We start from the raw sequence: 71,668 nt of genomic DNA, 5'->3' as shown, positions 1-71,668 counted from the left end.
AAGCCAAGACCCAGAGAAGCACAGTTCTAAGGAAGCAGAAAGCTTCTGGGGTTTAGCACAGGAGCCTTTCCTGTCAATTCAGAACGAAGTTAAAAAGTGATCATGGGAAGTCACTCACCTTCTCTCAGCCTCCGTTTACCCATGTGTGGAATGCGGTTAACTCCCCAAGAGTCAGTAGGTAGCCTGTAGACAACTTCCCCTGAAACCCAAAAATCTCTGCTTCAGCCCATATGGAGAAAAAGTGGTCTGCACATCCCCCCGGGAGTCTTCTTGTTACCTGTTGCTGTCAATTAGCCGTGACAATCAAGACTGTCCCTAAAGCACAAAATTGCTCAGGCTGCAATAGTGCTGGAACGCAGGATTAACAAAACAGAAGGGCATTCTATTCACTAGACCTCATATTCCTCTCCCCACCTGTCCATCAACAAGGTATCAGACTGAGCTGTGGTGTCCTCATCTAGAAAATGGGAAGGATGCAGCATCTACTTTTCAGGGACAGAGTGAGACTGAAGAGCTATACAAACATATATAACATTGCACTGGACAGTGAAGAGCTTCTCTTTCCATTCTCCTGAGTAGGCGGATAGGCAGAGCAAGACATGGATTGAACCTTAACGATTTCTCTTAAATTAAAGGGAAAGAGAAAGCCAGAGTCTTGGAATTAAAGGGGCAAGCCAAAGTCACAGAGGAAGGTTGTGTCACACAGAAGCCCTCTCTCTCTGGAAGAAGGCAGCTCAATGCAACTCTTTTGATTGGTTATATGACAACTCATGTCTCCAGGTTCCTACCCTGAAGTTTGACTATGCCAGTTAATTATGCTTTATAGTTCATCATAGCAGATTGGATCATGGTGAAGGAAAGAGAGAAGGTAAGATCTTGGGATTCTCACAGAGTTAGTTTACAGCTTGGCTCTGTGAGCTTGGCCAACACCCCCAAGCTCTTGCTACCTCCGTTTCTTGACTGGGGACATGGGAAGGCAGATGGTCATTGCCTCTCCGTAGCTCATCTCAGTGGATAGTTAGATGGCATCGTATGCTGGAAGCTGTCATAACATTGTTGCTCTTATGCATTTTATAGTGCCGTGGTATTTGGTTAAGCTTAGGAGAGCATGCATGACAAAACTGAAACATAACAATGTCACAGACCAGTGCATTTCACTATGGAGACAGGCTGGCATTTCACTACCATTCAGTTCTTTAAGCCGTTGTAAACTTTAGAGCCATCTAAATGGAGGCCAGCTACAATGAATCCCTAAGAAAATGGTGGAGCGCACCGCTCCACATCCCCAAGGGTGTTCAGTTGTGATGTGTAGAGCCTTCTTGAACTTGGTGGCAAATGGCTAGACTATCTTTCCTCTGAGGTAGGGCAGAAGCCTCTATCTGTACTAACACTCACTGACCATTTAAAACAGTGTGGTTTTATGTGTGATCTATATGACACGCCTTATGTGCATGGCCACATTTGAGATAGATTCCACCTTAAGTGTTACACATGTAGAAACTAAGCAAGTGGGCTGATTACGTATCTCCCATTTTACTCAGTTCCTAGAGAGGTTTTACGGCCAATCCATGTCAACTGTGTCACCACTTAGCATTCATTTTCCACAGCCAAAGGAACTCTCTTCCTCTGCATTAAGCTCTGAGTTGCCCTGAGACTGGATTTAGAAACGTAAGAGAGACTAGGGTAAAGCCAAGGTCATGGGCTGGATTTATCGTCTCCTCCAAGATCACTAGATCCAGGCCAGACACCGCTCCAGGAAGGAAGCTGCAAGGCTGAACAGCTTCCCTACTTTGTGTCTGGAAAGGAACTCCTATCCTATACTGTGTGCTTGATTGACAGCTGGCGGACATCCCAACCTTGTCCAGCACCTTCTGCAGAGTTGAATTTAGCCCCCGTTCCTTTCTGTGGGTTACCAAGCTTCACTAGTTCCCACAGTCTTCAACTCCTGAATGTCAGTTGTCAGAATTTAACACAATCCCTCTGAAACTTCTCCGTGTACCTTGCATCTGGACTGACCAGACCGTGAAGCGCTGGGCTGCTCAGTGGATCTTCCGATACTGTTAGAATGTCTCTTCTCGCGTGCTCTAACACCTAGAAATGACTGGAGACAACCCCTCTGAAAGTGATTTGGACACAGGTACAATTTGGGAGTGGATGGGATTAGGTGATCTCTGGGGTTTGTTTATGTACACCCAATGTATGGGAATTGCTTCTGCCACAGAACCTTAATTTAAAAAGGAAAAAAAAAGCACGCTTTGTAACTAAACCCTTGAGGTTTTATTTTTCCTTTAAGTTTTGGTTCCTAATGTGTTGTAGGCCATTGACCCTTGCATCGAAGTGCTCAGCAGACAGTGGGAAGCACATGGAGAAAATGAGAGTCAGAGCCTGTACTAACCCTCAGTGTAGTAAACTCCAGTTTATGCTGGAACTGAATTTGTCTCTAAGGCTTTACACAGCACTCCTTGGGTCTCAGCAGCTGAACTCTTACAGACACATCTGCACCGCTGAGTTTCAGGACAACTGGACATGAAACAAAAACCAAGCCTTGTAGTAGTCTGAAAACAGACTTGTTTTTAATTGATGTCTTAGCATTTGTATCTGGGAGGAAGTGTATTCTGACTGTTAAAACTGATTTAACGTCGTGAGTTCTAATCTCCTCTACTATTGACAAATAATCATATGAAACCTTTGGTGATGTTCCTTAAGCTGAAGGTGGCCTTGTTTTTCATTCACGCTGAGTGCTAAAGCCCTGGAATTGTTCATGTACAAGTTAGCGTTTGAAGGGGGATGCTCCAGCAGGGAGCCCCCACGCTGTCACGGAGTCCAGACACAAGCTTTGGGCTTGGGCTTCCCTGGGTTCTCATATTACCAACAAGGAAAAGAGGAAACAACTTTTCTCCAAATAGCATGTTTGAGAGCAAAGTGCCTTGCACTAACTGTGAGCGTGAGCACTGAACGTGCTGACTGGTCACTGTCTAGTTTCTAACGTGGCAACTTGGAGACATTTTTTTCATGGTTCTCTTCCCAACAGAATATGAATAAAACTCTTACCAAGTCATACCCACAGGGTCAGATCCAGGTCCACACTGCTGCAAAGCGTAAGATTCACATAGGTACAGTTCTGCTTTGAGAGACCCTGTGTCTCCTAGTGACCTGAAGAGGAGCCAACAAAAGAACAGCCCCTGTCCGGCCCTCCTCCCCAGCATTGCAGCTGGCAGACATCATTAATCAACCAGAGAATCTTGACCAATAAAGAACGCTCAGCCAGTGTTCTACCATCCTCCCCAGCAGTCCACATGGCAGACATCATTAATCAGTCAGAAATCTTGCCCAATAAGAATCTTTCTCAACATAGAATTCCAGGCATACTGCTAATCAGCTAGATTTGGCACAAATTCCATTTCTCTATCCAGCTTTGAGACAAAGGTGATCTATTCATTTGACATGGCGTGGTTGGAGGCGGTGAGACACTGGAGAAAACTCCTGGGCTCACAAGCACAGGGCTTCCAACCTCAGCTCTGGCACTCAGTTGGCTGCGTGAGTTTGTTTGGGCAAGCCGCATAGCCTCTCTGTCTTGGTTTGCTCTCTGTTTAAGAAAGGGTTGTAACATCCAACAAGATTACTGTGGAGAATAAACAAAATAGCATGTCTTGGGCAGACAGTGTGATGACTGAAATTTAGTATGTGTTTAACAAATGCTAATTCTTTCTTTATCCAGCATTAATCATACGAGGAGTTGTGTATCTCACAGAGAACTTCGAATTCTCTCCTTGGTCTCCTCTACCAGTCCAACTCCCCAGTTTCTGGCCCTGCGGCTGTGTATACTAGAATCCTCAGCTAAGCTAAACCTTAAGAAATGCTGAACTAGTTATGAACGTTTGGGTAGGCCGAAGAATTAAATGTAGACTAAGAAGTGCCTAGCGGTGAATTTGAACAGACAAGTCTCAGTCACAAATGGCCCACAGGTCAGATGGATTAAGTGTTTTCTCCTCTTACGACCTTCTCAGTTCATGATTGACTCATCGGGAAGCAATCCCTTAGTAAGTTAAGCAGTATTGGTATAAGCATCAACCTTGTATGGTAAATGTTAGTCCCGCTATGCCTGACACAGCCACCTATCGAATGACTAAACCCCAGGGAGTGTGTGCTCATGCCACCAAAGCAAAACGAAGAAACATAGACCCATGCAGCTTCACCATTTCCAGGCCATGTCTCGCTAAGACCTTCACTTGTCGTCTGGTGACAACGGATCATTTGCTCAGCAACTCAGCTTACCATGCCATCTGGCTCTGCTTCCTTCCTTGGGGACAAATAGCACTGACCCCAGCTCGCCCCCTCCTGCCAGCGACCTGATCCCAGTGCAGAATCAGCTCTGACTGAATCCACCAGCTTAGAAAACTGAAGAATCAACAGAAAGAGGAATCTGCCCCCCTGATCTTCCAAACAGCAACACGGCTGTCTGAGCTGGGCAGTCAGGAGCCATGAGTGTAATCCTGACCAATGCTGAGATTAAACCCATGAATGACTTGGCTCGAGCTCTTGTGAAAGATCAGAACTGGGTAGCATCGCTGCAGTGTTTACAGGTTTGTAGATCTGCCCAGGGGCACCCGATGCCCTTGACTGTGTTTATTACCACAGGACAGAGATTACCTCAGAACCGCACTGGAAATGGATCCTGGCTGAGTTCTTTAACTCAGCCGATGCGACGTGTGAGAGTTGATGGCCTTGTTTCTCAATTTGTCAGTTGGAAAGGGAGTCCCTGAGGCTCAATTTCAGACCCCGTATTGTTTACATAGCCCAGCAATAATACATCACATGTGGCAAAATATTACAAATTCATTTTTATGCAGATGGTACGGCTCGAGCATAATGGCAGCTAATGTGCTTCTCCCTTTATTTGAAATTGCAGCAGTCTCCAAGGGCACAAAGGGCCTTTTGTGTTTTCAACCATAAAGAAGAGAAAGTATATGACAGTTTTTAGAAGGACTAATGAAGGGTTTGATCTGGCCCGGCTGCCATCTGTAAAACAGGCCTATTATAGCAGTTATGGCCATTAGAGCGCCATGTCATCTGAAGGTATCTGGCAGAAGAGTCTTGGACTGCTGTTATCGTTACTATTGTTCGGGAAGCCATGGAAAATGGCCTCCCATTTTGCTGTTCACATTTAGGTGATGGGAAAGGAATAACAGAAGTGATTTCCATCTGGTGCTTTATTCAAATGACCGGCACCAGTTACACAGGGACGATAGCTTAGCGTGTGTATTAAGTTCAGAAGTACACTTTGTTTAAAATGTAGAGGCTGCTCTCAACGATCGCTGAATAAATCCACTCATTATGTGTCATGACAAATTGCCTGCACTCTGTCCTGTCCCTGAGCAGAGGGTTGGAGGGGGTGGGTATGTTAAACAGTGTATTTTAAAGAACTCAAAAAATGCCCCCAAAGAGGTAAAAGCTGCTTCGGGTTTCTGAACATGGAATCCGAGAATGCGAAATTATAGGCAAATTTCTCAAGAAAGAACAGAGCCTTTAAAATAAGATTTCATGCTCTGTGACACTACAAATCAAAAAAATAAACAAATAAAACATCAACTTCCCTGGAAATATAGTGTTTTAAATGAACATTTACAAAGGAAAAGGCCCGAGCCATTTCTTACTGCTTTTTCCAGATATTTTGTAGCCCCACAAAACTGTATCTTTCTCCACACTAAAAGATGGCCAGTGGCGGCCTTTCCACGGGTAATTTGCATTTAATTGTGTTTGTGTAAGCCATACATTCCACTCCCAAAGCAGAAAAAACGAACCCTAGACATTGCAACAATTTGAAACCCCTACAGTCCACTGCCCTCAAAGAAAGATTCCCAGGAAAGTTTTATTGCAGCCTCTGTTTATTTTTGAGATCTTTCTAACACACACTAAGTTATTTAGAAGGAGGTGGGAGAGACGTAAAAATATAAACATAGCATCTCTAAGTAGCGCCACCATGGCAGGGGTTAGCAGAGGAACAGAAGAAAGGGCAGAAGTGAATCCCAAGGCCTCTGACAATCACCTCTGTGTACCAAGGAAACAAAGGACAGTGACAGGAGCTTAGGCTCAGCGTCTGCTGGACCTTTAGGGAAATGGCTCCTGAGCTATTTAACCCTTTGTCAAGTCGTAGCCTCGCCGGTATCTGCTGTGATGCGAACTTGTCCTTCCAAGTTTGCATGTCATAAACAATCCCATGGTGCCCTTCTACAGAGAGGTGACCTCTGCCCTCCTATACAGACTGAGTCCTTGCAGGACCGGGGTGTTATAACAACAAGCCTGCCCCCTCTTCTTCTCTCTTTCCCACTCTCTTCCCCTTCTGGTCTCTCCCATGAATCAACATCCTGGTCCTCAGCAGATGTGTGACGCCAGGCCCTCGGATTTCCCACTTCCAGCATCCCTTAAGAAAAGCAAATCCTTCCAGAAAGAGACAGTTACGGACTAATACACTAAGACAGAAGTTCATGGAGGTTTTTCAAAGACTAAACATTGGCTTCTCCATGGGAACAATGTGGCTAAAGAGGTTACTTCTTACGGAAGTTAAGGATATGGTGAAAACGAGATGGGCAGAGCCTTATTGTCATTGCTCTTCCACAAGTGTCAGTAGTACTTCCACAAGTAGTCAGTACTCAACAATAATTCTGCTCTGTGTGGAGTTGAAAGTCAAACTGAACCAACCCTGGGGTAAACGATTCCACCAAGGCTTCCCAAAGGAAATAACACTTGAGCTAAGTTTCACAGGGCTCACAGTGTGCCTAGGCAAAGAGGCTAAGGCTGTGGTATGCCCTGGACAGGCAGCCCTGAGCCGCTCTGCCAGGCACAGGGGCTGCCTTCAACCATCCTGCTGTGCTTTCTAGGTTTCCAGCTTAGCTGCAGAACACACAAGGACCCCCCGCATGTTCTCCATGCAAACCAAATGCTGGAGTCTGGGTCATAGGCTGGAGAGATGGCTCAGCGGTTAAGAGCATTGACTGCTCTTCCAGAGGTCATGAGTTCAAATCCCAGCAACCACATGGTGGCTCACAACCATCTGTAACATCTTCTGGTGTGTCTGAAGACAGTGACAGTGTACTCATCATATATAAAATGAATAAATAAAATCTTTTTAAAAAAAAGCCACCTGCAGACAGGAAGCTGGGCACCACAGCCCTCACTACTGGGCACGTGAAAGTCTTGGGTTCAGTCTCCACAGAAGCTACCTGAGTGCATTCAAGAGCCATTGGAAAACCTATTATTGCCCCCAAAGAGCTCAACTCTAGAAGATGTCTAGAATTTCAAGACTTTTAGCCTGGTTTTAGTTGTGAATTCTTGGATTTAATTGCAAAAAAATTTCATCCATTTTCACTTTCTGCTCTCTTTGTTTTTCTCTGTGCTACGTGAGCCTTTCAGCTTTATATTTTACGTCTTCTTCTTGGTGTTCCTAAACTCTTAACTTACACACCACCCACTTCACTTCACACACCTTATCTTACAAGGATTTTATGCTTCGTTTTTAAATAGTACTTTGTTCTTCATGACGAGGAATGCTCTCTCTGCCAATGTCCCAGTATTGTTTTTCTTTCCGTCTCTCTAGGTCCCCCCCCCCAATCCTCCTACCTTGATTTTCTTCTCTTTGGCCCTGTTTTGGTTTGTTTTCCTTATGTCTAGGAAGACAAATGGTGATAGAGAAGGGATCATGGTAAGAGGCTCCCCACAGGCAGAGGAAGCAAACGAACCAAACACCCTCTGTCCTTTTGGACACCCCCAACCCCTCTTTGCCTGCTGTCCTTGAAACTACCCTTGGAGCCAATCTAGACCCCACTCCCACATTGCCAGCTCCACCAATGAATGACCTAGCCAACTGCTTAAAAATACACAGAGAGAAAAAGGACTTCAGGAACGCTTGAAGAGAGACTGAAGATTTGCCTGTAAGGAACAGTGAGTCACCCCTTTCCCAGACCACAGCCGTGTGCAGAATACACAAAAGTTACCTCGCAAGGTTTTCTTCTGATGTCATAGCTCTCAGGCCAGCATGTTTGGAATCTGATGAGAGAGAGAATGAGGAAGAAAAGGGGAGTTGGCTCCCTGGTACTTTCTGTCCTAACACAAGCGTTTTTAGACATTTCCCCAGCCTATACGGATACTCACAGAATAACAGAACTAGAGAGAAGTGGCCCAGGCATTTCCAAGACACATGCTCAGGCCTTCCTGAGTCAGGGTCCAGAGCAAAGCAAGAAAGGTTGAGATGTTCTGCTTCTCGTTGTTCTACCAGAGCAGACTGTCATTCTGAGGAAAGCAGAGCCTATGAACTCCTGAGCTCTAGGCTGCTGGGGACGCATTAGAGTTATTCAGGCACATGTTTGGGGGGCAGATTTCTCAGATGCACCAGAGACTCTGCTTCCGGGGCAGTGAAGGCCAGGTAGTTTGCCAAGGGCCGCAGGGCGTCCGATGTGGATGGTGATGGTTAGCTGTTTGGAGACATTGCCCTGACTCAACATGCCTTTACCCACATTTCTCGCGTCAATGTCTTTGTGGGGGTTTCTTTGCATTGCTCTTCCAGGGACCCCTCCTATTCCCCATGACACCCAGTCTTTCTCCAAGAAAAAGACGGCAGCGTCTTCCCAGCACTACACTCCAGCGTGCTCTTCTGCGTCAGCTCCCCGGAAATCCTCCTCTGGAAAGGAAGTAATCATCCTGGGCTCTGCCTTTGACATCCTGTGTTTGGCTGGATAAGTGGGGAGCGAGTTGTTCTGCCAGCGAGAACTGCAGCAGTGGCTGCTGGATGCTGAGGACACATGCTGCTAAGCTGCTGCTTAAGACTGCTCAAGGGCAGCCTGTCACCAGCAAGATCTGTCCTGGAGCCCTGCCAGTTCAGGATGAGTGGCTGTCGTGCTGAGCTTTCTGCAGAGTTTGGTGTTGTTGGTTTACTCATATCCCCAGCTTTTTCTGGGCACTGTCTTAAAGTCTCAAGGAGTACACTTGAGTCCTGAGAAGGGATAGGCTGAGGAAACAGTTAAGACGGAGAAACAGGTGGGAGTAGGGAGTAACAGTGGAAGCGTGTTAACCCACATTTCCTCCACTACGAGTGGTCTCAGAGACAATCCTATGTAGTCCTGTGATGGGACAGAATTTAGGGACAAGTTGAAGTGGAGCCAAAGCCTAAAAATTAGTTCAGAACTTTCCCACCCAGCCAGATGCTGCGTGTCTTTCGCCAGAGTTGAGTCCCATGAGTCTGCCTGAACTTACCCTCTATGCACCCTCCCCAACCTTCCAGATCGAGCCTGGGTACCACTTTCAGTGTTCCAGCCTAGTCTGATAACCCCTGCCCGCACTGGAATCTCTAAACATCTGACAAAGCCTATCCTGCCTGTCACCCAACCACCAGACACTTTCATACCATGCCCAACCTTACCGCCCAACCAGACTTCTCCCATACTCCAGGCTTGGGCCAGGCCTGTGTATCCTCTACCTGACTTCGTTCCCTAAAACCAATCCCAACTCCTAGACCCAACCCACCTCACATCCTCTCTTCTGCTCCAATCTGCTGTGTCCACACAAATACAGAACTAACAACAAAAGCCCACACGCCCAAGTCTCATGGAAAAAAAAATACCAACAATGTGAAAGATCATACCAGTATCTCCCTTCCCAAATCTGTTAGTCCTTCAGGAAAGTTTGCTAATGGAAATTGCCTAGATGAAGCCCAGGATACAGAATTTTAAAAAAAAAAATCACAAACTTCATCCAAGGATTCAAGTTTGAGGGGGAGAAAAAGAAACAGCCCAATGAAATTTATAAAACTGAAGATCTCAAACTTTGAAAACACACTCAAGTATTAGAGCTGGAATTATGGTTCAGCCATTAAGAACAGACCAAGGTTTGGTTCCTGGCACCTGCATAAGTCTGCTCATAGTGGCCTCTAACTCTAGCTTCATGGTGTCTGATGCCTCTGGACACCAGAGGTAGCTGCATACACATGGACAGACAGACAGACAGATGGACAGACAGACAGAAAAAAATAAAAATAAATCCTTACAAAGCAACCGGGGGTTGGGGATTTAGCTCAGTGGTAGGGCGCTTGCCTAGGAAGCGCAAGGCCCTGGGTTCGGTCCCCAGCTCCGGAAAAAAAAGAACCAAAAATAAATAAATAAATAAATAAAAATAAATCCTTACAAAGCAGTAAAAAGGAATAGCAGGGTTCAAGTGGTCTTAATTCTGAATGGAAAAAGGAGGATCTAAATAGGAAGAGAAGGGAGATAAACACAGAAGGAAGGAAGAGAATAAAATAAATCACAAGAATGTCTGAAAAGGTCACAAGGAATCTTACTATTGACTTTACCTAAAAATACCTACAATGTATGTAGTTTGGTATATGACTGCACATACATAGTTTAAATGAAATTCCCCCATCTGTGATAACAATGCTCCTTCAAGAGCCAAAGACCATTTAACAAAAAGCTTAGCATCGGGTATTTAAACCCCTTTCTTGAGAATTGTCTAAGAGACTCCCAAGATATTACAGCCTTTTACTGTTGCCTTTGGTTGCCCCCAAGAGGTAGAAGTCAAGTCCCCATTAGTGAAGACACCATGTACTTCAGGCACAGGGCCAGGGGCCATTGTGCTGTAACTGACTTGAATACCTCCTCACAGAGGACTGGTTGTCATGGTGCCAGAGATGCCGTGCAATCTTCCAACATTAAGGTGCAACCATCTGTGATGCCAATAAACCAAAACAGGACCAGAATGGCATGATAACACTAAGGGTACAGAAGCGTCATTCATACCTGGACAGAGTATGAGTCTCTAATTGCATTTTAGACACTCTAACCAAGAAAGAAACCGTACCTAATACTAGAAAACTAATCAATTCCCTGGTGCTAGTGAAATCATGGATCTTAAAAGAGAAGCTACAAAAAATAGCATAAGCCCTAACTACATTCTAAATATTTGTCAAAAAGGCCACAAATAAGTGTAGCCCTCACCCCTCATCAAGAAAACTTCTTTTTGTGACAGATAGAGACCTCTAAAGAATACCATAGCCAATCAAAATATGTAATCACAAAGGACACATCTGCAATACAACTGTACCAAAGGCTGAGAGATCGTCCTGGAAAATGAGGCATAAACACTGTAAATACCAGAGGGACAGGAAGTTTGCTGTGTGCTTGTGTCTATAAATGTCAGAAATGACACCCATAAAATCTCATCAACATGATTATCTAAACACAGATGAACAAGGGCAATCTCATGCATTTAAAGTTGCATATCTCTGTGGATTGATGATGTAGTTATACACCCCTGCTTTGTCCTACTCAAGATGAGAGCTATTCTGATTGTTCACTGCTTTGGGCTGCACACACTACCCATCAGCTGATCACTTTCCTCAGTTCTCCCATTGCCCAGAAACTGGATTACACACAGTACCAGCTGCAGCTTCAGGCCTATAATGAGAGACTTGGGACCCAGGGCTATGCATAAAGGTGGACTACAGTATAAAGGGATAGGAATTTAAAAAGTCACAGTGGACTCTGAACAAGCACTCTAGGGTTGCGGACCCAACGGGCATTGCTATTCAGGATTTACGATGTTAGAAAGTCGTTCACATTTACTCTGGAGATGTTCAGATGCCACGAGATGGTAGATGTTGTGTTGACCCAGAGTTAGCCAGCTGTTGATTTTCTTTTGGGAGGACAGGAATGTGCAGGAATACATTTTATATGTAAAAGTATGGTTCATGAAATCCTGGATGGGACAGTAAGTGGACAGAATCGGGTATGGGTTGTGGGAACATAACCAGATGAGGGAGGTGGTCCAGGTTAATTCCAAAAATAACTAAAGGTGCCTGCAAGGCAGACAGTGAAAAGCAAGGGACCAAGCTGGAGAGTGAGATAGTTATCTTTTGTGGAGAAACTTCTAGAAATGACAAGAATACAAAGTGCCCATGGGAGGGAGCTGCTGAAGCCTGCTGTGGGAAGCAAAGAGACAATTACGGAGACACTATGCAGCTACAGAGACGCTATGCAGCTACAAAGACTCTAAGGACAGCAGCTGCATAGTTCCTTGAAAGCCATTCCACTGGTAAACAGCCAATCTACAGTGAGATATATGGAAAACCCTACCACAAGTGAGGCAGGGGCGGTGGCACTGCATTAGTCACAGTCTGGAGACAGCACGTACATCCATCCCTTGCCCAGAGCAGAAGGCTGCATCCTTTGGTAGGCGAGCTGGCTGTTTGCGCTCCTCTTCACTCACACTTCGCTCTGTGAGCACAGCAAAGGACATCTGTGTATCTGGGTCTTTACACTCCCATGTGGTTCACTGGTTTGTTTGTTTTTTCCTTTGTTTCTGGAAAAGGGCAAGGGAGGAATTATCAAATTCTTAGAACACCATTTCTCAAAAGGTAGTTTACAGAATACTGGTTCCCCAAGGAAGCCCGCGGTAAACACCAGGAAAGAAATCCCATAGCTTAATAACACTGAAGAGTCGTGAGTGAGAGGAAATGGGTTTTCTTGCTACAGGATTTCTCAGGGACTTTCATGTACGGTTGTACACTGTCACTCTCCACGAGGCAGCTCTGCTATTTCCATTTGCTTTCGTCCAGAAAGATGGGAGAGTAGATCTAACCAAAGAAGAGCTGGCTCATCTCAGGTGAAAGAGTTGGCCTCTAAATACCCTTAGATGAGAAATGGTGTCCAACTGGGACACTGCCCTGATCCATAGTGACTGTCCCTAATGCAAGTTTTCTCATAAGCCCAGCAACAGCAGCAAAGAGAGCCTGACCTGGACCTGGTCCCACACCTGTGTCAGCAATGCGTGCAAACCACCAAGGCTTTGCCAACGATCCTTCCACCCGTGGAAGCAACAGGCTCGGTCTTCCAAGCTCCTGCTACCTGGGACGTGGATGGCCTCTTTCCAGGAAGGCAACAGAACTGAAAGATCCTGATTCTGGGACCAAATCAGAGATTCTAAATTGGTCTGCTCTTGTCCCAAAATAATACGGTGAGAGACAGCCATGCTGAACATGAAGAGAGGGCCTGGAGAAGACCCGCCAAGACCTGATGGCTCAGTGTGGGAGGCAGAGTGTGCCATGGACAGGAACAGGTTCCCGGCCTGCTTATTCATAGGTCAGATCCTAACTGATGGGGCCTTGGATCTCACAACACAAGAATGCCTGGGCTTCGACACCAGGGACACAAAAGCTATGCTTTCAGTGATGGGAGTGCATAGAGGACAAGAGGTGTCATTATCCAAGCACTTAATCATGAGCACAGTAGCAGTCAACTGCCTACAGGCTCTTGGCCAGTGCAGTTCAGATTTGCATAGACTTCGAAGGCGAGACTTTCTGAGCTTGCTCTGGATCACTCCCGACTAAGGGTGGTAATGCCTGCCTTCGTGTCTCAACCCCAACTCAAACTGCACCTCACCCCTGCCTGAGAGGCAGAGTCCTATCACTATGACAACCGCGGAGCACAGAGATGTTTGTGAGAATACTGAGATGCTAAGGTTTGCCGAACTTGTAGCTCAGTCTTAAAGCATTGCTTAGCCCTCTTGAGGCTTAAGGCCCTGAGTTCAATGCAAAGCAAGGGAGCAGGGGTTGCATGCCTTTTTAGGTTTTAATATCAGACCCAATACAAGAAGTCTCTGTCAGTTCAAAGTAGAGAAACCAATGCCTTCATCCTAAGAAAGGAAAGCCAGCCCGAGCCTCAGGGTGCTCACTAAGGACCCCTAGCATCAATGGAGTGAAAAATACCAACGGCCTTTATAGCCGTCATCCACACCAAAACCAGGACCCCTCCTTAAGTCCTTGTCTTGTTCATGGTGCATGGCAGGAAGAAGTAAACAGCAACTACGTACCCAGGCTTTACCCACAAGTCTGATGCCTCTGGATCCCAAGTATCCCCACTTCTCCAAATCAAAGCCTTCTTGGGTACCCAGTAGCCCAGCACCACTACTGGACCTGCCTGCAAGGAAAGGAGTGAGCATGCTCTCTCTTCTGGTGTTCCCATGGGTCCTGGAGCGATACTTGCCTGTGAAAGAAGGGGGAACTGGAAGAGATTGTGTCATGCACCAAAGCCTGTTTAATGCCTGCCATGCAGTCATTGTCCCCCTCACTGCGTCTTCTAGTCTCTTTTCACCATCACAGGCTCCCAGAACTTGTAAGAAATACAGTTTCCAGGCCAGTCATTCGATGTTCTAAAGAGGTGGAGTGGGGTGCTAGGGAATTGTGTTCTGAAACCCTGGCCCTGACGTGGAGTTGGAAAGCATTGCTCTGGCTTCCACTCCCAACGAACCATGCACAAGCCCTCACCTGCTCCACTCCATGTTCCCCTAAGGACGCTGAAGATTCCCATGGCACTGAGGTCTGTGCTGTCCCCTGACAGACAGCAGACCTGAGGCCTAGTCCAGGATGTCTGCTTTACAGGTGCAGTAACTCCCGGGTGCTAACAAAACTTTCCCTCTCCCACTCTAAGTATGTCCTGCCCACCCTGTAAAGAAATCAGAGTTCTCGCTCCTCTAGCTCTAAGCCCACTAACGCCTCTACCCGTCCTCTTCATTTTCTACCTCCTGCTTACTCTTCAGCACTGGACAATCAGACCTCTGCCCACATCCTTCTCTGTCGCTTCAGCAGCACCTGCCCTGAGATGAGAACTGAGAGCATTCAGTGGGGCCTTGGCGCTCACACAAGCGCCTCCACGCACATTTGAACTTCATAATACTGTGGGGCGGCATGCGACATCTCAGAGACCCTCACGTCAGTCCCGATTATTGCTCTGCCATCTCAGTCTCTACTGTGCCCCTGTAGGGAACAGAAGGCTATGGGGCCAGTCTGTTTAGACAACATGGTGGCACAACTAGCGTGAGCCTCACGCCGGACCATCTTGGAAATCAGCAGTCAACTAATAATGCATGGCACTTGATGTCCAGGGAGCCTACAGGTAAATAGTGATATGAATAAATGAAAACATCGCACACCAAAATTAACCGATTCAAAGTCTACATAACTCAATAAACTTCCACACAGCATTTTTTATTTACTCTCGAGGGTTTTTTAAATGATAGTGTTTATTAAAATACTTTAAGTAAACAGTGATTTAATCTGTTATATATTTTGGTGGACTGTCACTTCCGTATGTGTTTGTATAACGTCAGAGACAAGTGTCCTTGCCTTGGCCAGCCTGCCTGTGTGCGTCTATCCATAGGCCTGAATGCTACCCCTATGTGTTCTGAGTGCCAGTCTAAGTGTGTGTCTATGCCTATCTCTGTGTAGCCGTGTGTCCTGGTGTACTTAGCTGCCTGTCTGCCCAGCACAGAAGGCACTAAGCTTTGCTTGGAGAGAATAAATTATGTCTTATTTGCCCACAGTCTCTTGTAATTTCTTCGGTCGCCTGCCCTTGTGTCTCCCTCTTCATCTCCTGGCAGCTAAGTTCAGACCCCACAGTCCCTTGAATTATTACTTACTTACTGTTGTTCTTACACTGACTCGTACATTTTAACAAATTTGTTGTGAGACACCTATACAATGTTCATCCATGGAAATTTGATAGCATTGATCTTCAGGGAGAGGCACAGTACATAGAAACTCACTGAAAACAGCACATTGCTAAATCTCACTCTGATCTATAGGTCAAGGTGAGATCCCGGGCCCCAGCCAAAGCAGTCCTTCTGGTCCCCACAGTCCAGACTAAGATCGGGGAGGTTCAACCCATCTACTGAGATCCCTCCTGGCTTGTCTGAGAGACCAGGTTCATTCAAAAAAGATCAGAATCAAACTTTCCTTTCTCCAGTTTCTAGACCTTTCTCAGGACCTGCTTCTAGACATTGCTGTCCTGCCACTGAAAAGTGCTCATGGAGGAAGTTCTCCCTCAGTCTAGCGCACACTCCTTCCCAGGGGTTCATGGGACTCTTCTGCTGCTGTTATAGAAGAAAGGCAATGGGGCACTAGCCACAGATTTCCATGTTGTGAGCATTTCCTCTAAAATCCCAGGTGGAAAGTACCACGTGAAAAGGCTCAGCTCTCACAGTCCAGCCACACTTCATTTAAAAAAAAATTGCACTCCCTAGAATGACTCACAGCACCTCTAATATTCACATTCTAACCTGACAGAAAACCTTCCCTGTTGGTGTGGATGTGGAGAGGCTGAGACCCTATGTGTAACCTACAGGAACAAAAGATGGTCTATTCACTGTGGGAAGTGCGAAATGTCCTTAAAAATAACAAAGTGTAGAATTGCCATTTGATCCACGAATTCCACTTCCAGGCACAGATACAAAGTGACTGACAGCAAAGACTCAGAGTACAGCTTGCACAGCGTCATTCACAACAACACCACTCACAGCTCTGCCACTGAACCGCACCCCCAGGCAACCCTGGGACTTGGATGAACCATAAATAATTGTGGGAAATGAGTATGGCAGATACAACAGAATAGGCGTTGGTTTTATTTACACAAAAGAAACAGAAAGTGAAATACCATACCGCTGGCTCCGTGTGGATGACCATGGGAAAGGATTACTTGCTAGGATACAGATTTATAAGTTTAGACGGGTGTTCGTGGTCACACACTGTAGGAATTTGTATATTTGATGTTCAGGACTGTGTACTTTAAAATGAGCAGCCTTCTAGGATGGACGGATGGACAGACAGACAGACAGATATAGAGAAATACCTACAAACAGCAAAGATCAGCAGTTAATCACAGAGCATTAAAGTCCTTTTATCCCAACCCAAGGCTTTCTTCTCGGCTGAACTTGAACTGGTGATAGGACGTAAGTAACTTGTTATCATGGGGAGCCACATGTCTCTGCCATTTGAGAAAGTTTAGCAAAGAACCTACAACTTGCCTGCTCGCTGTGTAGAGGAGCACGGTGCAGCTCAGACATCTCCCAACATCACGTATAGCAGGTGCGGCTCGGAAGGTTCTCTTCCGGTTCCTGCCTGGACAAGCCCTGCTAACTCTGCTGCTCCCTCTCCCCCTTCCCTTTCTTCTTCTGTTTTGACACTCCAGATGCTGGCCTCTGGTTCTCCTGCTCAATTCCTTTCTCTGTGTTGTAGTACACTTTCAAAGAATATTAGAGCGCTTTAAAATTTTTTTGAGTAGTGTTAGGTTTTACAGAAAAAAAATGAATATAAAGTATTGGATACTTTTCTTTCTAAATAAATTAAAATGTGAGTAATTGAAAATCAAGCAAACAACAACAATGACAAAAACCACTAAGTCATCAGCTCCACAGGACAGCAGGGAAAAGATCCTTTCCGATGGCCCCTGGGGAGTGTCACAGGATAAGCCCTCGTTACTGATGTCTTGTGCCTTGTGAGGTATTTGCTAGCGGACACTGGATGACAGTAGAGAACCAAGGCCATCATCTACATGTGGGGTCACTGCTGGTTTTGAGAAATGACTCGTTCCCACCATCACAGTGTCAGACGGGACAGTTTTGTGATCCTGAAGTCCTGCTTGTTTCTCTTCTCACTTATGATTAGCACTCCAGAAGTTCTGGCCAGGGGCCTTTTCCCTACCTGTTCTGTTCTCTTTGTGGAATTAACTTTGACTCTTCTCTTTGCCCTCTGACGCAGAAGCCATGAAAGGGAGGAGGACAGGACGGCTGTGACAGCTTGGAGGCACGTCTATCTGTGAGGAGCATAGACTGTCTTGTGGCAGGGATCTATCTTCAAGTCCCCTGACCCATACAAGGTGAATGGCAAAAAGAATGACCTGGTGAGCCAGCAGCCATGCTCACAGAAGAAGCCTTTCTTTGTAGTCAATCTGGGAAAGTCCTTTCTCTTTTCACATCAAACAGGTCTTCTCCTCCCCACCCCCTCTGCTGCCTTTGATGTCTCTTTTCCTGACCTGGGTCTTGGTGCTGGTGGGAAGACAGTTGGGATCAGACCAGATCTGCTGATCACCCACAGAGTGATGGAGTTTATTGTTTGAGGTCAAAGTTCAAAGAACTCATTACAAGTTTCTTTTAAAATATAAAATCATCGCCTTAATTAAAAATTCACAGGGCTAGGAATGACCTGAAGTCTGGCCTCCTGTAGCTCACTATGGGAGTGTGGAGAAGTCCAGGGAATTAAGTGAGAAGCCAGCAATGTGGTAAAGAAGTGGGGGTGGGGTGGAAAGCAGAGGACGAGGCAAAGACAGGATGGAAGCTGGTGTTGTGTGGTGTGTGGAGTAGCATAACGAATGACCACAATGTTGACAACCACGGCTCATCTTTCTTCTGATAACAAAAGATGTCAGGCTCTGCAGTCTGTAGCAGGGACCAGACTCCATGAAACCCTTTGGACCCAGGCTGCCCCTCTCTACTCTGCTAGCTATCCCCCCTCCTTCTGCTTATGCTCTTCACTCTCAGGTATGCAGTGTCTTCTTGTACATCTAGATACCGGCCATGAGCTCTGGACATGAAAAAAGGTCAAGACCAAGGCTGAGCAGCATGTGCCCAGTAAGACTGTTCATCTTTAAAAAAGAAAAAAGAACGTGCCTGGAAGTTTTGTCTTCTTGATTTCTGTTCGTGTTTCCTTAGAAAGAATGGTGTCACCAGCCATCAGAGGTACAAGTGGGCCTTTGTAACACAGTCGTACTATTGTGCTGAACAGAATTTGAGAACAGTAGGAAATGAAGATCAGAACAAGCTAGATATCACACCTCCATCAGCCCCATGCAAAGTCCCACAAGGCCAGTCACTGGGGCATTGCCAACCACAAGCACTGACTGGCTAGTCATCGAGTTCATCTTGTAGGAGTACAGCCCAGCCCAGGACTCAGAGAGGGGCAACCCAACCTTGGTAGCTGCAACCAGTTAACAACCCCTCCTGGGTTTCTGTGTTTGTCTGTTCAAGCTTCTGTAACAATGCCATAGACTCAGGCCAGGGATGTGGCTCGGTGATACAAGTGCCTGCCTGCATCCTCAAGGTTTGATTCCTGCAAGAGAAAAGGAGAGGGGTGAGAAAGAGAGATGGAATGTTCATTACATAGTCTTCCTCAAAACACCTCAAAAGGAGATGAAGGATAGGCAGAAGAAAGGAAGGGAAGCAGGATGGAGAGAAGGAGAGAGGGACCAAAAGACTTACGCAGGCTGACTTATACACAGTGAAAAATTATTTCTCAGATCTCTAGATTTAAGAGCCTAGAAGGTTTAAGATCATGGCGGTATGGGGATATAGTGAAATTCTGCTCCCTGGTTCATAAATGGCTATCCTACCACTGCCCCCTCATGTGGCAGAAGGAGCAAGAGGGCTCCTCAAAGTCTCTTTCTAGGGACGCTACCCTGGATCCTGAAGCTCTATGCTCCTGGCCTATTCATTTCCCCAGGTTTTCACCTCCTCACACCATCGTGCCAAAGGGTTATATGCAACACAACTCCATGTCCAACGGGCAGAGAGAGTGTGAGCCTGCAGACAGACCCACTGCCTCTGCCTTACTTCACTCCGTTACCAGCCACACAGGCGACAGAGGGAACAATATTCAGGGAGAAAAAGCAATTGAAAGAAATTGGAGAATTTCTGCTTACACATTTATGCGTGCGGTGTTGGGCAGTCGCATAGCATTTAGCTACTTCCAGTAAGGTCTAAATGATATGTGTATAAAAAGATAAGGAGAGGAGAGATAAGTTCTGGTGGATGTGAGGTGTGGAGGAAAGGGAGAGCCACAGTGGGCCCATGCTGAGGCATCCCTTCCCCCTGAGGGACCAGCTACAGGACAGTATAGTATGGAATAGATTTTATTCAGGGCATGGGAAGGGGAGTCAAGAGGTAATATAGGCAGAGTAAAGAAGTAGAGGAGAGAGGCCAGCCATGAGCACGTGGAGAGAGAAGGGGGAAGGGAATGGGGAGAAAGGGGAGAAGGGATGAGAGGACAGAGAGGGAACAAGAAGGCAAGGGAGAGAGAGTGAGGAGGGGGCAAGCAGTCCCTTTTATAGTGAGTCAGGTATAGTAACTGTAGGGTGGCCCACACCTGGCTGTTGCCAGGTAACTGTGGGGTAGAGCTTAGCCAAAATGCCAACACTAAGAGCAATCCAGTTTGCTGTATTCTTCTATCAAATACACCAGTGGCAAGCCATGGGTAGAGCATGCCTGCCTGGCTGGGAATAGAGTTTAGCCTGGACTCTACTCTGTCTCAAAGCATGAAGACACCAGCCAGCCACCAGATGGACCTTACTCTCCTTGGAAAACTGCTCAAGACACAAGACCGTGGTTGACAGAGTAGCTCCTTCACTGCCAAGGGAGCTGAAGGATAGGTGAAACGTGCCAGCTGCAAGGCTAGGGTTTGAGCCTGGGCATCCTCATTGGCAGTGCAATGCTGTTCCGTTCAGAGATGATGCACAGCCAAGAAACCACATGGTTGCTTGTTCTGGCGACAACAAAGAAAGTCAAGAAACTACAATGAAAAACGAAATGCAGAGACAAGATGAGAGGCAAAGATTATTTCACAGACAGTTGGGCACTCTTCATCTCCCTGCTGCCAATCTCCAGCTAGTCTGAGTCTCCTCTGGAAGCCTGCCTCAAGGCATGAGTGAGGCTGTGGACAGCCACTTGGCTCTTCCATGAATAGGAAGCCCTTGATTTTGTCACGAGTCACTAGAGCACTATTCTCATTCAGAGAAAAAAAATGAGGGTCTACTGTGTGCCGGTTACTGAGTCTGTCTAGATCAAGAAGAAAAGTTGAACCCGGGAGAAGTTTAGACTTGGGGATACAGTATTTGAGCAAGTGGCTGTCTTACAGGAAGCAAGTCTTCCCAGGAGGGACGCAGTCGCCCCCGAGAGGACAGACTACTCAATCTGTTTCACAGAGGCAGTAAGAGTTGAAAGCCCCCAAGGTTATAAGGAAGCTACCCTTGAGTTGGGTTTTAAAAGATGAACAGAAACTCACTAGAAGGAAAGGCATTGGAGCCAAAGGATGCTAGCATGATACCAGAGGTCCGTGGGAAAAATTAAAGGATTTGAATATCTAGTCAAGATTGGATGAGAGGTAAAGGTAAGCCAAGGCTGCCATGTAGGGAGAGAGATGGTCTGGGCTTGGATCAGTAGGTTCTGGGGAGAATGAGAGATATCTGCAAGCCCTTGACTCAATATCGGACTTCACGAAAAGATAACTCTCAGGATGCCTCTTTGAACTGAAAGCCTCCTTTCTGTCTTGAGTTTTCTCAAATAGCGGACTCCACAAGAAACACAGACTATCCACTTCACTGGACACTGAGTCTCGCCCTTGGAGTGAGCGTTGGAGTCACGGATGAGACACAATATGAATAAATTGCGTGATCAGGAGACATTTAATCTGGGCCAAATCCATTTGGTCTTGAGGGTAATTTATCAGAGAGTAAACAGGCTGCCAAGTTATGGGAGGGGGCGGCTCCTGGAGTTGATTTACGTGCCCAGCAGAACGCTAACGTCACTGCAGATCTCCCTGGAGCCAACACAGCTCCCGGACAGCTCACCGCTTTCTCTGCACCCGACTAGACTCTTCGGTAAAGGAACCTCATCTTTCAGACCACCCTACCGCATGCGCAGCACCAACCAACCAGAAAGCGTTTGGGTCGGTGGAAGTTGTTGCAAGTTCCCCAAGCTGTACTGATGTGACTTAAATTCTGAACAGTGACCTCATCTAGAGGCCACCCGGGTGTTCTTGGAGACACTGGGCGCCACTGGGACTAAAGAAATTAATCACCTGCAGTTTCTAAGCCCAGGAAACTTCACGGCTCCCATGGTTCAAGGAACATCCTGCCTAAATATTATTCTGCACCAGGCGTTTACAGCTTTCTCTGTTGCCTCTGGGTTCTGGCTCCGGGCCCCCACCACACTCCGGGGGAGGAAACCCCAGAGTGTCCCCACCATCCCATCCGCTTCTCAGGTGACATCAGGCCCAGCCAAGGAACATCCCAATCTCCCTAGCTATGGAGCGCCTAGACGCCTGTGAGACACACTAGACCCTCAGGCCAGGACCTGACATTGTTTTGTAACATAAACGCTTTCTACCCAGGGTGAGTGAGTAAAGGGGGAGGGGGGGTTGTGGAGTCGGAATAGTTCCTATCGCTGTTATTGTAGCCTCCCGCTCTTCCTCCTGATTACTGAGCTCAACATAATCTATGGCGCTAGGTGATAAACCCGTAGCACTCAACTTATAAGCAAACAATTCCTGTCTCTTTTTTTAGGGACTTATCTCCTCCAGCAGTCAAAGGAAAACTGTATTTAGTGTCTCCCTGGCGTCTAATTCTTTTTTCCTCCTCCTCCTCCTTCTTGTCTTTTGACACGGAGACAGATTTTATGTTGGGTAAAAGAGCGGAGTTTAACTTTTCCCCCGGATCCTAACGAACAGCTTTATAGGGAGGGACAGGCTGAGCATCCAGGGCTGGTTGAAGAAAGAAAAGTGCTGTCAAGGTTAGCTGGAGGAAGGGTCTTCCTGTGGCCTGGTGATGTGTCTGGAAACCCAAGGCGGAAGTGAGAAAAGCGGAGATGGTGTTGGGAAATGGAATGGCGGAAGACCAATGGCAGGCCTGTATAAAACCCCTCAGCGCTTTTCCCAGGATCAGAACGGAGGCCATAGGGAAGCTCTGCAGTGCTGTATTTACACAGCATCTTCAAAACGTTTCACAACATCCCCTAATGATCCCCTGAGGCAGGCTGAGATAAGAACTGCTCTCCGTTTTCATGTGAGGAAATGTGAGTAAACACAGGGGCCAGAAAGCCAGTCTCCTTATGCTCTGACATTAGCATTTACTCATTTGGGGTAACCTCACTTGCACTTCACATAGTAAACCCACACAGCTTTCCCCAGCATGGTAAGTTCTCAAGAGGAAACACAAACAAGTGGCCCAGGCTTTCCTCTACAGTTATTTATTGCATTATTCCTGCATAGATGTGGCTAATTGCTACTAAGAAAACAATCTTAGCACTTTAGAAGGAAAACCAAAATTAATTAGGAGTTCAAAGGTGGAGCTTTTATTTAATCAACTGTTTTCTGTACTCCGCCTTTGGAGAGGGTAGGAGACTCCTAGCAGAATGGGCTCAGTTCCCTTCCCAAACCTCCTACCTCAACAGGGAGTTCACCCTGCATGGTAGCTGCTTTCTACCTACTGGTACAGGACAGAGAGGTGTTACTGACGAAAGTCTACACCAGGGGTTTACAAATGAGGGTTTTCTTTTTCGTTTTATTACATTTTATTTATATACTGGGGGGGTGGTGTGCATGTATGTATGTACATGCGTGTGTATGGGGTGTGTGTGTGTGTGTGTGTGTGTGTGTGTGTGTGTGTGTGTTTGTGTGTTTAGGTATGGTTGGGCCTAAGAGGACAACTTACAAGAGTCAGCTCTCTCCTTCCTCCATGTAGACCCCCAGGATTGCACTCAGATCACCAGGCTTCTCCGCTTGGTGCCTTTACAGGCTGAACAACCTCACTGGCCTCAAAAGAAATTTTAACGGCAATTTCAGAAGAGCAGTGCCTCCCATTTCACAGGCATTCTGGGTGACTGAAGGTTTCCTCTGCCTTGTCACACACTTCTCAGAACAAAGTGCACTGGCCATTCGGGATGAGATGGCTTGCCTGTCAGCCTGTAATGGATCTTTAAAGACAAGACCCATTCTTCATCCCAAATTTCAAATCAACTTGGCACAGCAGAAATGCTACAACACTGTGGCCCTCTCCACGGTTTAGCCCTCTCCACGGTTTAGCCCTCACCACGCTCACCTCTAAGGGAGAATCTTCTAGAAGGAAGGTTGTTCTGGAAAGCAGTGGATGGGGTAGACTCAGCAAGAATCAGGCAAAACAAAGAAGAACCATGTTGCAGATGTCACCGGTGCTCCATGTGTGTCAGACGGAGCGCAGAACCAAGCAAAGCTTTGGAACGTGGGGGCCATCTTACCCCAAACAGAAGAAGCCACTGGAGCTTAGACCTAAGCCTCAGTCCTCAAGAGTGACAGGAGCTGACAGTCATCCTAGGATCAGAGGACAAGGCCCTGCTCTGCCTCTGAGGAGCTTATCTATGGCCACGTGGGAACAGACAGAAGCAAAAGCCTACAGGGCCCAGAATTCACCGTGTGTGTGATGTTACAGTTTGTGAAAAGGTTCACAGAGAAGGCAACCCTTGGAGGAGAAATTTGAAGGATTCTTCTAGGTATAGAATTGCTAGAAATACTTTGAACGAAACTAAAGAGATGGTCGTGGGTACATCAGGGGTCACCCAAACAATATGTTACCCCCTACTCCTAGAACCTGTAAATGTAGCCTTATTATGGGAAAGGTGTCACTGGGTTAAATGCCTCAAGGTAAGATCATACTGGATAACCCAGGTGAGTACCAACTCCAAAGACCAACGTCACACAGAGAGCAGGAAAAGGCCGTGATACATTGGAGAAGCCAGCAGAGCCTAAAAGAGCTTTGAAAAGGGAGCGGCCCCATGGATTCCTTGATACTGTCATTGAGAACCGTGAGGAATGAATTTCTGTTGTTTCAGGACCTCAGACTTATAAGAACTAGTTGCTGTGGCCACAGCACCTGGCAGAGCTGTTGGCGTGCCATTCTCTACTAGGTCTGTTTGTCCGTAGGTCCACCCTTATACTATTCCCAAAACATCTGTCTGTACTTTCACGAGGTGTGGCCTCTGTGCACATCTATGACTAAATCTCTGTCCCTATGAGAATACTACCTAAGTTAGATTGGAACCCACATTAATGAAACCGTCTTGACTAATTACCAGCTTTAAGAACATGTGTCCAAATATTGTCACATTCTAAAACATAAGATTTAGGAATACACATAGGAATGCTGGGAGACAAAGTCCGGGTAATATCAGCACTTACATGGTATGGAAGACTGAGAGACCTTGAGTACCAAGACGTCCAGTGGGAATGAGAACAGCACCTCAGTTGGAAATGATAGCATCCAACGGATAGGTGCACAGGAGAGGCCCTGGGCTGAGGTAGCAAGGTGCAGGCTGGGAGCCGAAACCCATGACCAATGAAGATGCCAGAGAGACCATAAGGAAAGGGAAAGGTCTTATGGGAATTTAATGGAAGGAGAATTAGACTGGCTTCTGAGGGCATGTGAGAAGACTCAGAAGTATCCGGAAGGTTCAAGCAGAGGATCTGGTGACTGGGAAAGAAAATGTCAAAAGAAGAAAGGTTTTCGTGCAAGCTGTTAAGTCCCAGTTACTCAGAAGGCTGAAGTACGAGAATCGTAAGTGAAGAACTTCCTGGGCTATACAGCAATGCCCTGTCATGATGCATATGCTATCGGGGGTAGAAGACGTAGGTCAGTGGTAGAGTGATTGCCTGTTATGTTCAAGAGCCTTGGTTAAGTCCATGATGCAAGGAAGAAGACAGAAGAAAGGAAGGAAGGAAGGAAAGACAGAAGGAAAGAAAGAAAGAAAGAAAGAAAGAAAGAAAGAAAGAAAGAAAGAAAGAGGAGGGAAGGAATAAGAAAGAAGGGGTTTCATTATTAACACAACTCTTTAAGTGTCCACAGGCAGATGGAAACCCCTAAGTTGAAAGTCTGTACATTTTGAAAGGAATCAAGGAAGTTCTTCCCACAGTCTAACCCTCCACACCACAACGCAAACATACGGTATCTGGTCTCCTTTAGGCTGTGCCTCTGAGGAGGTAAAAACAACACTCAGGACATGCAGAAAGTCATTGCAAGGAAAGGGAAAAATCTAAAGGAAGCAAGAGAAGCTTCTCAGGAGGCTGTGTTCTATAAAGAACAGCCATTTCTGTGTGCTAGCCACACGCAGCCCACAGCCCCCCCCCCCAGTGCCATAGTCCTGGGGAGTCCTGTACACGTGCTTCTGCAGATGAGCCCCCATGTATTAATATGGGTCTCTGCAGGACGCGGCGCAGTAAATTGTAATTCGCGAAATTTATAAACTGGGATAGTACTTGCAAGAGGTCCTGTGAACTGTAATTCTCTGGGCCTGACAAATGAACTCCTTCGAGCAGCAGCGACGGCTTTAGCGGAGTGAGAAATAAATCAGCCGGCTGTGCTGTGGTAAGAAAGCAAGCAGTTTTATTGGTCTATGGTTCTGGAGAAAGGTTGATTAAGTCAGATTTGGAATCCCCCCACGGCTGTTTTACAAGCTGCTTTCTCCTGGAGACCCACAGCCCCGCCCCCCCTTACCATAATCTCCATGGAAAAATGAAGAGTGAGTGAGTTACACAGTGTTTAGGATAGGAAACAAAAATATATCTCTTTATGGTCCTGGACAAGCTGACTGTGACTCAAGGAGGCCCCTGTGTGCCAAAGCCCATCGAAGAAGTTCGCAGAAGGCGAACACAATAGCCGTAACTTCTTGACCACTTGGATGGGGGTGGGGGAAATACTTGAAGTCGCTGAACCCATTTTATGAGAATACATTTAGTATAAATGAGACTGGCCAGAAAGTCAGCTTGTGAACTCATTACGTCAGGGTTTGCTTGGCAAGCAAAAGGTTAATCCCGCAATGCAGTGGGCAGCAGTTAAACAGCAGACATTAGAACAAACTGCTTTTAATTATGTTTATGTCCTAAGAGGATCAATTGGCTATCAAGGAACTAATGTGCTAATTATAACTCTGGCCTGTTGGTTGAAGCAAGGCCCCCCAAAGACTTCAATCTAGGAACCAGTTTGGTTTCAGTAAGTCGTTAGAGTCATTTTAAAACAGACTTCAGACTTAAGATGCCAGATAGTCAAGGTTTGTCTTCCTTCCAATTACCAGGAAGGAACTATTAAATTCAGAAATGTATTTATAAAATCCCACACAGAAGGGCATGTAAGGAAACCCATGCTGGTGGGCATCTTTGTGCGGTGGGCTCAGGGTCTGTCTTCCAGAGGGTAGGATCATCCTGTTTCAGTGCCAAGAACACTGCTCAGGGCACACCCCCACCTTGCTATATAGTCACACAGCAGTGGTTAGAAAAGGCAGAAATTAAGTGACCTTTGGGTAGATAGAATCTTCCACATGAAGGTTCTCTCCATGACTCCAGCCTCTCTTTTTGCTTCAAGATACAGACTTCCTCCAGTCCCAAATTTGTCTACCTCCAGGAACTCCCTCCTCCTCTCAGGGCACCTGACACTGCTCCTGTGCTGACTACTAGTCAGGAGTGCCATGTCTCAACAGACAGGAACGCTTGCTTGGTCCTCCCCTTTGACTCCCATGAAGCAGAGCCTGCAGGGACATGGGACCTTTGCCAGTTTCAGAAGCTGGCTGAGCCAAGGTGGAGAAAGGCAGGTCACAGCCTTGCTGTGGTGCAGACCTGAGCAATTTGTTGCAGCCACGGGAAACTTCCGAAATGTCTTTCCCAGAAGCTGTGGCTCCAGGAGGAGCCTCGGGGTGTTTGTGTGGCTGCAGGGCACCGGCATCAGAGCCCAGGACTATCCAGGTTCCCTGCAGCAACTGGAGCAAAAACTTCAGGGGGCCAGGCACGTAAACCACCGCAGTAAAATCTGACTTCAAAACACAAATCCTGGGGATGTCCACTTCCACTTCCGGAACCCTCGGTCTGGGTCAATCACCAAGATTCCTGAGGTGGAGGCAGGCAGGAGCTGAATTTCTCTCCTGTGGAGATGGAGATGGCTCACCCTCCCCCACTTCATTCTGCCTGCTCAGTCTGAGACTCCTGTGGTCTTCCACACAGGAGCAGGTTTCAAAGGCTTCTTCATGTGCTCCAGATTCAAAATCGTTCTCTCTTCCTTTCAGTTTAGACCAATGCTTGAATAAGAATCATTTCCCAAATGGGGCTGTTAATGTGCAGATTGTAAATCGATGGGCGTGAGGACAGGCTTTCTGCTTTTCTAACAGGTTCTGAGGAACGAAGACTCTGTTGGTTTGGGGATCAGTCATGAATGACAAAGCCCAATAGCTGTACCTCCTATGCCGATGTTGAAAACCCATGGCTGCTTCCCCAGAAAACCTTTCCAGCCCACCAGTGTGGGCTTTAGGCTGACGTACACCATTAGCCAGCTGATAAGGATGTGTTAGCTCAAGCTCAACCCCGGAACTTCCACACTTACCACGCCCACTGTCTTACCACGCCCATTGTCTTGCCACGCCCACTGTCGACAAGGCCCGTGTCTTCTTTGCCCCTGGGATTCTAACCCCTGATAAGCCCAAGCTTTCCGGTAAAACCCAGTTTTCCTGACAGGAAAAGCTGAGTTTCAGAGTATAGCACACTAAGCAAACTGCTGTCTCAGGAAATGTCAACCCTGAGGGCAAATGTCTGAGGGACAGAAACAGATATAGGTCACCATTTCCCTGCAAAGCAGTGAGCCCCTTCGGGCTGACTGGGCTGGGACCCCACTGCTCTCTGGAAGCCCCTTGCTCCAAGACAGAACCTCCACTGGATGTTAGGATGTAGGACTATTTGGGAACCTGAATACCTGTGTGAGAGGATCTGGCTGGTACAGGTAGTTTGGTTTTTCCTGCCGTTGCCGCACCTTGATGATGCTAACCGCTAGCTAACGAAAGGAGACTTTGAACTTGATGCTTTTCTATTGGTGGATGCTCACGTGGGAAATGGCTGCATGACCCTTAGCCATTCTTGGTTAAGGATGAAATAAATCTCTTCACAACCTCCTCCTTTTTTTTTCAGCCCTCCCCAATCTCCTGTTTTACCACAGATGTTGAAACTCTACCAGGGTTTTCTGGTTATAGAACGTCTGCAGGTCCTGGCATCTCACAGGGAATGCCAATCTTTGGGGATAGAATTGAAATGTCCATCTTATCTATCCTGTTTGCAAAGGAGGGTGTGGCATGGGTCAGTATGCACTGGGATGTTGCGGCGGGGCGGGGCCGGGGGCAGCTTTGCAAAGTATAGTGGGTTTGCTCTTCCCCAACTTTGCTGTCTGATAAGATTGACTATAGGCCATTGTACTTTCTGATGGTGATGATGATGATGACCATGATGATACATCGTTTCAAATAGTCTCATAGTGAGTCAGCCTGAGGAGTCGGAAATACAGTTCCTGCTATTATTCTTTGGGACTTGAACTAATAACGGGATAAAACAGCTGCTTCAAGAAGCTCTTCACAGAGTCAGCAACAGGTCCGAAACTCACTCAAGCCCAGTCTGTAGAGATGCACTGGATGTGAATCCAAGTCTCTCCAAAGGAGCAGGTGTTAAATTCAGCTCCACCTCCCAGAAGCAGCGAAGTGCATGACTGGAGCGCAAGTCAGATACAAGTCTGTCTCAGAGTCTCCAGGATGCACAGCAGGGTGAAATCTAGCCTCTGCTTTGGGAAGAAGCAGACATCACAGGTCACTGATGCACATCACAAAGGTCTAATCTAAATATCCAGTGAGGCTTCGAGTTCCTAAAAAAAAAAAATCAAGTTATCTTGATGATGTGTCATGATGTCACTGGACAGCCTTGTAATGCTAGGCTTAGCTTGTAAAAGAGATCTGGAAAAATGGGTGTGTGGACTGTTCCACCAACCTTGCCGGGGCAGTGAGACCGTCAAATCGGTCTGTCCCTCAGCAAGCAACCGCCATGGCAGCTCACAAAGAGATGAGCACCGTGCAGGCAACAGCTTCTGCAGCTTTGCAGTTCCGCTAAGTTAAAAGAACAGGAGGAAGGACAGACGTGGAGATTTGAACGGGATCAAAATCACCTCCAGTTTCACACGTAGCTCTCTAAATCTCTCCATACAGCTTCATAGTCCTCAAACAAGTCCTGCCATTACACCTCATCAACCCCATCAGACACTGGCTGACTAAGCCTGTTTTTTTTTTTTCTGCATCCCCACTCTCCCACCTCACCCCTAAGGAAGGAGCCACCATTTTGTCTCAAGGAGAGATGACCTGTTGTCTTCTCTGAATGATTGAGAGAGGTCAGGGGAGGAGAAGAGAGCCTGTCAGCAAGTCTATGGCTTCCTGTAGGACTGGAAGGGGTGGAGACATGTGACCCCCAAATGCAGAAGTTCTATCTCCCTGACAGACAAGGGGTAACCCTTTGCCAAGAATTGGAAGAGCGCCTCAGTGTTTTCCCGCGTGACCCAATGACCAGAGGATCCTCTAGGAGCACCTTTTGAATGAATGTCCAAGAATCTGGAAGGCAGCATTCCAGGGAGGTGTGAGGCTGAGTTTCAGTCCAGAAGATCTGCTCTAACAACAAACTGAAATTGAAGTATCAAAAGGAACATGTGTTCCTTATGCCCTATATGTTTCTATGTGGTATAATGCTTGACTGCATGTTCTCTTTCCAGAACCCTCTTTAAGATAGCTCCGTTTTCCTTGGAGAGTCCAGATTTTCAAAGGGATGGGTCTAAGGATCAACATAAGCTTTCTGAAATTACTCCCTATCCCCCAGTAAGAGGGAAATACCAACCCAGCAAATATTTCCTCTATAATCTGAAACTCAAGCCCTGAAACCCCCCCCACTCCTCCCTCAACACATTCCAACAAACCATGGGCATAAACACTTTTATCTTTGTGCTGCCCACAAAGGAATATCGTAAACACACCAGGAGACAGATACCAAACTCTACAACTAGCAAACGTGGCAGGCAAGAAGCAATACTGAGCCATCCTAACCAACCAAAGGATCGTGGAGGCATTGTCCTTAGTTTACACTAAAAGACATTGACAGCCAGATGCTGTTAACCAACTTGCTAAACAACTGATCACAACTGACCAGCAGAGCTGGGATTAGAATCCAGCTCTAGGGCTGAGATTGGTGGTCAGCAAGTACGAGGACCCAGGTTCAGTTCCACTAGGATACAGATTCTCAGTTATCTGGTGTCATTCAGCAATGTGCCCTTATTCCTCCTCGAGAACATGGGTGAAGACTTCAAAGCACGATCATTGTCGTATTTGTTTCACTCCGGGAGAAGCTGTGAGTTCTGCTACAGTCCGCTAAGCTGTGGCTGAACTGTGCCAGTTGACTCAGGTAATATGATGATTGGGGTGGGGCCCTGGCGACAGGCTATATGATGTCACAGATGCTGTGCTATACTTTGATGTTGGTTGAAATTTGCTAGAGATTCACCTCAGCAAAGAGCCCATGGATTTGTCCTATGCTCCCTCTGCAGAAGCAAATACCAGGGGAGTGGCTGTCACTAGTCTGAAGGTCACCCACAGGCTTGGAGGCCAGGGACAGGTACCGGGCAAGCTTACCACCTCACACCCAGACAGGGTACTGTCTGTCACTGGGTAAAGAGGACCTGAGGTCAGTCACAGGTTTCTGGAAAAGGGGACCCTCTCTTATACCTTTGGGCTTTAGCTGAGCTTCAATTCAAGTTGGTGGTCAGAGACCTCACGAAAGGATTAATGATCAAGCCACACTCATCTTTGTGGCCATGACCCTTCTCCCAGTTGGTCCTCAACAGTCACCAGCTTAGGAACCAGCTTCAACCATCGGCTTGGCAGTCAGGGTCACACAGGAGAGCCAGGGAAGGAGAGTGTGGGGATGCTTAGGATGTCCAGGGCCAGATGAGTCATCTGGGGACTGGTCAGCTGGACCACAATTCTCTTTCTCCAGTCTGTTCTAAGCAGTGTAAAGATTTGAGACCGATACTGGCACCCAACTGAGGAAATCATAGGGGCTTTTCCGAGGGCTAGGACTTCTGCCCTGTAGAGGAAAAGGTTGCCAAAAACCTTCAATATGCTAGAACGCTATTGAGTTGTCTTGGATTGACTTCTGGGTAAGTGGATCTCAATCCATGAAAGAATGGATCCTTGTTAGTGTGACATTAAAGCTATTGTTCAGATCTTTCCTACATAACACCTCTTCTAGAGATGGCAGACTCTAATAGAATCCAGACAAACATGTATGTATTAGCTTAGCCCAGTTGCTGCAACAAAATACCATAGGCTACATAGTTTATGACCAACAGAGGCCCAGTCCCCGTGATTCTTCAAGCTAGGATATCCAAGGTTAATGCACCAGCAGATTCTGTGCCTGGAAGGAGCCTTTGTGATGTATCCTCACTTGTTGGGAGGAGTGGGCTAGCTCCTGGGGCCTCTTTTACAGGGACACTACTCCCCTCCCTCAGGATCTTGACCTCATGACCTAAACACTGCCCCAAACCTCACCCGTCACTTTGGGTGTCGGGATTCTGAGAGGATTTTTGAGAGCCACAACCATTCAGTGGATCGAATTGCAGACCTCTATGCCTTGTCTTTATCCCTTCACACCCTAGTTCCCTGATTAATGAGATGTGCAGGGTCCTAACAGAGACAGCTGTTTTGAAAACAGTTGAAATATTATACCTCAGCACAGGGCTCAGCATATCATGAGATCACAGCAGATGCAGGCCGCTTTCCTGGATCCACTGCCATGGCTTCCAAATGCTCACAGAGAGGAGAAAGAGGATGCTACTCTTCATCGGCCACAGCAAAAAACGAACTAGACTCCGCCGTAGAGATATCAGGTTGCTTCTGAACCTGTGCTGAGGAGGGAACGTTCCAGTCCTCAAGTGGTAATGAAAGACCGTGCACTGACCTATGAGGTGGCAGTCATTGCAGACTGCAGAGGCAAAGCTTCACGCTGCAAGGCTTGGACTCTCCAAACAGCCGTCTGCAGAGGAGACTGGGGCTGAGAAAAGCCATCAATTTCCCTTCCATTTCAATCTGAAGAGGAAGCTTCCTTGGCCGAGAAAGGGTCGCTCCTTGTTGTAATAATATCTGACAGGAAAGTGACTTGAAGGTTCACTTGGGCTTAACTACTGGGAAATAATACCAGAAAAGGGCCAGAGACATGGAGACAGTTTGGCTCCCCGTGCTGAGAGGGTGACGTCAGCCGTGCAGATAAATTCCAAAGGATCCATTGCCCCTCAAACAATGTTTTACTAGCTTGTAAAATGTTCCAAAGCTCTGTCCATCCTGACAACTCCTGGGGGCTATCCAGGACATTCTGGAAAGTTACAGTAAGAAAGTGTCTGTCCAGTTCTCCTTCACCCAGAGCCTAATTTCTTTTTAGACTTAGCCTAATTTCTCTCTGCTGCGTGAGTCACTGTTAAACGGGAACACTTGTTTCAGCCTTAATACTGAATGTCAGGCAAGAGAGCATGGAAAAATGAGCAGAGCGTAGATTGCAATCGGAAAGCATGCCGGAGCTCGATGACGGCCACAGCATTCAAGTGGCTCCCTCCGACTTCCTGTGCCTTCGCTGGGTCACCGGGCAAGCCCTGCCGATGGGCGTTCTTGCTTTCAACCTCCACATTAGCAAAGCAACATAAATAAAACCAGGAGATAAGTTGCTCAAGAATAGTTAGCGGAAGAGCTGTTACTAATCATTCTCGATGTCATTTGTGAAAAGAGAAAGGGGAATTCGAGACAATAAAAGCAGAGAGGGAAGGGTCCAAGGACCATCAGGAAGAGCTCCTCGAGTTCTATGAAGACCTAATGTTATTTAGTGGGTCCTGGTCCCAAGAGACAGAGACACAGTCCATCCAACCCAGTCATGATTCCTTTATAGAGGCTGCAAGCTAGGTTTATAAAGAGCTCTTGAAGATATATAATGTCTGACTTGTTGCTGACAGAGCCGAGTTCTGTCTCATTATTGCTGTTTTCCAGGCGAGGAACCAGACACTTGGAGAAGGTACCTTGCCCAATGTCATCCAGCTAATAAGTAGTAAAAACAGACCACCCAGCAACCTAGCTCATCTGAGTCCAAGTGAATGCTCTTTGCCCTACATTTCCGAACTTCATAAATAGATGAGTTAACCAGAGCTTGTGTCATTGGACATCAAAGGAGACATTTGTCAAAAGAGACCAAGTGTGCACTCGGGCAACTGAGTTTAGAGGAGGGTTCACTAAAATCTCCCCCACCTACTCACACAAAATGTGAATGACAGATCACGCTAGAGGAGATGCCTCGAAGAAACCTGGCCATGGGGGTTGAGGGTAGCACTACAAGCCAGGAAATCCCCTTGAAACTGATGACTGTCCAAATAGTTCACTGGGATCTCAGATCCCAGAATCTCAGGGAAGCCCTGGTCTTCTCCGGCTTCTGGATGTTAAAACCCGGTCCTAAGGATACAAACTTGGACTCTGTTCCCAGGGTACCATTCACACAAACTCAAGAGTTTCTCTTTCTGCTACACTCAACCTTCCCAGAACTGTCTCAAGAGGTGAAGAGGGGACAAAATAATGCCCCCAGGTGTGGACTCTAGGGTAGGTATGACCTCCTCAGGAGCCCAGGCCAAGGCAAAGTGGCTCATTTTGGCCAATACAGTCAGCAAGCCCAGATGGTAGGGGAAAAAGGCGGAAAACCAGTAGGCAAGGAAAATGCACTGTCATCCAAGAACAATAAAGTTTATGTATTCCCAGACGTGGGTCCTCCCACCTAATCAAAGCCAAGGCCTACACCAGTGAAAAGAACTTTTCTCCAGCAAAATGGGGAAGCAGCTTGTTTGGGTGCTAAATTTAGATTTTACCCACAGGGGATGTGCTCTGGTTCTCTGGGGTTGCTTACAGAACAGGCACAAGGTCAGTGTCCCTGCTGGCTCCGCTTCAACGGTCTCACATACCCTGCGCCATCTTGTCCGTGGGCTTGGGCTCTGCCCCAGGCTTGCTCACAACTTGACCATGTTTGCTTTTGCTCACTGTGTGTCGGCTCTGTCTTGACATCACCAGGGAGCAGCTGCTCAATACCCATTGCTCCAAAGACCAGGGTTCGAAGAAGTCAGAGAGTGACCAAAGGCTAAGCCTCTTCCCTACCCAGGTAAACTAAGGGGATCTTGGGAAGACTCTATTGAAGGAGCAACATTTAGCAAAGAAACCAAATGACTGGAATGCAGGGAATTAAATGGTTGCACAGAAAGAGCAATGGCTTACCACAGTTACACGGGCAGCAGTGAGAGCACTGAACGGGGTACACCCCTGCAGTGGAGAAACGCCCTCCTCCACGTACAGCCCACCTACCAGCAGTGGCCTCTCTCCTTCACCAATGCTTTTAGGAATGCTTTTCTCAAGCATGGCAGACTTTCAGGGAAGTTGAGGGGGAAGTGAGTGTGGTTCCCACCAAAGCAAGTCAGACATTTTGTTTCTTGATCTTCCTTCTCAACTACGCTGAAAGATGAGGATGGGGGTGGGGATGCTCTCACCCTCCGGATTTCTCCTCTCACTTTTTTTTTCTTTTAAAGATTTATTTATCATACTCACTGTAGCTGTCTTCAGACACACCAGAAGAGGGCATCAGATCTCATTACAGAGGGTTGTGAGCCACCATGTGGTTGCTGGGAATTGAACTCAGGACCTCTGGAAGAGCAGTCAGTGCTCTGAACCTCTGAGCCATCTCTCCAGCCCTCTCCTGTCACCTTAACCTGCCACCTCCTACTACATCCCGCTCTGTCCCCATCAGAACTGATAAATTCAGGAAGGGCTTGCAAGGCTTGGGCTGGTGATAGTCTTGTTGATGCTTCCTTAATCCCTGGCTGCTTTCACTAACAGACATAATCAGTGACCCCACCCCTAACCCCCCTACACACTCTTTATTTTCAGAGGAAGCAGGGCTGCCTCCATCCAGAACAGGACTCCTGGCTGGCTGGTTGAGATATGTCCCTCAACTGTCCTAGACTGGCTCAGCAGGTCAGCACTTTCGAGAACTGTCCTTAGCCAGTTCACCATGAGCGCGCAATGTCCACCAAGTAGACCATGTGGATGTTGCCTCGGAAGCAAGTCATCGGTCTTGAGCTCTGAGGCTTGCTGGGCCAAGCAGGAAAATTAAGACCACAAATCCTGCTAAACAAAGTAGATATGCTTTTCATTAGCTAGACACTTCCTGAAGGGGCTTGCATTACAACAGCACAACGTACTAAACAAGAGGGCTGGGAGCCTACTGGGTGACTGCAGTGGACATGTGTGCTCCCTTCAAAACCAAGCACACACAAATAACTAAGTTACCATGCGAAGACACTGGAACCAGCAGGCAGGAGCTGTCGCCCTCTACTGGATGGAATGTCACAAGAATGCCAGGCTTTCATACTTGGCAACTGCCTGGATGGTTTGTTACCTCTCAAGGATGGAGGTGCTTTCCTTGGTGGTCTTGGTGAGCTTCCCACGGAGGAGGGAGAGCAGAAAGAGGAGAGGAGGGCTGGAGAGATGGCTCAGCGGTTAAGTGTGCTGACTGCTCTTCCAGAGGTCCTGAGTTCAATTCCCAGCAACTACTTGGTGGCTCACAACCATCTGGGATCCGATGTTCTCCTGGTACATCTGACAGCTACAGTGTACTCCTAAAAATAAATAAATAAATATTTTTAAAAAAGGAGAAAATGAGACAGTGACAAGACATCATGGTACTGCCTTGCAAAGTGCCTTCATGCAGACCATCACCTGAACCTCTAATGTCCCTGACAGATGTGTTATTGCCAATAGACACTTTAACAGAGTATAAACCAGAGCCAGAAAGGGGTAAGGACATGATTTGACTCTGGCTTTCTAATCCAACCTAGAATAGCTTCCTTCTACTCCCTTCTTGTCTGCTAGATTGTATTTACTAAACATTTACTTGCAAGGAACCTGGCTCTCTAAAGGTAGGGACTAGCAGAGGGCAGGGCAAAGCAAAATCTCTTACGGGGCTCTCCTGGGGCTGTAGAAAAAGAGTAAACGAATAATATTGTGATGTCAAAAAGGAATAATACTGAGGGATTTTTTTTTTAAGTAATGGGGCAGATTGGCACAGCAATGTGGGAGTGGCCCCTGGAGTCCGTAGCAGACTGCCTCTGGTCACTGACATAGCAGAGGTTCCACCACGGGAAAGAGAGCTCCACTCTACAGCATCTGTACGACCTGATTCCTTGACACTCACCAGACCACTTACACAGGTTGAGCTGCTTTGCTATGTGAAAACCTGGAAACCGCTCAGGAGAATGATAGATGCTGTGCTCCACCTGCACGACTGAGTGCTACTTAGCTGCCCAAAGGAAGAAATTATTGATTTGTAAAACAACATTGGGTGTTTATAGGAGGGGCATTACGCTGAATAAAAGAAGCCAATCTCAGAAGAGCGTGCACTAGGTCAGAGGTTCCCATCTTCCTGACGCTGCAACCGTTTGTCGCTACTTTATAACTGTTAATTTTGCTACCGTTATGAGTTGTAATGTAAATATCTGAATTTGTCAGTGGTCTTAGGATCGCCCTGTGGAAGCTTTGGGTGGAGAACCACTGTGGTAGATGAAGGGAACACTGTAGAGATGGAGGCCAGGTAGCTTGGAGGGCTGCTGGAAGGTGGGTCTGTTGTGAGTGCCCTCCGTGCTGCTGGAGCAGCTTCGGGACCAGATACTGTGGTTATGTGAATCTACACCACAGAAAACACAGAACAAACAAAAGAGTGTGCCCGAAGGCTAAAGACTAGGAACGGCATCTACAAGGTGCCTATTCGAGCCAATCAAAGTTCTCATTTCATCAAAGTCAATGATCACTGCCCCGGGAAGCTGGGTGCTAGGTTCCCGGGCTTTCTCTGCACTACTGTTACAGTCTACTGTGATCTATAACTGTTTCAAAGTAAAGAGAAGGCAAAGAGGATAGAGAAGGCGCCCTTAGAGCTACCGAGCTGTCCCTCCAGTTCACAGATTTTGCTGTTAACTCCTGTTTTTATTCAGGGTTTTGTTTGTTTGTATTACAAATTAGACTGGAACTCATTCTGTTAAGTTCAGCTAGCCTCAAACACCCAGTGATCCTCCTGCCTCAGTCCCCTTCTTGCCACAAGGTGAACGGCCATGCCTGACTCCCTGCTCTCACTCTTAGCGAGAGTACCCTGTGGTCCTGGGTTTTGGACGCTTGTATGGTAAGAAACAATCAGACACTGATAAGAAGCCATACATGTAAGAAGCTCTTGTTCAAGGACTGTATGAGATAAAGAAAGGACAAACTAGAATCCCAACATTCAGATCACAGGGAAAGCTCCACATAGAAACCTTTTAAGACCCAGAGCCCCAATCGGGGAGCAAGAGTTTGAGTCAAGGAGCACACCAGATGGATCCCTTACCCTTCACTGCCTTTGTACCCCAGGGCCCCATTCACAACAGTGGGGCTCTGGTGTTGGCATTAGTGGCTTCAATGGAACTGTGGTAGGCTGAGTGACAACTGCTCTGTGTTGAGGATACGGCATAAGAACCTGGGGTGAACACAGCCTGAGGTACCCTGTGTCACCTTGGAGAGCCTTTGGTGGGGCTAACAGTCAGCTGTCATGTGGATAGGAGCTCAGTCAGTGTTAAAAGTCAGACTGTTTATTCCATGTGCACAAATCAGATGAGATGGGTCTCTAGGCTGTTCCAGCCCTGATGTCCTGCACTGCCATGAGTCATCTGGCTGATCTAGTCACGGATTCGGCAGAGGCAGTGCTCTCTGTTCTCTGTTTCCGGGCAGCCAACATGAAATCACCTCGTTTTGTGCCAAGTATTTGACACTCATCGTGGACGGCTTATATTATTGACTATAGTTTTATCTATCTTGCCCGAAAACTAAATTTCAAGTTTCCCCTGAGCCATAGTTGTCTGTTACTTTTAACCCTTAATGCTCTTTCACACAGCAAATGCAACAGCATATTTTAATTGAACAGAATTCTACAACAAAAAGTAACAATTTTAGTTTAAATTTTTGATAGATTTAACCATTTGAATGTATAAGACATTAAAAATTCCACAAAGTAAAAACCTACCACCAGAATTAATATAACAGCAGCAGATTGGGCAACATAGTTGCAAAGTATATGAAAGATAACAATGCACGCAGAGATAAATAAGGAGAAAAGCCAAACCGATAACTGACAAACTTAAGGTAATACAGACGCCAGTCCTCAACTCGCCAGACACATGACCAAGATCAGCAAACACCAGCAGGAATCAGATTATTCACTGCTGGTGATGATGTGAAAGAAAAAGGGTCATTCATATCCTCTGGTCATTCCCAGAAATGATGACGGTGAAGATGTAGTAAAATTTTATCATAAACTGATACTATAGCTCAGCTTTTGGGGATAGCATGAATAGTGCCTCAGTTAATGTGGTGCCAAGCATCTCTGTTGAGAAGTTAGATTCTGTCCAGTGGACAGCCCGTGGTGCGGCTGGATCACGTGGTGTGGCTGGATCACGTGGTGTGACTGGATCATGTGGTGTGGCTGGATCACGTGGTAGTTCTGCGCTTAGTTTTTTGAGGGAGCCTCTGTACCAATTTCCGCTGCAGCCGCACTAGTTCACACGCCCACCAGCTATGTTCAAGGGCTCCTCCCCAACCCAGCATCTTTGCCAGCATGTGCTGCTTTTTTACCCCGTGGCCTTTACCTTGGACTAAGGTGAGATGGAGTCTCAGTGGAGCATTTCCCAGGTAGCTAAGGATGTTGAACAGTTCATGTATTTATCGGCTATTTGTATTTCTTCATGTGAAAAGTCTGTTGTGTCCACCGCCCATTTGTTGGGTTAGTCACATTTATACGATTCCATTTTTTGTTTGTTTCTCGGTGTTTATTTGTTTGCTTTAGTTCTTCAGATATAGTCTAGAAAAATCTCCTGTTGGGAGAATATTTAGAAAACTATGTGTAGCATGTAGTTTTTCTACACTGCTTTGAGTTCTTGGCTAGTCCCCCCCCCCCCCCCCCACACACACACACATTTAGCTCAGCGGCTGGACTTTTCTAAGCCTCTCGCAGCTAGGTGAACGTGTCTTTTCCTTTACTCCTTCCTCAGCACCTTACATCTGCCCCCAGCTTAGTTGCGTTTCTAGTCTTCTGCCTGGGGAAGTGGCCAATCACTCCACCCTGATCTCACATAGCTCGTGATTCTTCCTCCGAAGCATGGTGAATTCCCTTTTTCCTCCTGTGTCTCCTAACCGGCCTTTAGGAACCTGGAAGTCCCGCCTCTTCTTCCCAGCCATTGGCTGCTGGCATCTTTAGTCATTGATCAAGAACCAATTGGAGAACAGAACCTTCAGCGTTTACAGGAAGGTTCCAGATCAAAGCATCAGAACCACCTCCTACAACTATGGCTTTTTAGGCTTTCAACTGCTTCTTAAGCTAAGCCGGAGCCCTACATAAATACTGTTGTTGGTATTCTGTCTAAGCTCCACCCCCACAGCTACCTGCCCGGTATGCTCCGCCCCACAGTTGCCTAACAACAGCCAGCTGTGCCTGACTATAAAGAGGGCTGCTTGCCCCCTCCTCTTTCTCTTGCTCTCTCTTGCTCTTTGTTCTCTTCTCTTCCCTGCTCTTCCCCTTGTCCCTTCTCTCTCCATCCCCCACTTCCCTCCAGGTGCCCGTGGCCCAGTCTCCTTTACTTCTCCCCCCTTCTACTCTTCTTTTCTCATTAAATCTCTCCACGTGGAACCATATTGGTTTGGTGTGTTCTGTCTGGACATGAGCCGAGATTTCTACCTCAACAGCTGTAGCATTCCCTGTTGCTATGATGAATCATCATGACCAAAAGCAGCGTACAGAAGAAAGAGCTTGTTTTAGCTTACGGTTCCAAAGAGAGAAAGAGTTTCTGGTGGGGGAGTCATGGCAAAGAAATTGAGAGATCGCAGCTCCACTCATAGGAAGGAAACAGAGAGCATGAAATAGAAGTGGGGTGAGGTTATAAACGCCCCAAGCCCATTGCCAGTGAGGTATTTCTTCCAATAAGACTCCATCTCCTAAAGGTAACATTTCCTCCCAACACTGCTCTACCAACTGGGGACTGAGTGTTCAAATGCGCGAGTGTGTGAAGACACTTCCCATTCAAACCATCACAGACGCCCACTGACAGACCCCCAGGGAAGGAAAGAGAACAGCTACATTGTAGATCATGATGGAGTTTTACCCAGCCACAAAGAAGACTTAAATCATGACATCTAAAGGAAAATGGATACAGAGATGATCGTGTTGAATGAAATGAATCGGCTTAGAAAGATTAATATTGCATTTTTCCAGTAGTGAATGGAAATTCGGACAAAAAGGAAAGGAAGGCAAAAAATAAAGGGAGAAACACTGGGATGTGGAAAGAGGTTAAGAAAAGCAGACGGGACAGTATAGCATAAAGAGAATACCATCAGTGTGGGTTACATGCACACGACGAAACGTTCTGCTGAAACCCTACACTCTGTATGGTTAACACATACTGATAAAAATACACATAGGAAAATTGATAGTAGGTAATAAAACTCATACGTGCCCAAATAGTTCATTTGCGAGGTACTTCTTACTTTTCTACAGTTATGCATTTGTTGGAGCAGGTAGCCTGCGTGTGCCTTGGCACCTGAGTGCAGGCCAGAGGACAGTCTGCAGGAGTGGATTCTCTCCTCCCCCACGTGGGTGGAGAGCTCTAACTTAGGCCATAGGCTTGGTGCCAAGCCTATTTCCCTGCTGAGCCATCTCAGCAGCCACTTGAGGTATTTGTTTAAAATGATAACAACAATAAGGAAACCAAAGCAAGAATACTCCGTTTAGAGCCTGGAGAGATGGCTCAGTCCTTAGGAGCATTTGTGGCTCTTGCAGAGGTCCCAAGTTTGGTTCCTAGCACCCACATGACAGCTAACAACTGTCTATAACTTCATCTCCAGGGGACCCCTCTTCTGGCCTCCATGGGCACTGTACACATGTATTAACAGACAAACATTCAGTCAAAGCATCCATACATGTAAAATAAATTAACTTAAAAGTAACCTTCATAGAGTTATTGTAAGGCTGTAAATTTAGTTGTTTACTCATAGAAAAATTATCACAAGTATCAGTTTTTATCAATTAATATACTACATATAAAATAAGTATAAATCTCTAGGATAAATTATTGATTCATTCCAAATATCAGGACAGAAAAAGACATGTCCAGCAGCTACTATAGATTTTTAAAACAAAAAAAGTATTAACTTGGTTTACAGATGTATAGCAAGCTACTTAAAAGGGTTCCAACGTTTTCGAAATTGTGTTTGAGGGACGGGGACAAGATCGAACGAAAATGCAAGTGGAACAGTGTCTACATTTTGTCTTTAAAAAGGATGGATAAATGGAGCTGAAGAGCTGGCTCAGGGGCTAATAATTCTGCTGCTCTAACAAAGGACCTGGTGTCTGGGCCCAGCACCCACATGGCGCCTCACAACAAGCTCCTGCTTCAGGAGACCCAACACTCCCTTTTCTGCCTTCAAGGGCAATGCAAACTTGTGCGGCACAGACATCATGCATAGAAGACATATAAAATAAAATCAATAATTTACAAAGGCATTTAAGGGACTGGGGAGGTGGGACTAGTAGATAATGCATTTGTTACTCTTCCAGAGGACAGGGGTTTGATTCCCAGCACCTACGTGGCTGCCCTCTTCTGACCTCTGCAGGTACTAGCCATACACATGGTATACATAAATACTTGCAGGCAAAACACTCCCGCTGTGAAATAAATCTAAAACAGGAAACTCGAACGGAGCAAGAGACATTGAAGCATCTTTGGAGGAGATCTTGAAGGATTTAGATGAGGGGGAACCATAATCAGGATAGATGGTATGAAAAAAAATCTATTTTCAATTTTAAAAAGTTGTGAAAAGTTTTGCGAGGGGGAAAACTTTTTAAGTGTAAATTTTAAAGGTGTAAATGTGAATGCCAATGTAAATGTAAATGTGAGGTTTAATATGCAGAGGTGTGGATCACATGCGTGATATGGCATGTGGCCTCTGGGCTTGAGAAAACCCAGAGTAAAACGTCAAAGTGAGCTGTGCCCACGTGCCAGCCGTGCACCTCCACAACAGCAACCATCTCCCAGAGTCTTCAGTGCAACACCAGCCATGATTTATTCTGCCCGTTTCCCTAGTTTATCAGATTCTCTTATTTGGCCAAAGTCTCGGTTGGTGGGAGATCCAGGAGGTGAGTCTTTGTTGGTTCAATGTCTAGTCACGTGATCTTTACCTTGTGCCTCGCCGAATTGCAAAATGAGGAAACACAAGAAGTTGCTACAGAGATGGCATCAGGTCTTTGGAGAAAGCCTGGGCCTGCCCTGAAGCTGCACCTTCAGTCCCTCAGTGCGTTTGCCGTTGAGATTTCCTGCTAACAATCCTGCAGGATGTAAGTGAGCGGAAGCTGACGGCTTCTAACACGTAATTAGCGTGGGTGACTCCTCGTTCTGCTTGGGCCAGCACAGCACACATGATAAGCAGGTAAGAACGATTTATCGTACAAAATAAACCTTCGGACTTGGGGTTTTTGTGGGAAACGTGATTTGTAGAGATGGTATTTTTCCATTCTGTTAAAATTGCCAGGACTTGATGTATGAGTGTCAGGGAAGGCACTACTGTTCATGCAGATAACACGAGAGAATTCTCGTGTTTGACGAGAGAAGCAGGTGAAGAACAGCAGTCTGGAGACGCCCATAGGCAGTGATCACCAGCCAGGCTGATGGTGATGACCAACCATCCTGAGGGGCAGCTGTGCCCTCCTAGGGAAGAGGTAAACACAGGGTAAACAGCCGGAGGTCACATGCATGTGACTTAAAGTGACACCCAGGGCAAAGGTTGAAAGAACAAGCCAGAGCGGTCAACCTTCCTCATATTGTGGTGAGCCCCAGCCATAGCATTATTTTCGCTGCTACTTCGTGACTGTAATTTTGGCACCGGTGTGAATCGTAATGTAAATGTCTGATATACAGGCTGTCTGATATGCAACCCCTGTAGTGTCCTACTGGTTGAGACCCATTGAACTACAATCTCCAGAAGGAAGGTGGCCCTGCTGCTGCCTTGAACTCTCAGTGAGACTAATTTGAATTTCTGGCTCCGTTATCTTGAGGGAATAAACCTTTGTTATTTTAAGCTACCAAATTTGGGGTAATTTGTTACGGCAGCTGTAGAAAACTAGTGTGGTAACATTCATTCTTAGTAAACAATCACCAGAAAGCCTTGTCTATAAGAGCTGGAGTTTGTTAACCGCCTACGTGTCAATCAACAGCAGTTTCAACAGTTATGGTAATAATTTTGCAAGTGTTATAAATGAAATGGGTCTGAGGAGACAGCCCAGTGGTCAGTGCTTGACAGGCTACCCAGAGACCAGACACAGCATGGGAAGGAGTTCTGAGAGAAGGGGTAACTGGGAGCAGCAAAAAGAACGACTCAAAGTCAAGTCATGGGCGAGCCGGCGGCCTGGGTTCTGCTGAGATGGCCTTACAGACTGCTCTCTCTACAGGTAAAAATTCTAAATATTATCTGGATAGCTCGTGGGTTTTCTGACTAAGTCGGGAAAGTTGCTATAAAAACTTACTATGTCTTCTGACCAAGTCAGAAATCCTGTTAAGAGAAAATTCTTGAAGAGCTATTTTGTTCTCTAGAGATTTCAAGACAGCTCAGCTTTTTTTTTTTTTTTTAATTAACTTATGTATACGAGTACACTATTGCTGTCTTCAGAACCAGAAGAGGGCATCGGATCCCATTACAGATGGTTGTGAGCTCTCATGTGGTTGCTGGGATTTGAACTCAGGACCTCTGGAAGAGCAGTCAGTGCTCTTAACCACTGAGCCATCCCTCCAGCCCAGTTCAGCTCTTTCTAGAGAAAAACCTAAGAAGGAATTGCTTTGCGCTTCTGCTAGCTCATCTCTTGCAGACCAAAAGTCCAGTTTCTTATTTGCATATTTATTCAGTAATTAATTCCAGGTTCCCTTTTGATTATCTTATGAATCAACATCTCCTGACCCCAGCACTTTGATTCTTAAGAGATAGCATGAATACATTTTTTTTTCTTAACATTGCAGAACGCACGTTGGGCCTTTGTTAAGCACAAAAGATAAACTAGTTGGGTGTGACCCCCTGAAATTACCATTTCTATCACTCGTGGGCCTAACCTTGCTGTGTCCCAGGCTGACCTTGAACTCCGGAATCTGCCTGCTTTTGTGTCTTTCTGACAAGCTGGCTCATAGTGTAGCTAGCTGCCTTTGTTCCTTTATATTCATAAAGCCCCTCAAAATTTATATTGCATTCTTATATTTTACATAGTTGAGAATTTACATATATCGAACTCATGTATCTAGAGCTCTTTCCTTAAGGGCTGCCCTGAAGGTCCCAGCATTTACCTCTTTTCTGAGACATTAGCCGCACCACCTCATGCTGTTTCAAACTGTCTTGGAGTCATTAAAGTTAACCCGGAGGACATTCCTCGGAGGAATGTGAAAATCTGTACATAATTATACAAACAAGCCTACGCCCACAGAAGCCATCACTCTAGGAGGCTCACACCAAGCCTGTCACAAGGGCAGGAACCGTGTCACATTGTCTCCACCAGGGCCATGCTGGACTTAGCAACATGCAAGCCTGAAAACCTGAGTTCAAATCCCCAGACCCCATAAGAGCTGGGCATGATAGCACACAACTATACTCTCAGTCCTCCCACAGGGAGCTGGGAGCAGAGACAAGATCCCGGGAGCTCATAGGCCAGGTAGCCACACACAAAAGAGATGAAGGCCAAATACTTAGGCACAAAGTTGACCTCTGACCTCCATGTGCTCAAGGTGCTTGCACTCATACACATAAACATGCATTCAAACACATATAACGATTATTTTTAAAGAAGGAAGATTATCGACATATCCTATGTTTGTAATCTGCTTGCAATTTAGTAACAAGCCCAAGTCATGGTATTTTCATATTGAATTTTTCACTAGTTATTTTTATTGTAGTCTTGTGTGTTAAGTGCGCAAGGCACATGCAGTTCCTGCTAAGTCCAGAAGAGGGCATCAGATCCCGTGTAACTGGAGTAACAGGTGTTTCTGAGCCACCTATGTGGATGCTGGGAACTGAACCCAGGTCCACAGCAAGACCAGCCAGTGCTCTTAGCATCTCTCCATCCCACAGATTGAGTTGTTTTTTTTGAGAGGTTCTTGTACAGCTCAGGCTGAAGTTAAACTTGCAAAACTGAAGACGACCTTGACCTTTGGACCCTGACTGAAGGAATTACAACTAGGCCACGCTCTAGTTTACTGATTTGAACTCATTCCCCTTGCAGTCTGTACTGATAAGTGGCATGAAGTAATTTGGATTCCCCCATTTCCTCCAGGAGTGTCAGGTACCTGATTCGTAGACATTTTGAGGAGCAGGATACACCCTGGTCTTCTTTCCACTATTCCTCAGTTCTCGGGGTTATTTTTGAACTTTTCATCCTGTCCTCTGGACTGTTTGTGTATACAGTGGTACCACACTATTGCGTGACTAAACATTCATGATGGAATATCTCTTTATCTGGAATGTTTCTGCTCCTGCTTCACGATTCACTTGGCTACTTTGTTACCATTTGTATGACATTTATGAAGCCTCACTCACACCTTCCTAAATAAGAGAGGGTGCCATCCCCCTGTTCTAGTGTGCTGTGAAAGGGGTCACATGCTCCTAGAGAAGGGATCTTAAAGTCTTCTTCCCATATTTTGGATACACGCTGTGGTTTAGACGAATGCCAACCCCTACATCCTACATGTTGGACTCTTGGTCCCCATTCTGTGGTGCTGCAGAGAGGAGGACAAGCCTAAGTCAAAGAAGTTATTTCGATGGGGGTGTGAGCTTGAATTCGATATTGGGACCTGACTGTCCCTCCCCCATCTATCCCTCCCTCCTCCATTCTCCACTCCTCCCCCAAGCAGCTTCTGTCTGCTGCCTGCTTCTGACCGTAATGTACAGCTTCACCACAGGCCCAGTAGCAATGGGCCAGTCAGCTAGAGGCAGAAACAGCCGAAGCTGTGGAACGAAATAAACATTTAATCTTCCTAAGTTGACCGTCTTAGGTATTTCCAGACAATGATGGAAAACTAACAACACTGTAACGGTGATTTAATTAACCTGCTTTGGCTCTGAGGTCACATGCATACACCCACCCCAGAGCTCTCTGGATTCACAAATGAAAGTGCCAGCTAATTTGGGTATGTATTGACTAGCTTAATGGTTGGGCACTTCTAAACCTCCCGCTACTGACAAGCATCCCCTTTGGGTACTCCTGAGTTAATATCTTTTAAAATCTATATTTTATCGCTGCTAACCCACCCCCCCCAGACCCAACCAACTGGATTCTCACATGTCAGCTGGCCTTTAAGCTTCTTTCTCCTTCCCTGCCACGGGCATGGCTCCTCCCCACCCCTCATCCCCTGCTCTAGCCCACACAACCTAAGAGTCCCCCTCCCATCTCATTGTTCAAACAATGGCTCTATGACAATTCTTTACTATCAATCAAAGCCAGCTGGGGGGCAGGGACCCTGAGGTTTGGAAGCGTGGCTTTTTGGGAGCCAAAATAAGATGAAAGATTACAACTGATCCCCAACATACCTTTATAAGGTTTATTCCCAAGTATGCTATCTCCTTTATGACTACTAAATATGAGAGTATTAAAATATATTTTCTGATGGTATCATAAAATGTAAGACCTGGTTTTGCTCTTTATTAACTCGGCACTCTGTCATCTTACTGAATTTTTAAATTTCTAGCTCGCTCTCTTTCTCCCCCTCTCCCTCCCTCCCTCTCTCCCTCTCTTTCTGTCTCAGGTGGTTCTTGTAAAAAGGGGGTTCAAGCACCAAACAGAATCTTTTCCAAATAGCAGTAAGTTTGTTTGCTTTACTCCAGTTTTTGTAGCTCTGTATGTTTAGCTATCTAGTGCTATCCGCTTACATGTTGAGTGAAATAATTTTAAAGTGGTATCTATTTAATCATCTTTACTCTAACTGGAATCCTATTACTGTTAAACATGGTTCATGTGGGATTGAAAATTGGGATAAATGCCAATTGTACATAGGAGTATTATTAATATTTGAAGTATTTTATTAAGAATCAACATGAGATTATATCAAAAGATCGAGAAAGAAACAATCTCACTTGTATATTTCTCAATTATGTAATCCATCCTACACACTGCGACAGTTAATCATGATTGCCAGCTTGATTAGATCTAGGATGACTAAGAAACACACCCCCCAGGTGGTCTGCGAGGTTATTTCCTGGAAGAACTAAATGAAGGCAGAAGACCCTGACCCAGAGTGGGATGGTCTTCCAGCATCAGCACAGATATAAATGGGTTTGAGGAAAGAAGGGAAATGCTGTTGCCTGCCTGCACTCACTCCTGTTGGTCAGCGCATCCACACTGTTGCTGTCTCTGCCACTGCCCTTCTCTGTTGACATTGGAACCCAGCTCCTTTGTCCTTCCAATGTGACTCTAGACCAGTGACTCCCCAGGAACGCTCTAGACCTTCAGTGCGATATCAAGATTCCTGAGGCACCTGGTGCTGTGACTAAGCAGCTTCCGGGTTCTCAGCCTCTCCACGGTGCTGACAGCCATAGTAGGACCCCCCCCCCCACCGCCGCCCATCTGACATAACACAAAATTCCTTCTTATATTAATTTGGTTGGTTCTGTTCCTCTAGAGAAGCAGGACTCCACTACTGAGGACATTAAGTAGCTATGTTTCTGTTCTAGTGCTTTCTATCTTAGAATTTTAAGATAAACACAAAAGAACTATTTTGCAATCTTTGGGTTTTTCCGTCAATAGTTAAAATTGTAAGTTATATTGTAAAATTTGGATATTTGTGTGTTTTGCTCCGTTTTCTGGTCTGTTTTGTTTGTTTGCTTGTTTTCTAAGCTATGGAATTTTTTTTTTAATACAATGATGTGTTAGAATTCCCCATGAAACATTTTGAGCCTGATGTTTCTGTGATGGACTGCTTTCTGACAACTTTACATCTTCTGTGGGAATATATTGGTTTGGATTCTCTCTCTTTTCTGGGGTCAGTTTTAGAAGTCTACATTCCTGGAAAGTTGTCTCTCGGATCTGATGATGCCTCAGATTAAAAAAAAAAAATCTGAGTTTTTAATTCCCCCAACTTCTATCTTTGTCGGTTTACAACTTTACAGATAAAAGGGGAATTTTCTATTATATAGCCAGAATGAGAAGGGAAAGCCCTTTTAACTACGGTACAGCCTCTGCAGCCATACGATAAACCCAACAGCTCTCACTCGAAAAAACATAGTAACGGGCTGGAGAGATGGCTCAGAGGTTAAGAGCACTGACTGCTCTTCCAGAGGTCCTGAGTTCAATTCCCAGCAACCACATGGTGGCTCACAACCACCTATAATCAGGTCTGGTGCCCTCTTCTGGCCTGTAGTTGCATACATGCAGGCAGAAAGCTGTATGATGTATACATAATAAATAAATAAATAAATAAATAAATAAATAAATAAATAAATAAATAAATAAATAAAAAGAAAAAACATAGTAACAAAACTCTTTAGATAGGAGAAAACATTCTGTAGGCATAGTCAAAGGTTTAATAATGAATTTTGGGAAGCAGCAAATTATATGATAAAGCAGAAATAATATTCTCGAATAGGTTTATGGTGGTGTGCGTGTATGTGGGAACCAAACCCAAGGTCCTGTAGAGGAAAATGCTTTACCACTAAACCGCACTGTCCTTTTTTTTTTTTTTTTTTTTTTGAGGCTGGACCTTCTTATGTGGCTCAGACTGGCCTCAAACTATTGATCTCTTCACTTCTGCCTTTGGAGAGCTATGGTTTGAGGTACACACCGGTAGGAGATACACGGAAAGCATTTGTAAACATTAAGAAATTCAGTCTTGTAGAGCTCAGTCTTGTAGAAACTAAGCAAGATGTGTGCCCATGTTATTCAGGGAAAGATGACATAGTAAGCGTAGAACGTCTAGAAGATACTTCCCCACACATGACGCCTGAAGGAGAAAAACATCCCAGCAAGACCATTTTTAAGTAAGCCCTTGAGGTCGGCTGGAAATTTGTTTTATGACTCCATGGAAGCTGTACACACCCTCAGTGGTCTGTACCTGGTGCCATATGAACACCATGTGACTAAGTGATAGACCGTAGTGTTTAATGATGGCAAGAGAAACACTCTGTAAGGGTCCCGGTAGTACCACACCAACCATCTAGGGCCTGACGACTCGAGGTACATACCTGGTTGAACTCCCAGATCCTGAGTTGGGAAATACGGAGGGTGAGTTGTACAGGCAGAAATTGTCAACATTCGATCACACGCTTGTACGTGGCAGGGAGAACTAAACCTCACATGTATCCAAGGAGGGAAACCCGAGCCCATCCATCACCTAGGAAAATGCCTGGACTCTGACATTACACCTGCAGAAACATAAGCTGCAGTTCGGGCCAGGAGAGAGCGACAGCCAAGTGCAGCTCCTGACACCAGCTCTGCTTACACACAGCCCCTTAAACTCTCTCCGGATGGGGACAGTTTTCACACAATGGAGGACAGGAGCCACTACATGCTCTCCAGCACTTGTTGATGTTGGCTGGGGTGTCCCCGCAGCTGTTTCTCTTCCCTGGGTTAGACATCGAGGGATCTCGCAGCTCACACTGCTCAGCAGCCCCCAGCCATCTGATCTCAGCCACACAACACCCCAAGTCTTCAAACAATGAGAAACCACAGATGAGAATGCTCCTCCTACCCCTAATGGCTTTAAGATGTGACACAGAGTTGCCCTCTCCTCCGCCTTTTAATTCAAGCCACTCTATTAATTCTGTTACCCCCGACGTGATTGCCTTCACTCTAAAATTTTTGTTGACATGCCCTTCATTTCAAATCTGTGCCACATTTCTAGAGAAAGCATTTGTGCAAAAGCGACCCCGCCCCCCTCCCTTAGGGTGCACCACCCACCTGCAAACACAGTCTGAATTCTCACTGGCAGCAGGAGCAGAGCCTCGGACTTCTTTTATCAAAACTGGTCATGATCCTAATAGAACAAATTCCATGTCCACCTCATTTCTTGCCCTGCCCCACCCCCGCCCCCAACCCCAACCAATGCGTCTCTTCCTTTGCTCTGGGAATAAAAGGCAGCACTGAAAGGGTTAACTCCCTAGCAAGGCATTTTGCTGACCCAGTGTGAGATGGATTGGACCGAATTCAATTTAGCTGCAGTCAACAGGAAAGTAGGAAGGAAAATAGGATTTAACAAACAAAGCATTTAAAAAAAAAAAAGAGGCGGAGGGGGAGCCCACAGCAGGAAATAATTATTTGAGCAATTGTTCACTTTGTTAAAGGACTGGCGGGGATGAATATCCACCCGGACGCTCTGCTGTGCTCGTGGTTTCCCTGCAACACCCTGTCTGCTCCAATTAGTTACAAAAGTGGTTCTCCGGGCTGGAGAAAACGTGTGATTGTGTTGTGTGTCGGGGGAGCGGGGGAGCGGAGGCATATGTCACTGAAGCAGAGTCCGGCACCAGCTCGCTCTGGCCAAACCTGCAGTGGTCTCCAGAATGGAATGAGAATGAAAGCCTGCCTGCCAACAGAAGTGGTTTACAGAAATAATTCACTGACCATTCCATCTGCCTCCGATTAGGCATGTTAAACGGTTCAGCTCAAGTTAGCATTTCTAACATTTAGATATACAAAAATAAACAAAGCCACATATTTTATCACATATTTGCATTTGGAAAAAAAAAAAAAAAACCTCCTCACCTCCCTCAGCTCAGACTCTCTTTCATCTCACCCCCCACCCCCCACCCCTGCCCTTAGAACATCTACACTAAAACCATGAAGGCTTCCAAAAGAGAGCTCAGAGGAGAAGCAAGAGCTCCTCTTTGGAAAGGCAAGGGAAAATAATATTTTCAGAATAAAAATCTTTCAATCTGTAAAAGGAGTTTATAGCCTTGCCCCAGGAAAGTCAGCCAAAGGTCCAACTGGTGTGAGAACAGAAGGGTTCTGGGGAGCCCGGACTTAGCAGTTTACACTGCTCCAACTCTGGGGTGAGGAAGGCAAGCCAGTAACCTCCTGAAGGACAACCATCTACTACCATGGGGAGACCCACTAAACGCGTTTCGGTCACCTAAATTAGAAACCAAGGTGACGAGACACAGGTAAATAGCAAATGAAGAGTGTTCAGAATTCTTTTCTAAATTATTCTTTTGTCCCATCCACTTATACAACTGTATATCAATCATATCCGTCTAATCGGTACCATGTGCGGAATTCTGGCTGATTCAACGTCACCTTTAAAGTTTACTTTTCTATTTTCATTGCATATTATTGCTTTACTACTTTGCTGCATTACTAATTTACTAATATATTTTATTAGTATTCTTTCTGCACAGGGGTAACAGCTAAAACACCGGCTAGTGAGGTAAACCCCTCAAGGTCAACAGCTAGGATGGACAGGAAACCTGGGTTGGTGTCTGGACACATGACTCCAGGTCCAACTGTCTCCTGCTCCTCTGTACACAGAAAAATCAAAAGGATCAGGGTCCTGGAGCCATTTCTCAGAGCCAGACGGAGGAGCGGGCAGGGCCTGGGATAGCTGGACAGACCAGAAGCTGGCAAGGATACCTTGCAGGCTTCAGCTTCTAGCTGTGAACTCCGAAGGACTTTTGTCCCGGCTAAGACAAGGTGCTTAGGTGCTGGCTGTCCTATAGAACCAATGATCCAGAGCTTCTTCCTTCTCGTGGGTTAAGTCTGCCTGTAACTAGGGCACGGCTGATGGTTGCAGGCTCTGGGTCCAGCAGGCAGCCAAGGGATACAGTGCTTCAAAGGACATTTCAGGCGTGCCTTTACTTAAGACCCTGTAGGACCCAGTGTTAGAAAATTGTCATGACTGTAATGCTTTAGGACTTGCCTGGAGGCAGGCTAGGGTGGAGAGTTTCCAGCACCCAAGGTAACTGGAAGTGTCGAGCAAGGAAGGTGAAAAGCCGGTCTAACATTTCCATTTACCTACTCTGTCTGTCTGAAGAAGTGTCATTAATTCAAACCATCTCGAACGAGGCTTGATGATGTGTGAGAGCGGAAGCCACAGCACCAGGCCTCTCACATCCTGCAGATTCTCTGCTCGCAGCGATCGATCGATGATTCCCTCATCCCTCCACCCCCTCCTCTGTCGTGCTGCGAAAACCTCCCGGTGCTGACCACTAATGCAAACGTGCGCGCGCGTGGCTCCGGCTGCAGACAGCTGCGGGCTGCTCTTCCCCACACCTTCCCCTGGCCCGCTGCCCTGGCTGCCACCTGCTCCTCCTTCCTCCCTGCTCCTCCCGCAGGGAGACCTCAGGACCCACAGTCCAAGAGAAGAAAATCCGGGAAGCTGGGGTCTTCTCTCGAGGAAATACCTCCACGTCAACCGCCCAGCTTGTTTCTCGATGCTAATATTTTCTTAGGGCGGCAGAGTTCTTGCTGAGATCATATAGCTCGCCTTGATAACGCTGAATTCTGCAGCCAGAAGGAAAATCCATCCTTTTCTAAGAGCAACTCTGAAAAACGTAGCGACACATAAGTTTAATATTTTGGTTGATAAAATGCCACGGACTCAAAGTGTTTTCCATTTCCCCTACCCTTTTCCCGGTGACTTCAAAGGTCTTTATTAAATGTATCAGAACCTGAATATGAGTTGTAATGCTAAAAGTGGAATTTTTTTCCTTCAGAAAATACATTAGACTCATTCAAGTGAGCCCTGGGCTCCTTAGGGTAGACTCTTTCACAGGACTAGGATTTAACTGTGGCGACCCCCACCCTACCACACAAAGGCAGGCTCTGCCAACAGACATACTCAGGCATTTGCACAAGAAGTGCTTTTACAATTTCATTTTGAATAAGCCTACTATTGCTAATATCTTTCATGGTGTCATGCTAAAAATTTGTGGGGCAAGTCCCAGAAGTTGAGTGCCAGGTCTGATCAGATACTTTTGGAAAATAGGCCAGTTGAGCCAGGCAGAGTGCTAGGGAGGCTCAGGGGGCTGAGGCAGGGGGATGATAGAAACAGCCTTGGCTACATAGTCCTGTCTCAAAACAAGAGCAAATCGCTCTTGACTTAACTATTTGAGTGACAGAAGCTTGAATTTAGGAAAGTGTTAAAGCACGCCCACACAATTATATTGATTTTTTTACTTTTAGTAGCTGTCTAATAAATCACATAAAGCATTGAAAGTTTCATAATGAAACAGACTTGTAAAAGTTGATTTTCCCCCCCCAAGCTGTGCCATGAGTATTTTTAAGGCAAACAGAACTAAGCCATGAGGTCTCTGAGATATACGTATCACGTGCATTTTTTTTTAAGACTACCTACTATGGGTAGGGTTATAACTGAAGAGATTTATCTGTACTTGGTTAAAATGGGATTTTCCTAGAGCAAATACTTGAGTTTTTGCATGGACTATAAGCGGGCTCTGCACACAGAATACACCAACAGCAGACACGGGGTTCTAAACCAGGCATCCCTGCCTAAGTAAGTAGCAGGACATTTTGGAACCTTGCGTTTTCCCGTGGACCAAATAGAGAAATTAAAAGCTGCCTCATCTAGTTCCGAAGGCCATCAGAAGATAACTTTACAGGGTGGCTTCAAAGGTGTCCTCAGAAGTCACCTAGACTAGAGTCCAGGGTCTAACGTGGATCTAAGCAGAACCTTACCAGCTTACAGGAAGTGAGAGGATGCAGCCCTGCTAGAAGCCTCCTGGCTACTCAGCTCTCAGCAGCCGTCCCTGAGCACTTCTGAGATCCGCTGCCCACCCTGCACGCTGAGCCCAACATTCAAACATCTAATACAACCTGAGCCAAGCTCTTTGTAAACTGAAAGTCCCCAAATAAACAGTAACCCACTCTCCCTAGATTTGCTGTCACTTCCAACCAGTCATCTACTCCCGTGGATGGCCCTGACCTCCAGCACTTTACCGTCTGCATGGGGGTTCTGTGTTCTCACTTATGTGCCCTCCCAGTAGGCAGAATTCTAAAGACACCCCCAGGATTCTTATCCCCTGCTCGTTGGATCTCACCCTAACCTACATTCTGCTGTTGTAAAGAGTCTTTGCAGAGAGAAGTAAGGCGACCAATCATCAGACTCTAAACAGGGAGATTATCCTAAATTATCCCGGTGGCCTGGCAGGATTAGTCTGGGTTTGTGTGCAGAAAGGGAAGGTGAGTAGGTCAGTAAGATGTGACAAAGACAAAAAGGGACGAGGAGCTCACAGATGAGATCACAGAGACTAGAAACTTGAGAGCCCACCCCACCACTACAAGCATAGAAGGTGGGAGAACATAGGTGAACTCTGGTTCCTTTCTGGTTATCAACCACGAAGGAGTCAGAGACAGTGCCCTGTAGATGCCACTGAATACTGACTAGGTCTAGAAGCAGGTTTTCTCCATGAGCCTGCAGCTTGAGGCCCACTGACACCCTGATTCTACTTTGGGAAAAGCAACAATAGACTTCTGACCGGCTGAACTGTGAGATCACTAACGGATGGGTGCAGCTTTCAAGCCCCTAAATTGGTACTGATTTATTATGGCAACAATAGAAACCTAATATAAGCTCTGTGGTATTTTTCCTGAAGTCTTCGGCCTTCCAGGAAAACAGATCACTTCTGGATGTTAGTAAATATTGTTTCAGTCCAATTCATTTGTCAAACACATGGAGTACCCACATGCTAGCATGAGTCTGGAGAGTGGAGGCGAGACAGGCATGGATGGAGAACACGTTTCCGGGCAGTGGTACAGCCTACTCTTTGGAAACAGTCACGGGCAAATGGATGCAGACCTAGTAGTGATATTGCAAAGTCACTGAAATCACTCAGGGAATGCTAAAACTCCCTATACCTGAGTTAACTATCAGACCAATTACACTGAAATCCAAGCTGTTTGAAAACCTCTCCCAGGAGATACCGGCAACCACCACACTTGTTCTATGAGTTCGTTCAACCAGAGAGTAGAGAAGACTGTGGCTAGTTGGAATGTCTCATCGGCAGGAAGAACTTGTGGAAAATTCTCGACATTCATATTCAGACGTTGGTAGGTGGGTGTGTTGAACTGTATTTCCTAGTTGGTGAGAATTGCTTATCAGAGAGACAGACGCAGATACTGGGTGTCTTGAATGTCGTCCTGTCTCTCGGAACTTAGCAGAAGACATGGTTCAGAGTTGGCGTTCAACACGTTTGATCATCAATCTTCTCTCTCAAGAGGTGACCAGCTCCGGTTAAAGTGGGGGCAGGGAATTATGCTTCCTGCTGTGGAAGAGTCTGAGCGTTTGCACCATAGCCAGCCCCCTCTCGAGGAGTACATGGTTCTGTTTAGACGGGGGGATGGTAAAAAAAAAAAGCTGTCTGTTGTAAGATTTCCCCTTAATCTGGTATATGAATATCAAGAGTATAACCCACCAAGAGGATTGCTGTCCTGTAGGTGACAAAGGTTGAGCCATATGGTATTGAGGGGTCTACAACTTGGGCTGCCCCTGTCCCATTGATAAACTCCCAGAGAATCCTGTAGAATCCTAATTGCATTTGTAGTACTTCGCTGTCCAGGAGAGAGATTTGTAATTTTGGTAATATAATCCGTTGGATAGGTCCTATAGGTTCACTCACTATTTAATGAGTGAGGTTTTTAGATGTGAGGTGGTTTCAGGCCAGCCACTGCCATCCAGGGAATGGTTCCTGACCTCAGTCCTTGAGATTTCTACCCAGTAGCGGACACAGGAGCCAGCATTCTGGAAAAAGTGTCCCCCACACCAAACGACTGAGGACCACGCAATGGAGATTTCCCCACACTTCAGACGCACAAGGTTTCTCTGTGACGTGGATTCGCCCTAGGTTGGTTTATAGCTGAGGCTCTGCCCCACTGCAGCTCTGTGACTTCGGTTTTGCGAACCTGTGGACTGACGGCATCTGAGACCATCTGAATGCGTTTGCTGTTGTTTCCCAGGCTCCGTGTTTTCAATCTGCTTTGATTTGGCCCATGGCCAAGACAAACACCATTAGCGTCCTGAGTACAGGTTAACACGACAATCATCCGAGAGCGCTTTTGAACGCACAAATGCTACTTTGTCTGAGGCTTCTCTCGCTGCTATTCCCCAGGCAAGGTCACTCCAACTAAAGTGTCTCAGCTGTTGTTGTTGCTGCCGCAGCTATGAGCTGCACCTTTGCTGACCCCTGAGCGATCCCTTCTAAGAGCTTAAAGAGAAACGCAGACACAGGAAAGCAATGTCTGGGGAGGTGAGGCCCAATATCAAAATTGCGCAACTAAAAGGTTTTTACAGTTAATACAGCTTTCCCCCCACTGCAAAAGGCTGCCTTTAAAAGCTGCCGTTTCCTTTGCATTAACTAAAAACGGACACATCTGTTGAAAGAAACGGGCAAGGGAAGACAATAGCTATTATGATGGTTAGAGAAAGTTGTGTGTGTGTGTGTGTGTGTGTGTGTGTGTGTGTGTGTGTGTGTGTGTGTGTGCGCGCGCGCGCATAAACCAATGTAGAAAGCACAAAGAGGGGGCAAGATGTGGAAAGATTGCCAGGGAGTCGCTATCTCCTATTATTTGTGTAACACCATAAATGCACCGCCGTCAAAGTCAACATCCATCTGACTTAACTGCTACTTACTCGCTGCCAATATGAGCCCTCAGAAGAATGGCTCTCCTATTTAATATTTAACCAGATGCTTCCAGTTTTGAAAGTGCCGTTTGCTCCTTGCGGAGGAGGGAGGTCAGGCTGACTTATGACTTCAGTGATGTATGAGCTGATGCTGGCAGTCTTGGAAAACCAGTTTCTGTTCTTCGGGCTTCTCTATCTAGAGTCTCACAAGGTTAGTAAACAGCGTATTCCTCCAAGTTTAGCCCACCCCTTACGTTACCTTAATTGTTAGCCTCCTGATAAAGCTGGGTGAGCACTACAGTCCGTGTGAAAGGAAGCTGGGGGCAGACGTTTCTGTCGGGGCCATGGATCGTCTGGTAGAATGGAAAGGACACATTATGGGGACCACCGATGTTCCCAAGAAACTCCGGTTTCTAAGTAAAATCAAACATCCGGTTTCATTCTACACAGAGTGGTGTGTTATGTGCGGATGTCCGTTTACCCTCAGATTATTATTGGTGCGTTTACAGTGTGGGCTGGGAGTGCACCCTGTCCACGCCTCTTCATTATCACCTCTTCCAGGCCACAGAGAGTGTTGCCTCAGATGCAGTTGATAACTCCAGCTGGTAGGGATGTTCCCTGTTGTCCAGTTCCTTCTCAAAGCAGATGGGTGTGGATATGGCCGTCTATGGGTCAATCAATACAGTGACCAACGGAAACATAGTGAGAGGTCTCCTTCAGCCATTGGCCCACTTGACGGACACTCCTAGTCCCCTCTGGATCGTGAAGGATTTAACCTCCTCTGCGTGCCTTCTGTTTGACTCGTCTCTGTGTGTGGCAAGGCTCAGAACTGCTTTGTGCCTCTGTGTGCAGTAGAGGGATGCACGGCCCGGCGTCATTCTAGTACTGTTGTTTCAGCCTGACTGTCAGGCTCTTTCTCCCATGTCTCTCACACATCATTTCCTCTCGTGCCCATATATTTGAAATGAAAAATGTAAGGGCGTAAGACAGCCCGGGAGTAAGTGAGCAACATCCCCACAAAGGAAGACTGTCTGTGTTCCCTGTCCTTGGTTTGCTTTAATCTCCCCTTTGGGCCTCTTTAATACAGCCCACCCTCCTAAAGGGAAAATACTGGGGACAGAGAGGGTCTGAACAATGGGGCGTTTCTCTGTCCCACTCCTCCTCCCTCCCCCTCACAACCCCAGACCCCCTAGGGCCCAGAATGACCCCATCCTTCGAGAAATTTCAGATACGACTGAAGGGGAATGTCAGAATGACTTCACGTTCAGACAGACCTGAACCAGCTCTAGAGGAAAACGGGGTCAATCATAGAACAGCTCCTGTGCTGGGGACAGTATCAGAGGATCCCACACTCTGCAGGAGGGATGTAAAATGGGAACGACTCCCACTGACTATGCAACAAGCCACACCATTTAAATGAAATATACAGTGCTGGGCCCGCCACACAGATGACACAGCTTTGATCCTGGCCAATTGTTGAATCCTGTGTGACTAAAGAATTCTTTACAAAGAATTATTTCAACTCTCTGAGCTAATGAAAAGCCAGCCAGTACAATTTATGGAAGTAAGAGACCAGCTCTAGACAGGGGGGAAGTCATAAAAATATCCCCAGGAACCCTTAATGTGACAGTCATCATGGTCTGTGTGGATCTCAAACGCTACATTTTTCTCTCGGATTTATTGGGTTTATTGGAATTCATTCCTCTCAACACTGAGGTTTGTGGAGGCAGTCCTAGGAGGAGGAGAACGGCCAATCGAAGCGTACCAAACAGATAGGATAAGGTGAAAGCAGCAAGCCGCAGTGACTAGGCCAACCTCACATGCGCCTGCCACATCCCAGCGTCCCATGTATGTGCAGGGACGCTTCTGCACAGCTTGGGTGGCATGGGGCTGTGCCGACTGGAACCAATGGTACCAAGTTCTACAAAGTCTTGGTATGGGGTGCTTTTGCCCCCCCCCCAGACTGCTTCATGGAAAATGATACATTCCTAGGGGTAAGGAAACATGGGGCGTGCTTGCACAGCTCTCCTGAAGCCAATGCTGTGTGCGGTGGCTGGCACAGTGTTTATTGCAAAGTCGTCTGCTGCAGAGTCTATCACGGGACTCATTGGTAGAGAGACTGGAGCAGAACAGATTAAGATACGAATGACCCTCAATGAGGAGAACTATTGTCTGGAGCAGAGAATCCTTTGCTACCATGCATCCTTTTTCCTCGGAGGTTAAAGTGGCAGTGGTCTCCTGGAGTTCTTCCTCTGAGGTAACAGGAAGTCTGAAACCTTTGGCTGGTTTTACCCTCAGTAATAAACTTCCCTTCAGTGGGTTAGCCTCCAGATAGCCACTGGACTGTGGTGGTCTAAATAACTGTTGTACTGCAGGGAAGGGATCCTAGACTGAAGCTTGAGTGCTTGTCCGATGCTCTCCTTTCTTGCCAGCTCTCCCGTTCTGCCTGGGAACTTTGCATTTTGAATTATTCTCCAAGTTCCGAGATCATTGTGGGGATGGTCGAGGCCTCTCCTCCTTGAGTTTTGATAAGAACCAATGAGACAATAGATGACACATTCGTATTCACAGAAACTCGCAGTAAATTTAATTCCCTAAACCTAGGTACTTTGGAAAATAGATTCAAAATGAGGTCCTTTTCACTTGATTGTAAGAAACTTTCCAGTTTGAACAGGGATGGGTCATTATTTTTTCTTTCTTTCTTTTTTTTTTCCAGAGCTGGGGACCGAACCCAGGGCCTTGCGCTTGCTAGGCAAGCGCTCTAACACTGAGCTAAATCCCCAACCCCTGGGATGGGTCATTTTAAGACAAAGCAAATGAGATAATAAGGCTGGGTGCAATTCAGAGTTAGAGCCCTTGTTTAATGTGCATGAGATCTGTATGCTATCCCAGCACCACAGAGAAGCAAGAAGTATATGTGTGGGTACTATGTCAGAACTCAATGTATTTCACTCAACATTTTATTTTCAAAAGAAACATGCCCTACTTAACTTTAACTTGGCATAACCTAGAGTCACCTTCAGGATATCTCAATGAGGGATTTCCCATATTGGATTGGTCTGTGGGGGATTTTCTTCATTGGTCACTGACGTAGGTGGGCCCAGCCCACTGTGGGCAGCACACTCCCTAGGTAGACAGTCTTGGGCTGTATACACTACCTAGTTAAACCCGAGTCTGTGAGTGGACCACCAAGCAGCATTTCTCCATGGTTTCTACTATACTTTGCTGGCTGTGAGTTCCTTGGTTAGACGTAATGTTGTGTAGAATAGTGAGCAGATCTTCCTCAAGTTCCTACCTTGAGTTATTGCTCTGATTTTCCTCATCGATGGACTGTAACCTGTAAGCTGGAAAAAACCTGTTCTCCCTGAGTTGTCTTGGTCAGGATGTTTATCATAGCAAGGGTAATCAAACCAGAACAAAATGTAATGGGCCATTCAGTGATACGTGACTAGTTTATGGGCCGAAAGATAAAATGTGTCAAATTTCCCATATAAACTCATGTATTCTGTTTTTGAAGATGTGTTTATGTGTATATGGGTATGTGTGTGAGTGCACCATTTGGGAGGCCAGAATGGAATACCAGGTCCTCCGAAACTAGCTTTACAGATGGTTATGAGTCACCATGTATGTGGTGCTGGGAACTGAACCTCGGTCCTCAAAAGAACAGCAAGAGCTCTTAGCCGCTGAGCCATCTCTCCGGCCCCAAACTCATCTAGTCCTTTTTCACCAAACCCATGCTTATTGTAGATACATGATATTTGTTTTCAGTTTGCTTCATTTATAAAATTCGACTTACAACTTTATATGACAATTAATAAAATTAATATAACAATGATATAAATATTAATAAAACAATAAAACCATAAATATAAAGGGTAAATATAATTAATATTAATGCAATATTAATTAATATCTTATAATATTCTTAAATAAATGTAGGATCTTGTTTTAATCTGTCCCTTAAATATCCATGACTTTGACACTTAAAGAACATAAATTATGAGCTCTTGGGTGGCTAAAAAACAAGCATGGATTAGGGATGTCAATCATCAAGAGTTGAGGTTTAAAGAAGGCTACCAAGTCTCCAAGTTTTTTTTTTTTTACTTGAAAAGGAAATCCATAAAAATACCGTTTGTCTTAAAAATAACCCATCAATAACTTGTGAATTCTTTCACTCCTGGCTAAGAGTAAGTATTATTAGACTGCGCCCCCCCTGGGGGGGGCTGTTTCTTTCTTTTTCTTTTCTATCCAACATTTCATAAAATAAAAGCAAGTTAATCTGTGAATTTCCACCCTCCTTTAATACCATTTTCAATAGACAAACAGTCCCCATGCTGGGCCTGTCAAATTCCTGCCTTGGCAGCACAGAGGGAAATGGACAGCTAGGGCCCTTGCTAGGCTCTCCTCCACTGGGACCAGGATGCCAGAGCTGGGTGGATGTATTAGTTTGCTGAGGCTGCTGTAACAAAACTCCCCCCAGCTGATTAGCTGAAACCACAGAGCTACAAGGACTTGAGTTCCTTCTGAGAACTCTGAGGGAAGGGTGTGTTCTAGACTGTGTCTTTATATTCTATCATCTTTCTCTGATAGACTGTGTCTAAATTCACCCTTTGACTCTGAACTTTTGACTGGGAAGTTGGCACCAGCCACTGAACATATGAATAAATGTTAGCCCCATCACATCACTCCACTAACGTACTTTCTAGAAACGGCGTGCGAATGTAGAGAGAGGCACCTCTGTCCCCTCCCTGGAAATGATTTTTCTCAAGCACATAGTCTCCCAAACCAAGGTAGTCATGTTAGAAAATGGTGTCCTGGCACATGTGGCATCTCGCTGGTTTGTAGTGAACGTAGCACTGAGCTAAAAGGAGAAAGGAACCAGGCAGGAGGTAGTAAAGCAGGGAAGAAGCATTAGAAGTGCTTCTGTGTGTGCTGCAGTCTGCCACTTAGCAAGATGGAAATGTTCCCTATGGGGGCTACTTCACATTCAGCACACACACATCAACTCCTGCATATCCCTCATTAGGCTCTTCCCTCAGAAACCGCCTCTCTGTTCCTCACTGGCAACATGAGCTATCTGCCTGCTTCCCACCTCCCCAGCACCCTGTCTTTTTGATATGGCCATTGCCCAGTTGCCGACAGTCTCCTACAAACACCTGAGTCCTTGAAGAGAGGCCATATTTAATCACAGCAGACCTGGTATGAAGAAGAGTGTTTGTCTATGGGCAGCAACGGTAGACCATTAAAGCTCAAGAGACAATGCTCTGTCCTTACAGAGCAGAAAGGCACAGATCCCCTAAACCCACCCTCAACCCCAGCTCCTTCTTCCCTGAGATCCAGGTTCTCTGTAAAAATGACCACCCACAATGCCATCTATCCTGCTTTTTTGTTTTTTGTTTTTTTGGTTTTTTTTTTTTTCTTTTTTCTTTTTTTCGGAGCTGGGGACCGAACCCAGGGCCTTGCTCGCTAGGCAAGCGCTCTACCACTGAGCTAAATCCCCAACCCCCTATCCTGTTAATTGGGTGGCTCCTTGCTGGGTCATGCACGGCTCTCTGTCAGAGACCATGAACAGTATCTCCATCACTGTAAAGGCAGAAAGGACACGGCAAATGGTCCTGAGCCTCTTTTAATCAAAAGTATTGAGTTTTAATCCGTGTTTTCCTTTATCTTGAACTACGTTTGCTCCATCACTAGATCACACCGATAGTAAATACATACGCATCCCTCGTAGTAACTTCTCGCCTGTGAGAATTTCTCTGTGGCGTTCGCAGCTATTTTATTCAGGCACGTTTCCTTTCACCCAAAATGACTGTATTCGCTGGCCTTAGGAAGTCTTAGAAACGTGTTTATACTAAAGCGCTCTTGAAGTGGACTCTTCAGCATGGTCCAAGTCTAAAAGGTCTCTTACTGCTAAGGCAGCTCTAGTCTTCTGAATGTGAAATGAAATTCTCTCCCAAGTTGAACTTGGGTTAGGAGGAACAAACAGACTTAGGCTATCTCCTTATCTACTCTCGGGGATGCCAAGAGAGGAAGGGATGAGGGCTTTGGGTTCCCATGGAGGAGGCAGCTCAGCATGTGGTGGAAGTTTTGGCAACCTGAATTAACTGCCTTCCAGAAAGCTGTCTTCAAGCATCTCTGGAATTACCTTTGCACTCGAGTTTAAGCTCTTAGTGGGAAAAAGTCAGAGAAGTGTCCCAGAATCTCAGGATGTGATGTGCTTAAATAAAGGTCTAAGTTTGGCCACATCCTTAAAGCTCTAAGGGAAGAAGAAAATTGAGCTCTTTATTCCAAGGCATTCCCTGTCAGGGGGAAAAAAAGCAATACAAAACAAAACCAAAAAGCACTTAAGACAAACAAACAAACAAACACCTGCTTTCACTTCTCCCCAGTTAGTTCTGGAGGACACTGTCCCAAGGCATCCTAGCCAGCCTTCATCTGGAAAAGAGGAAAGATAGCCTAACTGCATTTAAGGTTGAAGTGCAGCTAACATCTGCTCCATGGACAAGAGACCAAGTAAAGAGTCGATGACAACTAGACCCTCCATGGTACTACTCATCCCCATCCCTCCACTGAACCTTAACTTTTATAAAGTGCCCATGGCTGGAGACTCTGGAAACCACTCTCCTGAGCCACACTCATCCTGGCGGAGGCAGGGGCAGGGACTCGGAGTGAGCTGCTCTATTAGTCTTTCTCTGAGAAAAACAGTTCATTCTGGAGGGGATAATATTGTGGAGAAACTGCATTCTGCTGCAGCACGGTGCAAGTTTGCCTGCTGCCACACTTCCTACCATAGGGTCATGGACTCGCCCTCTGAACCGGAACCCCGGTTAAATGGTTTCTTTCATGTAAAAGAAAGCAGAACAAATCAGCAACAAACAAACAAATAAAAAAGGACTCACCCTGCCAAATTACTGAGCAATTCGGGGTTGCTGATGGACCAGAAACAAAATCCAGAATGCTTGAGTGTTTATGACCCATGAAATCTTGGGCATGCTATCTGATCCCAGAAAACTTGGAGCTCTCATCTGGAGGTGGGAAAAAATACTCATCTCCCAGAGTCATTGCTGGGGACTGGACGAGATAAAATTGCAAGTATGGCCTTTGCTAAGTTCCTGGCACGCAGCTCAATAATTAAGGGAATGGTGGCAAGTTCTAAAGATGTTATTTGATATTTTGATTGATGTCTTTGAGTGAGCAACTATTTCTCGAGCAGTGACTGAGTGCCAAGGGTACTACTGTTCTAGCCTCTTGAATCCATTGGTGAAAGAAACAAAGATTTGCAGTCCGTAGAGCTCACATTTTGGTTGGAGAGACACACATATATGAATGAATGAATGAATTAACAAGTAAATAAGGACAATTTGGAGAATGATAGTTGCCCATTTAAAAGAAACAGGAGAAAAATAAGCAATATTAGAATACAGGTGGGGGACATTGCAATTCCTAGTGGTGGAGGGGGAAGCATGGCTGGGCACCATTGAGTAAGAAGCCATGGGCTGGCCAGCGTTCTTGGGAGGGAGAAGAGTGACTACAAAGTCCTTAACGCAGGAAGACAATGCATTGAAGAACAGCAAAAAGGCCCGTGTGACTCAGTGGGAAAGAGGTTTACAGGCTGGTCCAAATGGGAAGGATACCCACATCAACTCATTGGAAAGTTGCGGGGATCCCAAGTACCCTGTGGGGCATGGTGGAGATTTTGGCTTGGGGTTGGGGATTTAGCTCAGTGGTAGAGCACTTGCCTAGGAAGCGCAAGGCCCTGGGTTCGGTCCCCAGCTCCGAAAAAAAAAAAAGAACCCCCCCCAAAAAAAGAGAGATTTTGGCTTTACCTTTGAATAGAACAGGAAGCCATGACAAGGTTTTGAGGAGAGGAGCAACACATCTGATTCAGATTTGGAACACATCAGACCAATCTGTTGGAAAACACACACTCAGGTAAGGCTAAGTCAGGGGCGTGAGTATCAGGCAATTGCCGGGCTATGAGAAGCATGGCGATGCCTCACAGGAAGCAAAAGCAACGGAGGCATTGAGCAGAGCTCAGATTCAAGATGCATTTCAGAACTACATCTGACAGGATTTCTCGATGGGTTAGATTTGAGGTGTGAGAGAGAGAGACAGTAGCAATGTGTATAACGGGTGTACTATAAAGACATTGCCCTTGGTGAAGTAAGCCAGATGCAGAAGACACATATCCCAGAACAATTCTGTGTATGGGAACAGGACGAGGCTATAGAAAATGACCAGGTCTTGCTGGAGGGTGGATAGACAAAGGTGGGTGATGGTGCCCAGGGAAAAGATGGCTTTGGGTAATATACACAAACATCGTGGATTTATTACAAGGCACTGAGTTGCACACCATTAAAAAAGTTAAATAGGGCATTTTATGTTCTACTAATTTGACTTCAACAAAAGAAAAATAGCACATTTTAGAACTCTGGCCTCAATGACTAGTGGCAATCACTGGGGTGAGGAAGCCTTTGGTTGTGGCAGGCTAGCAGAGGAAGTCGACCATTTATTTTTGGAAATTCTCAATCCGAATGGGCTTTAAATACACAAATAGAAATGCAGATGCTGAGAATATTGATTGTTAATTTACATTGTGCACCTCCGAGAGTTGCTGGTGTATCCAACAGTGAGGAGTTAACTCAATGTCCTTTCTGACTTAGTTTGTGCTGTTATACATGAGCATTTGAGGCGGCAGGGTGATCTAGAATATGTAAATTTATTTTCTCACAGAAACGGATGCTGGAAAGTCCTCGATCAAGCTCCTGACAGCATCATCTGTCTGTCGACCTCTGTTCTTTGCTTTGGGGCTGGCAAGATGATTCAGTCAGTAGAATGCAGGCATAAGGACCCAGGTTCAGGTCACATCAAAAGCCTGACTTGGTGGCCTGCACCTGTCTAAGCTGAGAAAGAAGAAACCAGAGAATCTCTGGGGTCTCGTGGCTGCTGATCCTGTCAAACTGGTGAGCTACAGGCTCAATAAGAGAACTTGTCTTGCAAAAATTAAAATGGAGAGTAATGGAGGAAGATATAGCCAGCATCAACCTCTGGCTCACAGACTGAAGTGTACGTATACACACCACACACACACACACACACACACACACACACACACACACATACACACACGTGTGCACACATGCACCCATGCACACACACAAACTTGCATACACTAGCACACACACATGTACACACACACAAACACAAGCACATACATATGTCATTTGCATATGCAAATGATTCTTGTTCTGGCCTGGTCTGGTGGAGAAGAGCACTGGGTTCTCACAGGACGGGAGTCCTTGAGGCCAAAAGATATCATAAAGCATGAGCGCCGGTGGAAAGGACCAAGGAAACCCAGACATTAAAAATTCAGGGAAAGAAATAAGAAACAGCAAAGGAGAGAGAGAAAGAGGAGCTAGTTAACAGCAATGATTACAGTTTCCACAGTCTCCCAAGTTACCTCAGTCATAAAGTCCCAAACAGTGACGATGTAACGTGTTTGAATAAGTGTCTTTTAATTAGAAGGTTCTTTCTACTCTATCAACTGGTTAGCTAATGGTCATCCTTGGAAGCCAAGCTCAAATGTTACCCTTCCCTTTGGCGAAGCCTTCCCTTCATTTCTACTGTGACTTAGATGTTTTTCCATCACTGTGACAGAATATCTGAGGGAGACAAGTTAAACAATGGGGGATTTATCCTGGTTCTGGGGAGGTTCGTGCTCTTGAGCAGAAGGCGATGGTGGCAGGAGCTTGTTAAAGGGAGGCCACTCTCCACCTAATAAACCAGAAGTCAAGTGCAAGGGAGGGGCAGGAGATCAGGAAAGACCTCTCAATGCACGCTGCACCAGACCTACTGCTTCCAACTTGGCCACACCTTCCTAAATTTGCAACGCCTTTAAAATAGTGCCACCAGCTGGGAACCAAGGCTACGGAGACAGTTCACGTGCACACGGATGTCCTGTGTGTCCCCACAGCCACGACCTTGTCTTGTTACACAGTAAATCCAGTATATGTAGTCATTGCTGCAAAAAGACTCAAAGAGAAGGATATGTTTATAATATACTCCTGAAGTTCAGCCCCCACCCCACCCCACCCCCGCACACACACAGCGACTTACAAAAGCTGTGGAATGGAGGACAAAAATGCCTTATGTCACTCGGTAAAAATGAGCCCAAGAAGTTTAGTGTACATCAAAGTGCTTGGTAATTTTTTTATAGCATAATCCTCTGTTAAAGTGCCTGGGTGGGAACGCTGCTTAAATCAACTCCATGGAAAGTTATTTGATAAAGCAAAGAACTCTATTATACCACACATGCATACAAATCACCCTGGAGTCGGCTGTTATTACAAGGGTAGCTTTTAATATTTATATTTGGAATTCATATGACATACCACTAAAATAAATCTGAGAAGCCATTTTAACATTTATATATACATATATATTTGCATAGCAGGTATATAATTAAAATTTAATTATATATAATTTAATTATATATGATATATTAAATATATAAATTAAATTTAAAGCAATTGCCAGAATATTTGCAAATAAGGCAGAAGCCAACACCAGTTCTCTTCTTGCTCCCCTCTTATGTTTTTGAACCGGGGTCTCACGAGTTTGCCAGACTTGCTCGACAGCAAGCCTCCCATCCTCAGGTCTCTAATCCCTGCTTTCTACCCTGGGTTCTATGGTTTCAGGCATGCCCTGTCACTCCCAGAGTTTTTGCAGGAGTTCTTGGAATCTGAACTCAGGTCCCCATGCCTGCACAGAAAGCCTTTACCCATGAAGCCATCTTTCTATTTCCCTATACGCAGACGTTTTAGCAAGGATGAAAACATTGTGCTCAAATCTTGGCCATCAGAATCCTTCTGAGCAATTCTTTAATTACATGAAAGAGACTTTTCTCTCGGCCTCAGAAGCTTTGTAATCTTATTAAAGGAAACATAAACTTTGACTCCACAGTCATGGTTAGAAAAAAGTAATTCCACATGCTTATTAAATTAGAAAAGGTAATTATGTCAGAGGCCAAACTAGCCGACGGTAACGGCAAACTATGAGGCAAGACCCCATCATGACCTCTCTTTCCCCTGTCAGGTTAATCTTTGACAATGAGAGACAATTCTTCAAGAGGAAGGGTGGGTGACTTTCATGACCAGGCAGGGATTCAGATTTCTGGAACTGTCTGTCGAAAGAGAATCGAATGATAATTAGGAATTGGAACTTTTTATTTTTTAAGGAATCTCCCTGGTATCTTTCTCAGACCCCTCCCAAGCTGCCCACACCCCCTTTCAGGCCCTCACACGCTTTTTTTAACCTTTCATGTCTGTGGAGCCTCTGGGAGGAGACAGGGAACCTAATAACTGCAGGATTTCATGTAGATTCTCCACGAACGTCTGTGGGAGCATTCTGGGCCTCTCTCAGTCACCTGAGATCCAGGAGAGGCATCTTTCGGCACACTGGGAAGCCTAGTCCACAGCCCAAGTAGAGTTTCAAGTCACTGCTTGAAAATTCATCAAAAAGAAAAATAAAAATGGTGCTTGCAATCAGAACTCAGAATAGTCCTTCTCGGTGCAAACCCTGTCTTTCTGACAGGCTGTAACAAAGAGGTTTAATATAAGGAGCAACACCTGGGAAAATCAATGTCCCATCCCCTGGCCCCAGGCAGCTCACCCAGGCTGCGTGTCTCATATAGCACCCACAGCAGCGGTGTACCTGGCTATGCTGCCACTAGAGGAAAGATTTGCCCATGTCGATCACGGGACTACATGCAGGCAGGAAAGTGCTGCACACCAAGCCACGTGCTTGCCCCTGAGCGTGCAGTGTGGAGCAATCATCTCGAAGCAGTTATTGTGAAAGGACTGCAGAAACTATTAGCCTCGCATGTGTGACAGGTCTGTGACAAGAGTAGCCCGTGTTCCCAAGAATGCGTCTGAGGAGTCTGGTTGGTGTTTCTTTTTCCTGCAGATTTTCTTTTCACTTCCCAGAGTGGAGTCTGGCATGCTTAACCCCTCAGCAACCACCTCTCCTTGGATTTTAGACCCCAAGTCTGAAGCTTGGGACTAATACTATCTGCAAATAATTCTGTTAATGGATGTGAAGCTGTAGTTCCTCTTCAAATATTAGGATATAATATTGAACTATGGATTTTTTTTATATTTATCTTAGTTGGTGAAGACATTTAGCTCTACCTAAGAAGTTCTACAGAAAGAAATGATGGAATGAAAATCGGACCGACCTGAGTAAATAAATTTCTATTTATTTTCGACTAATTCCTTTTCACCTGGAAAATAGATTATTGCTTTGAATTTTACTCCAAAGAAACCAAATAGCATTTCCTAAAAATACGAAGCAGAAATAGGCTTTTGGGTCATTCTATAGCTGCTGCTTCCCTTCAGTCTTTGTTGGTGAATTTCTGCTTCAAACACTACTAACACCCGGGATGATAACTTTAGGGTCTACGGCTGAATTAAAATCCTAGTAGGTACAGGGAGAAATAACGATAATTGCAACTTGTATCTGGGCAGTCTGGGATAGTCATGTTCAATACTCTTTCTCAAAAAAAAAAAGTAATCAGAGCTCTGTATTCTTGAAAGAAAGGGAGTGGGTGATGCTGAAGACAAAGCCCAGCAGCAGAGAGCACAGCTCATGATTAAGGCTGGGTAGCAGAGTACAGAGCTCATGATTAAGGCTGGCTAGCAGAGTACAGAGCTCATGATTAAGGCTGGCTAGCAGATGGCAGAGCTCACAAGTACAGTCTGGGTAAGAGAGTGAACACCTCAACTTAAGTTTGCACCAAAAAAAAGCATCATAGTAAGTGACATAAGTGACTGCTGTGTTTAGACCTGTTTCCCCAGAAATCTTTATTTTTCCTCAATACGCCATTCGAAATTCAAATATCTAGTGCAGATGCCACCATGAGTACACTCTTAAGTCATAATCAGCATTTTCTGGAATGGCAGAGATTACACAGTTTCTGGCAAGACCCGGTCTTAGGGGTATGTGCTCCATGACAGAAGCCTTACTGTGTACAGCCCACGAGAAATCCAAGAACCAGCCTCAGTTCAACAACACACACCATCTAGCACACAGCACTTGCCATGCTTTTTTTAATGCTCCCCCGCCCCCATTTAAAAGGTGCCTGCATAGAGCATTCAACCCTACGTTCTAGTGTCTTTGGTACAGGAAAATACTCTGCAAGCTACCTAAAGAGAAATTGAAACACCAAGCCAGCCACAAACCTTTTTGATCAACAATGGTGTCCCGCCTGTAAGATACACCAGAGTAATGATGGTTGAAAGCTTGAGGAAGTGTCCGACCAATGTCTGATTTGCCTTAAGGCCACTCCATGAGATGGAACACACACATTGCTTGGATGACCAAGAGCCAGAGACTAGACATCCCAGAGACATAGCGTAAAATCAAATAATACTGACCTTAAAACCAAAACAAAAAACAGTGATAAAATGACTCCTAATGAGATGCTGCTACACTCATAGTTCAGTGTCTTGTTCAGACATCATCAAAGAAGCTTCCTCCTGCGGCAGATGGGAACAGAACAAAGACACACAGCCTGACTTCACACAAAGAGTGAGAAACTTGGGAAGACTTAGCGCTAAATGGGATGTTTCTGTCAAATCCCTCTTCTCAGAGCTCCGGGAACCCTGCAGAAGATGAGGCAGAAAGAGTATAAGAGCCAGAAGGGAGGAGGACAGCCAAGAAAACACAGCCTTCTAAACCAACAGGATCAAAGCTCACATGAACTCACAGATTGTGACAGCACAGGCCTAGCATGCGTCCTCACCGGGTCCTCCGCGTGTGTCGTGTGTCTTCCACTATAGGTTTTTACAGGAACCCCAAGTGTGAATGAATAACCCTCTGATTCTCGCACCTTCTCTCGGGCTCTGTTTGTCTTGCCCCACTTTGATGTGATAGTTTTTGGTTTCCCTTATTTTATTTTGTTACATTTCATCAATCTCTCTTGGAAACCTGTTCTTTTCTAATGGAAGACAGAAAGGGAGTGGAGTCAGGTGGGAGGGGAGATGGGATGGGACTGAGAGGAACAGAGAAAGGGGGACTTGCAATCTGGAGATATTGTATGAGAAAACAAATCTATTTTCAATCAAAGGGGGAAAGATGGTTTAATTCACGCTGAAAAGAGACAATGATCTTCTGAACTTCCTTTCTAGACCATCTTCAGATCCATTATGAAATGTGCCCAAGAAAAATGTTTTTCTTCACAGTGACAAGTATAAGTAAAAGAATATATATCTTAGATTTTTTTTGTTAATATGACCTGATCATGAAATTTCTACAAGACTGTTATCTAAAAGGTAGCATGAATTACGAATACCTAATAGACATGCACCAAACTCCAGCACAGCGGACACAAGAAACTCTTCTGTGAGAGTAACCAGTTCTGGGCCATATCAACCTTGATAGTCTCCATTGTTTTAGAAATACATTTTGTGGGGGGGGGGGAATTGGCACCATTC

General features: G+C 45.9%; 5 long non-coding RNA genes across 7 annotated transcripts; 2 read left to right on the top strand and 3 right to left on the bottom strand.

The window, feature by feature from the left end:
- Window positions 1-16,417: 16,417 nt before the first annotated feature.
- Window positions 16,418-25,970, bottom strand: LOC148003995 (uncharacterized). The gene is made up of 2 exons (XR_015627574.1): window positions 25,868-25,970; window positions 16,418-18,922 (listed from the first exon to the last, which is right to left on the bottom strand). It is a non-coding gene; the product is annotated as an uncharacterized LOC148003995 (long non-coding RNA).
- A 2,950-nt stretch (window positions 25,971-28,920) lies between these two features.
- LOC103693030 (uncharacterized) lies at window positions 28,921-33,091 on the bottom strand. Of its 2 annotated transcripts, none has more exons than XR_015627571.1 (2): window positions 32,405-33,091; window positions 28,921-29,276 (listed from the first exon to the last, which is right to left on the bottom strand). It is a non-coding gene; the product is annotated as an uncharacterized LOC103693030 (long non-coding RNA). The 2 variants fall into 2 exon arrangements; XR_015627570.1 differs by having other exon boundaries at window positions 32,173-32,842.
- LOC134480001 (uncharacterized) lies at window positions 30,924-34,232 on the top strand. Of its 2 annotated transcripts, XR_015627573.1 has the most exons (3): window positions 30,943-31,129; window positions 31,442-31,604; window positions 32,178-34,232. It is a non-coding gene; the product is annotated as an uncharacterized LOC134480001 (long non-coding RNA). The 2 variants fall into 2 exon arrangements; XR_015627572.1 differs by lacking the exon at window positions 31,442-31,604 and having other exon boundaries at window positions 30,924-31,129.
- Window positions 34,233-51,726: 17,494 nt separating this feature from the next.
- On the bottom strand, window positions 51,727-57,636 carry LOC148003994 (uncharacterized). The gene is made up of 2 exons (XR_015627568.1): window positions 57,436-57,636; window positions 51,727-53,082 (listed from the first exon to the last, which is right to left on the bottom strand). It is a non-coding gene; the product is annotated as an uncharacterized LOC148003994 (long non-coding RNA).
- Window positions 57,248-69,445, top strand: LOC148003993 (uncharacterized). The gene is made up of 3 exons (XR_015627569.1): window positions 57,248-57,387; window positions 65,910-66,242; window positions 69,342-69,445. It is a non-coding gene; the product is annotated as an uncharacterized LOC148003993 (long non-coding RNA).
- Window positions 69,446-71,668: the final 2,223 nt, after the last annotated feature.

The sequence above is a fragment of the Rattus norvegicus genome, chromosome 8, assembly GCF_021556685.1.
Source record: "Rattus norvegicus strain SHRSP/BbbUtx chromosome 8, alternate assembly SHRSP_T2T, whole genome shotgun sequence".
NCBI lineage: Eukaryota > Metazoa > Chordata > Mammalia > Rodentia > Muridae > Rattus > Rattus norvegicus.
This window is presented reverse-complemented; position numbering and strand designations above follow the sequence as displayed.